Below are 72,089 nucleotides of genomic sequence, written 5' to 3' on the forward strand. Positions count from 1 at the left end.
CCGCTGGGCTGTGAATCAACAGGTCAGATACGGGCTGACACCCCGGCGTAATCCCTGTTCCAACTTGGTGCCAGCACATTCCTGAACCACAGCTAAATCTGAGGAAAGACCCGGCGAGGAGGAGGCATTGAAATGCTGCTGCCGCCAAACGAAAAGAACGGAAATCAATCTGAAACCTAAAGACTCTCTCTGTATAGTATTATACATGTAGATGTACGAACACATTGAGAGATCACAGAGAAATTTCGTTTGGTTTCTAAAGAAAACAAGCAGTATCCAATACAATTTCAATACCAACCTTTTGTTTTTTACCATAGACTTTGCCATGTAGTAAAATAATTTTCCAATTTTTTAGCAGATAAATATAATGATTAGTAGTTTTAGTTGGTTGAGATTCTCTGCTTCTGTCATGGGTCAATATCACCATAAGGTGCCTTTGAGACTTCCCAATATCCCACCAAAAAATATGAGATTTCCCATTTAACTTCACATTTATTGTGTTAGGTGGATGCTGTGCTGTTAGAAATGCATGTTGGTCAAGATCCCACACCTTTTACAAATTAACTGCAAACAGACAATGCTTACACCAAAGAAATATAAACCCTGCCATGGACAATTTCAGAGTAGATTAAATACATTGTAATTAGATCATGGATATAAAATTTATATTTTCAGAAAGCGATTTAGTCCCTTTGTCAAAACTGTGTATTAGCTAATAAGAAAAGTACTTTGATAGTAATGAAATTAAGCGCAAACAATTTTTTACTATACAAAATCAGCAAGAATTACACTTTCTTTTCTAAATAAAATCTAAGAACAAAGATATCTGGTGAAAATTTCAACCAAAACCACTTGGCCCATATGTATTAATAAAGTAATCACACAGATAGTTTTGCTAACTGGTAGAAATAAATTGTTTATTTTTATTTGAATAGGAAAATAACAGGGTGGACAGTACCACGACAGGGTGGACCCTGGGCATGACAGGGTGGACACATTTTTAAAAGGGTCGTTAAACTACCTCATTTTGCAATCAATGAAAGAAAATTACTACCTGAAGTCCCTTTCCCATGTAGTGTGAAATTATCAGGTGAACAGACTGGTTTTGATCCACTTCTCCTTTACATTGCAAAACACCAAAAATGAGCCATTAATGTGGCATTATTGAGATAACCTCTGAACATCAATGTGCACAGTGAAAGTCAAACATTCAACTGTAAAATGAAGAAAAATGTTGTTTGGTTTGAAGAAAAAACAACAACGATATCACTGAGACACATCTCCAAGCAGTCTTTTTTGGCAGCTATTGCAGGTACCTCAGTCTTTCAATTCAATATCACTCTCTGGGACATAGAGCAGCTCAACAGATGTCTCCAGGCTTTTCAGCTTTTCATACCATCTGTGGGCATCAGGAATGTCTCCTCCATGGGCTACAATCCGGTCTGTTGACCTCTTGAGGGCTCCATCCACACCATCTGGTGCACCCTTGCCATGACTAGCCTCAAAGAAATTCCATGTTATTTGTTTGAACCCACACTTGTAGGGTTCTGTTGAGACGTAGAAGAAATTTCCTTTTTGTCGACACTGTGTTGCAGGCCTATCACTGAAAAAATGAAGTATGCTAACTTGTGGGTGATGTTCTCTCAGTATCTTCAGAACTGAATCAAGGTGGGCCCAGATGGCGACAGGGTCATGTCTTCTGGAGGTTGATATGAAGCAGAAGATGTGTGGTGCTTGTTCATCAGTGATGTAGAGCACTCCAGTGTGCAGACTGGCCTGCTTATGTGAACCTCCAAAATGCACAGATTGTATTTCTTCACTGTATTTGCACAAGTAATTTTCTCTAAAATCAATATGCAAGCAAAGCAAAGCAAGTAGACTGTGTACCATATAACTTGTATATTTTTAATTTAGGAAAGGCCTTTATATTAAATGATATTTCACCATGACAGGGTGGACATGTTAAGCTTGACAACATCTGACTACACACATAATATGATTAAAATTACTAAACAAAGGTGTAAATGTTTACTAGCCACAAATGTTTACTAGCCACTGTTTCAGTCTCCAGTGAGACAAAATGCTGGTTGTGATGTCGGTTAAAAAATTATTTTTTTTAAAAGAGACAGTTACAGGCCACATAAGAACCTGTCTTTCTTCTGCTTTCTTCACAAAGCATCAGCATGTTACACAATAAAATGAATAAAAAACAACAACCATTTAAAATGATTGTTCCCTTCTTGCCAGTTTGCAACATGCCATTAAATCCAACACTCCAGTTAATTTTCAATCACCTTGAGTGAAAAAAATAGATTTTTTGTATGTTTTGAAATAAAGTCAGACATGAAGGGGTTAAAAACTGAGACAATTGTCAGAGAAATATTTTTTTTCTTCAAATGACAATATAAAAAATACAGGGTCCACATTTTTCTTATGACAAGGATTGAGTTTTAAATAAACACGCCCCATAGAAAGGTCTATTTTAGCCTCTTAATGGGACTTTCTGTGTGGTATATTGGTTTTTAAAATGCCAGATATTTACCACAAACCAAATTTTTATGCTTCATTATTTTTCATCACAACATTCTTGACTGGATCAGACTGAAAGGCAGTCTTCAGTTCAACTCTCTTTTCTTAAACTGGGCCAAAAGACGGCAATTTTGTGAGCATGTGTCAATGTTCAGAAAGCCACCTGTGGATCTTAATGCTTTGCAGAGTGGGAATTTTATCGTACTTTCATGTATGTTTTCCTTGATTTTTTTTGTGTGCTTTTAAAGGACATTCCCTTTTTTTGTTTGTTATAAAGATAAACTACATTTCTCATGACCCCACTGCACTATCAGAGGTCCACACCCTTCAAATATTTACCACCAGCATGCTGTACCTCATCCTGGTTATAGCCATTTCTGTTTTTTATTGCAGCAGGAGCTACCAGCTGATTTTCACCTTCTGTAATCTGTAATAAAAACACAGACTCTGGATTAAAACCATTTTTTTCTTCTTCTGCTAAATCCTCAAGTGCGCAGAGTAAGAAATGTTTCTGGTCATAAGACGAGTTGTGAAAAAGCAGAACAGGAGGTCAGCGGGGAAAACATGAGAACATGTTTTACCCTGAGCACATCGCCCTCCTGACTCAACAGAGTAGCAGTTGTATGAAACCTAAAAAATAGAAACTCACAGATGAATAGATAGAAAGGAGAATAAACATTTGTCAGTAGGTAAACTCCAGTTTGACACTGCAAACATGCCAGAGAGACTGCTGAAGAACATGAACGGAGGTGAAGATGTCATGAAAAGAAAAGAATAAGGGGAGAGCTGGATGTATTTGTGTTCAAATGTGACATTGTGAAATGCAGGGCTAAATCTCACCAGATTAAAAGAATAATCTCACATTTTCTGATTAAAAAAAATATGCACAGATCATTAAAAAAAAATCCAATAATCAGATTTTGTCACTGTGTGCTAATCATCAATTGTGTGCAATGAAACCCTTTCCACACAAGAGGCCTTTTTGTGACTTTGGATGAGACCAACGCTCTTATTTAATTACAATTTCAGTGCTTTTTAGGGCATTTGCTATCAAAAGAAACACAATTATCCCAATTTTCTCAGAAAATTGACTTCAAAACATGTCACAGTTTTAGTTTAGGACCAGTATTTGGACTTTATCTTGTGTTCTTGTTCTCAAAATCAGTATGAGAACATTACTGGGTGCGGTAGATTAAGACACAGGGAAATTCTTACAGCAGCAGTTCTCAGTCTGAACTCCACACCCTCACCAGAGGAAAACTCCTCCACCCCACCTCGTGATGGGGTGACTGTGAGGAGACTCTTGAGAGGACAAAAGTGAAAGGTCTTTGTTCTTCATAGTTTTTTTTATTTAAAAAAAATTGAGAAACAAAAAGACACTGAAAACATTAAGACTTCACAAACTTTTTCAAAGAATCATAGAACTCTGTGTGGATCATTTTTTCTCCAAATTCAAATATTTTCCCTTCAACTAAAAAGTTTTGCCCCTTATTAAAGAACGCAGGAACATCTAGGCCAAACAGAAGAAGCAAAGCTGCAAACTCATTGCCTTTATTGCACAATCTGCTTTGCCTGAAACCCCTACAGGAAAAAAAAGAAACATCGTCATAACAGAAAACAAATTCTCAACTGTTCACCTCCGGTTTGAAGCTCAAATGCGTTTAGTTTGCTTGTTCTCTCTAGCTAAAGCTAACTGATCGGTCTACTTTAGTGGTCCAGTTCATAATCAAAACTTTCTAGCAGCAGCAGTCACATCTCCTGCAGACTGGTAGAAAACATCAGTGCAAATGTTTGGAAACGGGCTCAAAATATGCTGCAAAATTCCAAGATTGCACAGAGAAACCCTTCAAACTCAGGAAAATTTCTGAGTCCCATCTCTCCTTCAAACAGGTCTGGTCCTCCTACTCTGGTGTGGGAAAAACTTTCCTCTCTTATCTCCATGTTTATAAGACATTTGAAGATATTTTTAACGTCTGGTTTAAACCAGACACGACCCTGTCTTTCTCTAACCTCAAATAAATAAACCTTCCATGAACAAATGGGTTCAAATTAAGAATATCCAGAAAAATGAACTATCCTCCCTATGAGAGGCAGGATGTGCCACAAAAGTGGGAGTTAAAGTCCAACATATGTGTCATAGTAGGCAGTGTGCTTTACATACTGCATGAATTTGAACATTTGTATTTGATATTGACACGTTTTCAAAGCACAAGTCTTCAAGTCCCAACTAGACTTGGTCTAAAGATATTTTTCTTATGGAACTGCTTCCATCTTGGGGTCAGAATACACTTGGTGTGATTGAACACGGAGCCATCTCTTTCAGTTGCTACATGCATTTATTTGAGAGCAACAATTTCCGCCATACATATCTGTGATTACCAGCACATTTCAATAAAGTTAACAAATCATTAATAAAAATTTCTAAAAATTAAAGCATTACAAAGAGCTGGGCAAACTATTTGTTGAGAGGGGGTAAAGATCAGAGGGGATGAAAAATGCTAAGGGTTGTATATATTTCTGTGGCGGGGGGGGGGGGGGGGGGTATTTTTCCTCTTTGCAGACTTGCAGGAATTAAATGCAACATTCTTTTGCTTAACGTTGAAAAAAAAATGCAGTTGATATTTGGACTCTTCTTCAGGAAGGAGGAAAACAACCCAAATGCGCCCCCTTGTGGCCACAAACTCCTCTGGCAGTTTCAAAACAAGCAGTCCAGACATTTTCAAACACCTTAGTATTTGCTTTTATGACTGCACCCTAGTCAGTACAACGCAATTGCTCTCCCCATGAATTTCCCCAAAAAAGAAAAAAAAAATGCTCTAATTTGAAAATGAAACACACATACATCAAAAAAGGAGGACAGTTTTAAAAGCAGCCCCTACACACAGATGAGAAATCAAATGGGGGAGGGAATAAAATCAAAGAAGGCTGCAGCAGGTTTACAAAAAAAATAGATCTTTCAAAGCAGCTAAGAGGGGATGAAGGAGAAACGAGAATGCTAAAGGCGGACTGAAGGCAACAAGCAGAGAGATGAAAGAAAGTTCCAGAAGAGGTAAAGGAGAGCAGGGGAAAGAGCATCAAGCCCTGACTGTTTCTTCCTTTACGTTTGTATACCAAAAACAGCTTTAGTTTGGGGATGAAGAAAAAAAATAGGCATACCTTAACCAAAATACAGTTTTTGTAGCAGCAAAGGGTCAACTCAAAACTGCTTTTTGGAATTGAACTTCTTTATAATTTTTGTCAGAACTGAGACGGATGGGGGGCACACTGATTCCTGAGGGGCCAAAAGGAAACGGAGCAGGAGAAAGCAAACAGGGAGGAGGTCACTTTGGCAAAGGTCTCTTAAGAGTTTTATTTCCAGGGCGGAGAGAAAGAGTCCAGGAGAAGGTGGGAGACACACAGGGTTAACATTGAAAACAGACACATCAACAACCTCAGCTTTATTGATAGAAAAACCTTTCAGGGTGACACACTCTCAACCTCAACCTCTGTGAGTCTGCAGGTTTGGTCAACAGGGTCCAGGAGCACAGACCTTTGTAGTCATCACCTGTACAGCTCTGAGTGAGGAACATTTTTTGATTGCTAGCTAACGGACTGCCGAGGATCTAAATGAGATTGTGTGTTCTGTCTTTGGTTAGTGTTTCATCCGGCCTTCCTCGTCTCTTCGGTCCTCTCACACAGGCATGTGTGCGTCTGTGGAGATCTTAGGCTGGAAAGATGTAGTGATACGAAGGGGATTTCTTCTCTCCGCCCTTTCACACAGAGGATGTAGTGTGGCTGTAAAGACTCCTTATGGGACAAAAGGTGAGCTCTTAAGGTCGACTGTTCACCTTTCTGAACACAACGTTTGACTGCTGTAACACTTGGTCTTCGGTTGTTTAAGGAAAAAGATGTTGATGGTCCGGTCACAGAGATGACAAAAACACTGTGGTCACATAGCTGAGGATCCATCGGAGATCTGTCTACACCTGTGGAGGAGAAACACGGATAACTGAACAATCAGTTTTAGAGCGCTGGATTGTTACTTAGGTGGTGATCTGATCTGATTCATGAATCCATTCATTCATCTTCTTAACCGTTTATTCCCTTTCGGGGTCACGGGGTTGCCGGAGCCTATCCCGGCCACTTGGGCGTAGGCAAGGGATACCCTGGACTGGTCGCCAGTCTGTCGCAGGGTGGAATATCCTTATCACACATCCATTCACTCTCACACTCACACCTATGGACAATTTAGAGTTGCCAATCAACCTATGAAGCATGTTTTTGGACAGTGGGAGGAAGCCGGAGATCCCGGAGGAAACCCACGCATGCACGGGGACAACATGCAAACTCCACACAGAAAGGTCCCCCATTGATGTTGTGTTTTTCATGTCCCCCAGCCGGAACTTGAACCGGGGGCCTTCTTGCTGTGAGGCAAGAGCGCTAACCACTGCGCCACCGTGCAGCCCTGATTCATGAATCAAGATCAACAATTCACAGATCAAACCAGGATTTTTACTGTTTAATCAAAATATTTCTTAGGGCTGTGATAAATGAATAGCAAAACAACTGAGTACATCATTTCCATTTCACTGCAACAGTTTAATCTAAATAAGTCAACATAACTTAAATTATACTCCAAATGACCCTAGTCTACATAAGAGGAAGTAGGCCTGCACAATAAATCACAAAATTATCGTTATTATAATGTCAAGCTGTGCAATAAGCATATCGCAAAAGTCTGCAAGAATTGCGATAAATGGTAACCCTAAATGTGCTAAAACCATCTTATGGCAGCTTGAAGTATTTCACGAATCAAATAAATCCCTTTATCCATTTGACCAATCGGATGGACTCCTTTTGTTAAATGGTCGCCTTCTATGTAGACGAGGGTCATTTGGAGTTTAATTTAAGTTATGGTGACTCTTATTTAGATTAAGCTGTTGCAGTGAAATAGAAATTATGTTTTTGGTTTCTTGCCATTTGTTCATGAATTGCAAGTCAAATCGTCATCGCAATATTGCTCACTAATATCGCAAATCGCATGTTTTCCTCATATGTGCAGCCCTAGGAGGTGAGCATGTAGCATAAAAGGGGTCCAACTGATTGGTCAAATGCATAAAGGGATTTATTTGATTCGTTAAATGGTAAATGGCGTATACTTGTATAGGTCTTTTTTACCTTCCGTAAAGGCCCAAGTCGCTTTACAGTCACAGTCCCATTCACCCATTCACACACACATTCACACATTGGTAAGGTGAGGTTCGGTCTCTTGCCCAAGGACACTTTGAGGCAGGAATTGAACCTGCAATCTTCCCATCAGAGGTCAACTGCCCTCCCTCTGTACCAAAGTAAAGCCCCCTTGGCAGCCTAAATAAGTTTTTTTTAGCACATTTAAGGTTACCATTTATTGCTATTTTCGCCGACTTTTGAGATATGCATATTGCACAGTTTGACATTGCGAAAATGATAAATTTGCGATTTATTGTGAAGGCCTAATATTTGTACTTATAATTTCGGGAACAGATTGTGAATATCTGAGTAATTGGATACTCCTTACAGCCCTAATCATTTCCAGCAATAAAGTTTTCTAGCAAAGCGTGATCATAAAGAGGTGAATGCATGTGAGGTTCTTACATGGACAGTTCACACTGCGTCTCTTCCAGACTCCAAGCTGGCTTCTCGGAGCAGCTCCTCCAGTTCCTGTTCACCGTCAGCACTCGCTGCAGGAGTAACACCCGACATAACTTTGTTAACGATGTTCACCAACAGAAAGAGCTGTGCCTGTTCCAAATGATCTACGAGAACTCACCATGCTCCATCACGCAGTTACCAGGCTTTGGACTTTCACTGCTTAGAAGGTGGACGGCAAACTCTGGCTTCAAACCATTAGGTAAAGCTGAGCTCGCCACGTTTTCCTCGAGAGCATCGGCAAAGCCCTCATCTGCAGCGACCTCGTTAACGCACTTCCCTTGTTCGACCACTGAAACCGGACTCCCTTCAGCTTCAGATGGAGTCGAGGTGAGGTGGAGGTTCTGCGCTTCTTCGTGGGGGACAGACGCCTCAGACTCTCCTTCCTGTTCAGCAGCCTCTGCAGGCTTTGGCCATGACTCCTCGTTCTGTGTGGGTGAATGTGCTGGTGCTTCCTGCGTCTCTTCCTGCTGTGGAGGTTCCTGGTCGGCTTGGTTTGATGGGGAGGTCTCCTCTGATGCTTGATCATTCAGAAGAGCAGATGATAAAAGCTGCTGCTGCTGCAGATCCTGAGGTTGGTTCATTTCCTCCATTTTGCTCAGATCTTGTGCGTGACTCTCCTCTTCTTTAATGTCATCAGGTTGGGGGGTCACAGACGTACCTGCACCTCCCTCTGCCAGCTGAGAGGTCGCAGACTGCACTGATGCAGAATCTGAAGGCAGAGCTTGTGTTTGGAGACTTGGCCCTAAAGTTCTGGCTGTCCCGTCCTCTGTGGGTCGGCTTGCTGGCTGGGATTCTAGTTTGCTGGTGAGTGTAGTGTTGGACTCTGATGTACTCTGCTTGGTGCAGAGCGCAGAAGCAGCAGCTGAGCCCTGGTTCACCTCCTCGCCCGTCAGCTGTGTTTGCTCAGATGTGGGAGAAGAAGCTGGAGGTGGCGTCTGCTGCGTCGCACACGAGGGTACGTCTGCAGCCTTCTGTGAGGCCGCTTTGGTCAGGATGGGAGCTGCAGGGTCATTTTTCTGTTGTGGCTCAGGAGGGCTTTCCACCCTGGTGACCATAAAAATCTTGTGACCTCTGCCCGGGCTAGAGACAGATATGCAGCGCCCAGGAGAGGGAGGGGTCCCAGTAGGAACTGTGGCTTCTGTGACAGTAATGCCAGAAATGACACGTTGTCCTGCAGCAGGCGAAACAGCTGGGTGTGAAGAGGTACTTGAGGCACTGGGGGGAAACTTTGCAGCTCCTGAATTTGACTGAGGAGCAGTCTGACTCTGGGCAGTGGAGTTTGGAGCGGAAGAAGACTTTGTCACCTCCTCTCCGTCATCCTCGTCCTCAGTGTCTGAGTCAGACTCCAGATTTGGTGCAGGAACGTTTTTCTCTGTGCTTCCTTCAGCCTGGCTGCTCGCCTGTCCCTCGTTTCCTGAGATTTCAGCCTCTTTATTTCTTTGCTCCCTTTCATCTGATGATGGCAACTCCTCCTCCTCTTCTTCTCTGGTCCCATCCTCTGTAGCGATTTCAGCCATAGAGGTAGACAGCCTCATCTTCTGATCGAGCTCCTCCTTCTCCTTGGCAAGGATGAAGTTTCTCTTGCAGCCATTTTGGATCTCAGCTAGCAGGGCGCGCTGTGTCTCTATGAAGCTCTTCACCTGACATTGGGACCAAAAAAAACAGTACATGAAAACTGTGGCAGCTGCTTTAGCCCAGATTTCACTTCTGTTTGTGCTTCATTGAAAAAAAACCCCAAAAACTTATTTTGTGATCCCTTAAAGTCCCACTCCAATCCTCTTTTGATCCATTTTAAAAGCATTCACAGTACAGTTTTGAGCCAGATCCCAGCTTGAAAAAGGAAGATGAAGATGTACATGGATGCACCGGAATGGAACGCAGCAGAGGCCGTAGTTTGCCCACCCTTGCTCTAAGCCCTACATTCAGTAATTAAAGGCTATAAATAATTAAGCAAAAAAAACTGATTGTAAATGTTCGTGTCTTTCTCACTTTGACATTTTCTCTGCTATCGTGAAAGTAGAGGCTGTACTGAGACAACCTCTAAACCGACTTCTGCCTGAGCCAAGAGCACTTCAGCAGTTCTCAGTCTATTTCACGCCACTGACTGATTTCATTAAAAAGGACTTAGGGTAAAATGTAATAACCACAACAACTGAGGGGATTCGGTGGACAAGGTGCATTGTGGGAGTTCACTTTTTGTTAACCTTTTTTTTTTAACTGTTCCAGTTAAACTATTTCCAAATATGTTGTTCTTTCTTTACATTACCTTTTCTTCTGTAATGACTTGTCTTTCATGGCTTCCTTCATTTTCACTGCTGTTGCTACAGCTGCTTTCAGAAAAGTAAAACAAATATATAAATAAAAAAACTCACAGTTTCCTTCTTGGGCTCTCTGTCTAAATCGAGACGCAGCAGAGACGTGTTGACTTTCAGGGCGAGTGACAAAGCCATCAGGCCGCCAGTCTTTATCTCATTCTCGCGAAGGTCCAGACGCAGCAGCCTCGGGCTCTCTGCAATGAATTCTGCCACAGCCACGGCTCCTGCAGCACAGTAAACAGAGGCCAGAAACATTAAGAATCAGTCCAAGGGCAGCAAATGTACATGTGAACACACACACAGACACTACGTCCAACCTTCACAGGAGAGCTTGGTGGAGGCGAGGCCCAGTCTGAGCACAGAGCGGTTGGCAATCAGTCCGTCTTTCAGTTTGTGAACTCCTTCATTGCTCACAGAATTGTGGCCGAGGTTCAGCGTCTCCAAACTTTGGGTGCACGGCTGAGAGGACAGAAATTTATAATGAAGATAAACAACATAGTAATACATAAAAATCTTGCATAACGCATAGAGGTCATTTAACAGTTTCCCAGTAGGAAGGCTCATGTAAAGCCTATCCAGAGGCAGAACAGACTTCTCTGTATTTAGATGCATCTGGGATTCCTCACACAGATAAAACATGATCCCTGAATATACAAATCAGTTTGCCAGATTTGCTTAAGAACAACCTGACAACAGGGAAAAAAACCAAAACCCTGATGGGTGATGGTATGAAGCCAATATCCATCTCCATAACAACATGTCTTCGAATAAAGGAAAACCGATTTTTGCCAGTTTTTTTTTTTTTTACGGAGACTGAGAGAACTCTGAAAAAGAAACTTTATAGAATGACTGTTAAGGTAAAGGAAATGCCTATATTTCCATGGAAGCAGTATAGTTCACGTGTGAAACAAAATTTCCACTTTATTTGGAAGGAAAAGTAAAATCTGCTCCCATATGTTCCAATGGAAGCACTGGGTTTTACATCTCAGAGTAAATGAGAGTTTTAGGGTCCTACACAAACATTTTCCAAAGTATCCATCAGCCTTAATTCTGTTACAATAAGGTCATCCCATCAATAAGTAGGTGGTTAACTGAGGAAAAATAGGATGACAGATGGGTTGCATTTACACTGTAAGCTGTCCGGGAACCAAAACCAGATGTACTGTACTATCAGTTAAATCTACAGATAACATTCATCTTCCCCTGACAGAGCAGAGTTTAATTTACATGCTCATCCACACTTTTAGTGTGTACGTACTACTTTAATATGCTTTCCAGTGTGTGAATGTAGAGACGCACTGTTCGACACAAATCAAAGCATGAAAACTAGTTTGTGCAAAAAGGGGGTAACAGGTCTGTGGGACAGTATTCTTGCTCGTTTGTAGCAGCTTCATTTCTGCACCATCATACAAAGCCATCATTTGAAAATCATGCAACATAATTTCCTGGTTTCTGTTTGAAGTGCATCGATGATGAACCAGACCTCTTTCGTCTTTTTAGTAGGAACAACTTGCAGAAATACTTTTTTGGAACCCTGTATTTGTATGCTGATGTTGATAGTGATAGCTCTGACTGACTGATACATCCGCCAAAAAATTATAAGGATAAGCAGAAGCTGCTTAAGAAGAGAAAAAATAAGACATGGTACAAGTTGACAGCTGATCTTTACACAACCACATATAAAGTGAGGTTTTTCCTCTGAAGATTTCTGACAAGTTTGTGTTTTTCTGTGCTTGTCATCATTACAGAAACCTCCTGAGTGCGAGTGTGTGTGTAAATGAATACCAATGCAGCAGCCAGATAGCCCATGCCACTGTGTGTGAGCTGGTTGTTCCATAGCACCAGAGTGACGAGGCCTTTCCTTTGCTCTTTTAGTCCTTCACACAAGTAAGCGAGACCTGTGACAACAAACCAAAAGTTTGTGTCAATCATTATTTATTAGAGGATGAATCTGCACTTTCCATTTCATTATTTTTTTCCCCCCCGTCAATAATTTCTACTCTACTTTTTAATAAACTACTTGACAAAACAAGAACTGTTGCACATTAAATACGGCATCTCCCCAACTGAGCTGGTGGCTTATCACTGATACATACCAGAGTCTAAAATATGGTTATTGCGCAAGTCCAGAATCTGAATGTTGTAGTTGAACTTAAGCAGGTTGCCAAGCTGGGCTGAGTCCTGAAGGCCGTTGAGCTTGTTGTCTGCTAGATACAACTCTCGCAGATTCATGTTCATTTTAAGAGCAGTAGCTGAAAACAGAAAAACAATTAAAAGAAAAACAAAACAATAAAACGATTCAGTTTCCCTCGTGTTTCTTTAGCAGCACTTCATTGCCTTTTTTCTAGACTCACCGAGCAGCATGAGCGGTCTGCCAGACAGACCAGCATTCTCCAGGTGAAGGACTGCCAGGCTGCCACTGATCCTGAGGGCCCGTGCTACAAACGGGGCAGAGTGGTCCAGCAGAGGAGTGTTACGGGCATCCAGGTACTGCAGGGAGCTTGTCTAAGGGGAGAACACGATTGTCTAAATGAGTGATGTTAATTAGGGCTCATTTATGTCGAATTATCTTCCATATGCTTCCTAAGTTTAGAGATTCACATAAAAAGTATATTTTGTACCAACCCCGCTAGGTTTGAGAACACAAACATACAGACTTACTATGAAAAAGAAAAAAAGAAAAAACTAAAACACTTAAATTACATAGACCAAATTTTGAAAAAAGTTTTCAAAAAATGTAAGCTAAAAAATTTGAGCATAAAACAGGCTTAATTCAGATTTTATTGCTGTTTCAGCTCTCAGCAAAGGTAGAAAGAGATAAAACATGGCAGAAAAAAGGTAAAAACTTTAAAAAGATTTAGCTGGGAGAACATCCAGAAACTAATGAAGTTAGTCAATAGCAGGCATGTAACATGATTAGCTACCGGGTATAAAAAGAATTTCTTAGAGAGACAAAGTCCCTCAAAAGTAAAGATGGGCAGTGTCTCTTCAGTCTGTGAAATAATTCGAAAACTGTGCCTTAACATCAAAACCCAATCCTTCACAGTTAATAACATCAAAAATGTCAAAGAAACTGTAAAAAACTGTGTGTTACGGGAGAGACAAAACATAATGTATGCAACGTAATAAGATGATTTCTTCAAGACATCAGACTACAATACAAAAAAATCAGGCTTTGAGTGTTTCAGCTGGACAATAACAACCCACAGACTGCAGTTTTTAAAAGAGGGTTGTTTTGTCTGAGACGAGTTCAGATTCTGAAATGAACTACCTCAAGTTCTTGCTTCTACAGAGAACATCTGCAGCATCTTTAAAGGAAAAAATGCCTTCAAAACACTACAAACTATGCAACACCTGAAAAGCTATCGGGCAACAATGGGACCAACTCCTGAAACTCCATTTTTATGCCCAATCTTCTTTAAAATACTTTGAAAAAGAAAAGAAGATGCTTTAAAAGGGTAAATGTGCCTCTGCTCCAAATATTTAGAGACTTTAAGCAGCCTATGATGAATGACTTGTTTTCACAGTCATTCAGTGAATATCAAGTATCTACACGTTTTTTGTTCCTTTTGTGAAGAAATGGGCTCACATAGTTAAAAAGAAAACAGTAGAAATGTCTATTTTAATAAAAAAGGTCAATTTTCCCCCCGGATTTGGGTTGTAAATCTTTTAGCTGTCTCTGAGTTAAATATCTTTTTAAAGTGAAAACAAAAGGTTATTGTGACAAAGGAAGACATAAGTGCATTAAAAAAAACAAAGCTGGGACTTGGGGCATTATTATTATTATTAATTTTTTTTCTTTCATATCACTTTGGGCCACAGAAAATTGCCCAAAAGACGAGTTGATAAAGATCTATTTGATTTGTGGAAATCAAACGCAACATTGTATTGGCAAACTCTGACACTAGCAGTGAAAACAGCCTGTGTGAGTGTGTGTGATGTCTCCAAGCAGTTGTTCATTAATCATCTGATACCCAGAGCTTGTAGACAGCAGGGCTCCTTTTAGATGGGGAAAAAAATCCCAATTGGATGACAAAGTAAAGCTAATAAGATCGTCCCAGTCAGTTAGACTGATGCTTACAACACATTGTTCATCATTTCACTTGTAGCTTTGATGAATATTGATTTTCTGCTGCGTTATGAATGCAAAGCCAAGGGGCATTAGGGATGCCTTACTGTGCTGATCAAAATGGATTTTAATAGAAGTTGTCAAGCAGTTCATTCAATCCATGGATTTCATTTAAAGCAGTTTTGAGGGATTTTTAAAAATCTATAACAAATCTGGTTTTGGTAAAGAAATGCCGAAAATGGATGTCTAATGGATTCTGGAAAGAGCATATCGATATTTGAAGTCATGGAAAGTTGCATCAATCCAGCTGTGGGTGCACAAATGTAGACTGGGAGAGAGGGAGGTGGTGGGGTTTTGGTTCTCCAGCCCTGCTGTTCCTCCCAACCAGATTGATTTCCAATTAAGGCTTTCATTGATCGAGATTGGTGAGAGCCACATTTTTCTGCAAATAGTGTCCCCATTCATTGTAAAGATGCTTAAGGCAGAACCTCTATTGTTTCTTCAACAAACACCTATCTTTTATAAGATTTGTTCTCTTTATTTTGTTATGGGTCATTGCATCAGGTTCAAACCAGGTTAAAGGCAGATACAATCCAGATTGATCACCAGTCTGACATGAGGAATGCACAGACATAACAATACAAGGTCAGTGCAGCATTAAAAAGCAACAAAAAAACATTTGTGTTCATGGATTTTCTAGCATGAACCTAGATTGGCTGGAGAACCTGCAGACAGACAAAAACTATGCTCACTTAACCAAGAAATGCAAGCCAGAATTGAAACTTTGAACTTAATAATTCAAGTGATGCTGGCAGGAGCCAGATTTGTCCAAGTTAGAAGTAAAAAAAACCCACAAGTAATATAATAAGTAACTAGTTCTATTGACGTTTGCTGATCATGCATTCCCCCCAACATTAATAAGCAAATCAAAACTTGTAGCTTAACTATAAGTATACTAGTCTGAAGCAATATTTCTGCGTGCGAGCAGCGAAAAGTATAAATCTGCAGCAAAAGTCAACAAAGTCTAATAAATGTAAAAAGGTTTGCAGATTAAAAAAAGCTCTACAGTATTTTAAAGGGTTTACAGTTTGTGCTTATGTATAATATTGGCAGCTCCCTCCACAACCTACCAACATAAATAAAACCACTAATTTTAATCTATAATATAACTTAGTAATAACCACATTTGATAGATGTCCCACAGTTCAAAAAGACTAGTAGTAATACAGGGAAGACAGAAAAGAAGTCATGAATAGTTGTAACAATTAAAAGTAGCAATCAATCAATACAAAAACACAAAAATATCAAAATTGTCATATCTGGTTGAGGATCAAAAGTTCAGTTAGTAATTTAGATGCAGACTTCTAGGAAAATCCAGAGTTTGCATAAAATGCAAAGCTTACAGCAGTAAATTCAGGAATAATTAAATGCCAACATGCAGGATGCAACATAAAACAGATCATTTTATGGATAAAAAGTCCAATATCAAACAACTGAAGCCTTATGTTGCTTAAAGTCGAAACTGGTGTCAAATGTCACATGAACATTTTTTACTGTGGACCTCATATTCAGTATGAAATCAGCAGATGTCAGCATTGGCTTTGTCATTTGCTAACAGTGTATGATCAGCTTTGAAATTAACAAACAATTTCTATAAATAAGACACCCAGGAGATAAAAAAAAGTCAAGAATAGTCAAGACACGACCAAGAGTAATCACTTGAGGGACATCACATTTACCAGGAGAGAATGAAGGCTTGAGGAGCCATGTCTGAGCACATCTCCCTAACAGTGGGAATTAAAAAGTTATCACACCAAGAACCAGCACATTGCGGTCATAGTAATAGTTCCAGACAATCTTTCCCCCTAAAGTTGCCGTTTGCTTTAGATACTGAAAGTTGAAGTGAGAAAACGTGTTTCTAAACAGGTTTCTTAAACATTAATGGTTCTTTGTTTAACCAGTTCTGCAATGACAGAAAGCAAGAGTGATCTTGGTTTGGAAGTGCTTCAACTGGACAGGAGGAAGGATCATATGGAGGACTGTTTCCAAAAGGACAAATGCATTTTAGGTGGTGAAGTGGCTGGTGAGTAACAGAAAGTGTGACAGTGGGGATGATTTATCTCTGACTAGTTTGACTTTATAAGTATAACAAGATTAAACTTTGCAGTTTTTGTCACAGCTGAAATGCTGCTAACCCATCTCAAAGAAGACCTACACAGTGGAATACTTGCTCTTCTATACCCACCTTTCTGACAATCTGATCGAAATGTAGAGATACTGCTTTTGATTAATGGTTGTTTTTCAGGACAAGGTGTCCATGCAGAGACACAGAAAGCTAAGGACATTTGTAAGTTTGCTGCTGACAAACAGGACTGGACTGGACTATGACCTTTGAACAGTGTACAGAACACAGGAATGCCTACCTCAGAGAAAATTTGGAAACAGGGGGCTGGGACTGTGATTAGGTTTTAATAATAGTGTGCAGATGACAAACAAACAATGCTGCTTAGCTCCAGAGTGGAGACTTCAACCAAGTAAGGCAAAGCCCAGAGAATATCTCAGGTCTGAGTGTGAGACAACAAATGTGAGAAGATGTGAGGTTTAAAAAAAGCTGGAAAATAAGATTGCTTTAAAAGCTACAAAACAGAATAAAATGGACTGCTTTGCACAAAAAACTATTTATAAAAGTACATTTTTTAGTGAATACAGATAAAAAGGGTTCAATGTTTTTTATGGCAGATAAGTGAACTGATGAATCTTTTTGCCTCTTACAACTTTAAGATGATTACAACTATTACAACTACTACTCATGACTTTATTGAAATAATTAGTCAAGAAAACAAGATCCATACTAGATGGAAAAGTTATTTAGGATGACATATTTGCGTAAATGCATCATTAGACCTTCTCATCTGATTAAAATAACTTTAAAGGGAGAAAAAACATTAAATGTGTTTAAGGAAAACAATATGATGAGGTTAGTCATCGTTGTTGGAAGTTTGGGGCTTTGAGATGTTTGTATGCACTTTCCAGATGGAGTGTTGTGGCAAAATTAAGTAGTTAGTAACACAATGTAGAGTCTATTTGTCAGAACAGCATCAATATGGATAAAAATTAAAAGTAGCAATCAATCAATTCAAATACACACCCAAACAGTAGCACCAATATGGATAAAACCACATACCATTTTGATTAGGAGGTGAGGTAAGGGCTAGAATATTTGGTTTGTCTTGTAAATGAGTTTACTCAGGATCGGGTTTAACCACAACCACTGCGGCACTCAGGAAATACTCTGCAAGAAGACGTTTCTGCCCACAAATACTCCCCAGAGGATTGGACCCCTTGGCCAAAATTTAGGCAAAGGCAACCACATAGGAGAGGTGACAGAGTAAAACTCCCAGAATACAACTGGGGCTGTGAAAAGTATCGAGGGGGTGACAAAACCAGCTTCAGACCTCTAGATACTTGCATGTGCAAAACATGCTTTGGATGATAACCTGTCATTGAAGTTTAGATTTTAAAGTGTCCTCAAAAACAAATGGTACCGGTACGTGTTAAAAAACAAAACAAAAATCCATTCCATTTTCAATGCCAGCTTGCGTATGGAAACATGACAAGGAAACATCACGCCTTACCTTTCTCATCATGTGAGCAGCAGCTTGCCATCCTCGTGTGCCGATGTGCTTATTAAAGGATATGTTGAGATGGGTGGCCGATTCGTAGTACTCTATCATATCAAAGAGCGCTGAAGCACCCTGCAAGGGATGTGAGGAAGAGAACGAATTTTAAGGAATGTAGAAAAACAATCTTACATTTATTAATTTAAACTTTTAAATTCAAATTTATTTTATTTCTATAGCATATTTCATGCTAAAAAGAGCAGCTCAAGGTGCAAAAAAAAAAAAAAAAAACAATCCCCACACATGCAATAAAATAATGAAATAAGCCCCTCTTAATAAAATACACAAAAACAAAGACAAATAAAAGAGAAATTATTATAAAAGCTAAAGAGCTGTTGGCTGGGCATCCAAGCAACACGAGCACAACGCATCCCCAGCACCTCCTGCCCCACAGCCCCCCAACCCCCGGGTCCAGTGCCCTCGACTTAGGCACACCAGGCCAGACAGCTCGGAAGACCCAGAACAAGAGATGCCAAAGGTCAAGCAGGGGCAAAACTCTGGGAGCCCGAACACAAAGACCCCAGCCAAGGGTGAGAAGACACTGGTAAACAGTCTAAAATTAAATAAACAGTTAAGGTATAAACAGCTAAAATACCAAAATATAAATTAAAATAAGTGAATGCAAAAAAACGGCATAAAAAAGTCTAAAACACCTACAATCTAAATTAATATAAGTTAAGACGTAAAAAACCCAACCCAAGCAGTAAAATTCTCGGTCCCACCTACGAAATCGAATTAAAAGTCGAATTAAATAGATGTGTCTTTAGTTTCTTTTTAAAAACCTCGACAGTGGATTTCTCTTGGACTTAAACACAGAGAAGCTCTCAAGATTTCTATAAAGTTAACCCCTTGAAGTAGATTTGCATCAAACCAGTTTGGCTCCAAATTAACCATAACACAGCATCTACTTGAAAGCAAAACACAAGTAAAGTTTTTTATATTTTTTTAAATTTTTTTTTTTTACAAATCTGGAAATAAATTCAGACATCAAGAGGTTAGATTACTGGTGAGAACAGTCTGTTCTTTGTAGTAAGACTACAAACGGGCTGATACTATAAGTATTTACCGTATTTTCCGGACTATAAGTCGCCCTTTTTTTTCATAGTTTGGCAAGGGGTGCGACTTATACTCTGCAGCGACTTATATTAGAAATAAATTGAAATAAATACATTGTTAACCCTCCTGTTATGTTCATTTGTGAGGAACAGAGATGATGTTCCTGGGTCAATTTGATGTATGAGGTATGTTGAGTGTTAAGAGTATGTTAAGTGACTCAGAGAATACTATCAAATACAACTAATACTATAAAAGGGAATAAATAAATAAATAAACATTTTACTATTGTTGACCATGAAGAGTCCAGGAAGCCATTTTTAAAACAGTTTAAACTGTTCATAAAGATGAATGGCAGCATGGGGGTATGAGTTGTGCTTTGTCTTATGCCAATCATAATCATTTCAGTTGTGGCTTCAAAACTTAGTAATTCCATTTTTTGTATTTTATGTTAAAGATGATTTGCTCATGTTTTTACCAAGCACTGGCATTTCTGAAAACACTCAAAAACAAAAAAGCTTTTTCTAAATTATGAAAACACGCTCATTTGTTTGACTGCCTCATGCAAGCAACAACAAAAAAAATAAATGAATGTATGAAAGAAGTTGTGTGCATTAAAAAAGCCATTACCACAAATTGTCTTTTAAGTAACAATTTAACAGCTGTTGTCCAAATAAAAGCAGTCGTCTTTGATGAAAAGAAGTTTGTAGGAAATTAATGAAACTGCAACAAAAGCAGGTGATCCTGTACAGTAAAAGAGTAAAGTGTGATTTAAGTGTTTAAATCATACATGTTACAGAATGTATAAGAGCAGTGTCAGTGTGGCTCTTTCCTTTGTTAATGTAGATAAAATATTATAAAATCCAATAAATCTATTAAGGTAATTTAGTAATATTTAACAACCTTTAAAAAATGCACATGGTCATAGCTCACCATGAAAGCAAAGAACTGCTGTAAAATAATAATGGATGTTTGCTTTTGCGCACTAAGGTACAGGAAGTGATCTAGTTTTTTTTTTAAGTAAAAGCACAGTGGCGTCATCAGACATGCTGCCCCCTGTCTCAGATCTTTTAACATGTCCTATTTTTCTCAGTGTTAACGGAAAACACGACCGAAAATACACAGGCCTGTTTATTTAGCGGGCGTGTGGATGAGTCACACATAGTCCAATAAAAAGTGCATGTGATCGTTCTCTCAATGGCCGTCCCTCTCCTCAGGCTTCCCAAAAACCTTTTCTTCTCTTCTTGTTCAGAGATCGTTCCCAGTAAGATGCCACTGTTGCAGATTGGAGTCAAATCATTCTGCTGATCAAACTGGACGTGTGCTCTATACCACAACCAGGTTTCAGTTGAAGTGCTGCTTTCTAGTGAGTCATGAAGTGACTCATTTGGCTGCTTGATTTCAAGGGAAACACTCCAAATTGGTTACAAAACAAGAGTGCATCTGTCACCATTTGCTTTGATTTTGTCATGTCCGCTCACCTCTTCTGAAGTACTTAGTAAGAACTGGCAAGCTATCTTTTAGATATCTAGATATCACGCCTGAAAGGCAATGTTTCTAAGTGAGTCTGCACTTCTGCCTACCCTGCAGGTTTTACTAGTTTTCATGCTCCAACATGCCTGATTTACCTCCGTAGACTTTGGAAATCTGCAGACACTAGAAGATTACCGTACATTCTGGTCTGCAGGTTGGGGAGGACCACATTTCTGGTCTGAGTGCATTTCCAAAAAATGTTGAAGCTCATTTTTAAAGGATCCAAACATGTTGGAAAATCAAAAGCCATGTTACAGTGAGTTGCTGAGATGCAAAGATAAAATAAATAATCCTGTTTAACCTGGTTCATAACAACCGTCAGTCTGTCAAATGCTAACCAATTATAACCTACTCTTGCAGCATTAAATACAGCAACTTCCAAGGGTAAGTTGGAAATTGTTATGATGGGCTTCACCAACAATATTCACAATTACCGGTACCAAGGAGCACTTCGAAATGGAGCTTAATTTAAAGCCAACATTTTTCCACTGCTCTCCAAAACCTTTGATCAGATTCTGGAGGGGGTTTGGACCACAAAAACCCCCCACAAAAAAAAACAACAAAATAAGCATTTTACTAACAGTCAGGAAAATAAGAAAACAAGACAGAGACTCTAAGCAAGTGTCTGAGGACAGAAGAAACATTTTAGAAGTGCACGGAAAACAGCAGGAAACTGGAAGCATCATTTTAAAGTGTAAGGTTGAATGTATCACCAAATATCTTTTTACTGAGACATACCGTTATCAGTGAATATTTTCATTAACAAAAGGGATCCCATGGGACTTTATATGTCAGGGGGGGACATTTGTATACAGCATATCTGCAGTATGACAGGAAGTGTCCAGGACTGGTATCCGTACACACCACACTGCAGCTCTGTGTGTTTGCGTACAGCCAAACAGCACCAGAAGTTGTTTACACAAGTTAAACTCTGGGGTAATTTAAGCAAACCCATGACAACACTCCACATCCTTCTAGAGAAGTAAACGGATCAGAGTATGGCTGGAGGCAAAAATGAATTCTGGGAGAAATAAAACGTAGATAGCAATGAATAACTTACATCTTCATCCAGGTTGGTCTGCTCCAGGTCGACCGTTTTAAACTGGACTCTCTTCAAAATTTCCTCCAGAGACTCGCATGCTTTGTAGTCCAGTTTTTCACCTGCAGACAAACAGCAGGTCTGATGTCATATAAAAAAAAAGGCAGTTCAGGAAATTATTCCATTACAGAGGAAGAATGTGTGTGTACTGAATGACCCTAGTTTCAACAGGACTTACATTCTCTTGTAAAAAAACCTGTGGAAACATTTTGTATCTTTGACAAAAAATCTGTCCTTACTTTTTTCTGTTATTGCATTTCTATTTACTTACCTTTCAAATCCAAGCATTCATTTCGCAGGGTAAGGTCTTTAAGTTCCTACAAAGAAAAAAACGGGTTTCATTTTGTGAAAGTAATTTAAAAAAAAAAAAAAGTCCGTTTTCTATTATGAAAGTTTCAAGCGAAGTAAAAAAGGGAGAACAGTGGACAGACTCAAATGTTGCATAGTGGGACTAATCCGTTGGTTTTCTGGTTACTGTGAACATTTTTTGAACCTGGTACACTATGCAAACATGTAGTTGTAGTGTTAGATAAGGTAATTTTTCGTTAACAGTCCTGGTATATTGTCTGTCCATCCTGGGAGAGTTTCTCCTTATACAGAAAGAGGTTCTAAGGGTAGGGATGCCCAATTTAGTTTACTCTGTTTAGTTTAGTTTAGCACTTAGCTAATGTATTTTATAACTGATTTTATGTTCTGTACAATTAGCGAAGCTCATTGAGACAACTGTGTTTTATTATTGGGGTGTATAAATAAAATGACTTGAATTAACCTCTTGATGACTATTACTAATGCAAGTATGCGTCAAATCACTTCGGCTCCAAAATCACCATAGCATCTACTTATAAGCTATAAATAAATTCAGGCGTCAAGGGGTCAATCAACTAAGGAGGAAAATAAAATGCCTATCATTGATTGAAAAATATAATTTTTGGATAATTGAAGTTGCCCGTTTGTTACACCTCTAAAAAAAATAAAAAAAATAAATAACACCTCACCTCCAGAAGTGTCAAACAACACCCTGTGGTTTTGTGTGACCACACACTGGAAACATAAAGTGCATTAGAAGGCAAAATAGGATTTTATTTTCCTTAAACTTAGACAGGGATGTCCAAGTAGTAATTTATCTTTGATAACATCAGAAAATTTACGTGATTCTCAGGCATCTTATCCCAGATAAAACCTCCACCCACATACACATGAACAGTGTGTTGCCCTCTAAACTATACTAAAGCAAATTCCTGCCTGGTTCATTCAGCATGAACTCCATGACCTCTCCCTGACCACTTCACTGTTGCAGATGAATGTTCTGTAATGATGATGGATGCAGACTGAGTTGATGGCCACTGGTATGACTCAACAGATCCCAAGAACATTACGTGATCGGACAATTGCTGAGTCTGAAAAGGCTGACTATACTACCAATGAAAAAGGCTATAGTACTGCATGACAGAAGTAATAAATATGGAAGATTGAAAGATCTAATTGAACAAAAATGTAATTTACGTGCAGTTTTATGATTTCTTTTCTCAATCTACTTAATGCTTATCCCCTAATTATTATTTAGTAGAAGTAAGAGGGTTGAATGCACTGAAATATAATTTTTTGAAAGTTATTTTTGCTAGACTGTTTTTGTTCTTTCCAAAGCACACTTACAGGAACGCACATTTGACACTAATAATTCAAGACTTAAGAGCCTGTAACAAATTAAAATATTTGTTGAGCTAGAAAAAAATATTTTTGGTTTTGGTTTTTGTGTTGAAAAGAGCAAGAATGTATTCTTTATTTTTCTCCTAAGGATAAATGAACTTTTTGGAGCCAAGAAGTGCTATTTTCATCTTAAAATTATTGGAATATTAACTATATGCACATGTAGAAAGCAGCATCAAAAGGTGAATGATTAGCAAAACTCAATTATTGATGCCCAAAAAAGAAAGATAATAGACAAACAGAGTTACATAGCTTGCATCTCAATATATTGCAGTTACTTTAGAACAGGGGTGTCAAACTCATTTTCACCGAGGGTCACATCAGCATAGCGGCTGTCCTCAAAGGGCCAGATATAACTTATACCTGTAACTAAATGTAATGAAAAATAAATGTCCTTATTGTTAAATAACTCATTATTTATGTATTATAACTTTTTAAAGTGACAATTACAGTTACAAAGAAAACATGTTTGCTTGTTACTCTAGCATAAATCCTTTTAATTTTTTTCTGCATATATTATGGTGTAACATTTTACAAAAAAGGCTGCACACAGCCTTGCATCCAACTGATGGTTTGATGACAACAATTTCTCTGCATATACACATAAGAGTTGCAAACATTGAATAATCACAACTGCAGCTACACATAAATAATATGTTATCAACTAAAAAAACTTTTTATCTTAAGAAATTAAAAACTTTTATGCTCTTGCGGGCCTTGGGTTTGACACATTCATTCATTCATTTTCTTAACCGTTTATTCCCTTTCGGGGTCACGGGGTTGCCGGAGCCTATCCCGGCCACTTGGGCGTAGGCAAGGGATACCCTGGACTGGTCGCCAGTCTGTCGCAGGGTGGAATATCCTCAATCACACATCCATTCACTCTCACACTCACACCTGTGGACAATTTAGAGTTGCCAATCAACCTATGAAGCATGTTTTTGGAAGGTGGGAGGAAGCCGGAGATCCCGGAGAAAACCCACGCATACACGGGGAGAACATGCAAACTCCACACAGAAAGGTCCCCCATTGATGTTGTGTTTTTCATGTCCCCCAGCCGGGACTTGAACCGGGGGCCTTCTTGCTGTGAGGCAAGAGCGCTAAACACTGCGCCACCGTGCAGCCCACATGTGCTTTAGAACTACATTTGCCTCATGAAAAATGTTTTTAAGTGGGAACAAGCCGCTCTATATTTTTAGGCGCTTTATCTCATCATGAAGACATGGCTGCTCAGAATAGTTTGAAGAAGATTTAAAACCTGGTGCCACATATGTAGGACTAAACTCCAGATAGAGCATTAAGCTTAGGTGCATACAAGGCGCAGATTGTTAATGACAACCTCCTGGCCAAAACAGAACTGCAGAAGCAGAAATGTTGCACAAGGTTGCCAAGTGTCCAAGTTTTACGACTTTTGATTGGAGTTATTGTAGAGCTGGCATTCAACACAATGCCGCTAAATAGTGCTCCTGCTAAGCAAAAAAAAGGTACCGGAATATAGCTTTTCTGACCACTGGTAATTTAGAGTATGCGACATCTTTTTTGAATTGTTAAAGAATGCAATGGAGAGATAAACAGGGACAACAGCTCCTCAATACTCTTACTGCACATGTCCTGTAGTCAATTTAGATGGCTAGTTTTTCTAAGAATAACTACACCAATAGATTTCTCTACTTCTAAACAATGATGCTGATAAGTCAGGTTTTCAAGCACAGAGAATAGGATTAACCTATCTTAACCTCACTGCAGTTGAGGATGCAATCATGTTATCTGCTTCGGCAAGCCCATTTTCATCTAAGCCCATTTAAACTTTGTGCACATTTAACCTGATTCAGCTCTCTGTTTCTTTTAATCCTGTTCATAAGCTGTTACCACAGCTCATTCTGTTCTATGTGGTGATATAAAGAAAACTCCAGTTTTTAAGTTGAGTCAGAAGCGGACAGTACATGTTTTAGTACAATTCATTTGGATTCTGTATCAAGTATGTAAATAGGACAAATGTTGGTTAAATAAAATTTAAAAAAGCTTTATATAAAATAAGATCAGAATAAAAATGTATTCAGAAAGACCTAGCCATAACCCAATTCACAGAGATTGTTGATGATTCTAGGACATTTTAAATAAAAAGGAACAAAGAATTTGGTGGAGAATCACAAGGAGTAAACTGCTGCTGTAATGTGAGCTTCAGCCACCAACCACATGTTTCCAGAACACACTACAGACTTCAACTGTAGTTTTTGTTTCTGTGTTCTTCAACCAAACACAACATCAGTGGCATTTTAACTGAGCTACTGTTGATGAGTGGCTCTTTTCAGATTTAATAGGATTTTGCATTTATTTAAGAAACCAAGACTCTGCAATCTGGCAGGGGAGAGAACATGCCTAAATTTCAAGTTTGATATGGTTCAGTGCAGTTACTGAGAAGCCATGTCATTTGATATGAGGTGTGAGTGAGACATAAGATCCAGCAACACAAAAGAGATACATGCTCAGGGTAGCATGGACTTTGACATACTTCAGCACAACTCATTGCCCCATGCCATACTGCATTGATCAGCAGTTCAATTAATGCAAGCCCCATTCACATATTGAGTGTTACATTCATACAATAGTTATATTTTTCCATTGTCTAAAATGTAAATTTTGAAAATTATTTGAGTAAACCTTTACTTTTCTGAGGTATTGAATGTTGGATTTTTTTTTAGGCAGCAAATTATAATAAAAGACAAATTAAAACTTAAAATGCACAGTCTGTGTATAATAAATGTATTCTAGCAATCCTTTGTGAACTAAAACACTGAAGTAAATATTAATACATTATAATTTATCAATATCAATATTCTTTTTTGTCTCTTCCTAAAAAAAACAGTTTTTTAAACAATTTAAACACCAAATTTGTAAGATTTTCTTGCCTTGGATGCTGTCTGGCTTTAAGAATTTTTGCCATTAGTTCTGGCCCTTTTTGACAGGTGTTCTAATGGACTGCAATGACTTGGCGGCATTACCAAATTAAAATGATTGGTGCCAAAAATCATGAGTTTAATAATCCTTATTATTTTAAGCAGCTTTCCAATTAAAGCACATAATAACAGAAGACAAGGCAAGGCAAGGTAAGCTTAAAATAGATTTAAATAAACAACAAAAAATTATATGAAGAGTTCAAACTAGCCTTATAATAATCTACCTGAAGATATGGTACAAAAGGCAGAGAATAATGGTGTCCTAAAGTGTCCTAACAGAGGAAAGTTCCCAAGATAAAAGAAAAACAAAAAGGAAACAAGACACAATAATAACTAGACCAAGATTTCAAAGTGCCTTATCTTCTGAGAAGTCAAAATTGGGAAAACATCTCTCTAGAAAAACCCAGGGTTCACTGTTCAAGTTAACTTTCCTTGTCTAGTAAAATTGGGCTACAAGTCAACAGATAAATAATAAAACAAGAATTAGCGCTTCTCCTTCCAAAGCTTGACATTTCTATTTCTACACCGTTTAAAAAACACATCTGATATTCAGGGGAAAAAAGACAAAAAGGGTCAAATTTTCTATGTGTAGAGTGATAAACAAGGGACTACTGTACTAGAAATCTTCTGAGTGTGTGATTACATAAAGCACAAAATTTGCAAAACATACAAAAAGAACCCCAATAACTTCCCTCTTCAGTTAAAAAAATTGCTTAAGTCAAGGGATTACAGGGCACATGACTGTCCTGGCCAGCCACAATAATGAGTTACATAAAAAGGTCAAACTCGTGATGAAGCTGAATCCCCTTTTTTATAACATTGCCTTCCATCTGATTAAGGAATTTTGGAATTAAAATGTAAAGATAGATAATTTGTTATGTGATAAACTTGAAACCCAGACACAATTTCAAAGATGATTTTTTGGTGGCATCATTGACTTCCCTAATGAGTTTGTGAATGCTGTAGCGTCTCAGGTTTCAGACGTTGAATATTTTAGTTTTTTTTAAAATGCGTTTTTTATTTTTACCCAGAATAATTGGAAATACAATTCAGAACACACATGCATCACTGAAGGATCCCCTTGTATAATTGTAAAAATTCCCATTCCCATTGATTATGAATTTCAAACTGATTCAGAAATTGACCTGATCCACATCAGACTGACAAAAAAAATTGAATCAGGAGTGTAAGAGATGAGAAAAGTGACAAAATCATTGATGAAAAATTACTGGAAGACAGACTGAAAACTATAGCAAAATAAATGGAACAACTCAGACTTACCAAACAATTGCAATAAACAGATAGTTTGCAATTACATGGAATTTGGAAATGGGATAATCAGAAAGTCTATATACAGTATGTTTTAGTCTGTTTTCTGATTTATTGAGGGCTTTTGTACTTAAAGACATAGGTATGAAACTTGCTGTTAGTTTCAAAACTGTCTCCAGTAAACATGATAGCGTTGATAGTTATAGCACAAACTTTGCTAATTAGGGGATTGATTTGTTGTACTCCACATCGAGGAAAAAGCAGTTGCCCCAGATACCCCACGCTACATTTGGCCTCACGTCTTGATTATATGATTTTAAATTCCTTTACACATGCATCGAAATACAGCTTTAATTTAAACCAATCAAAAAGGGAGACATGGCGGGAAACATCATCCTTTTTGGTAAATATCAATTTGTGTTAATCTGATTACTTATTTTGAGATAGCTGCTGATCATTTCTGTGACAGACTGGCGACCTGTCCAGGGTGCCCCCTGCCTTCGACCACAAGTGTCTGGGATAGGCTCCGGCAGCCCCGTGACCCCGAAAGGTAATAAACGGAAGAAGATGAATGAATGCTGATCATATGAAAAATCTCTTACCTCCTTGATGATTAAATTAATAAATGCATGCAAATGGCCATTCAGTTGAGAAATGAACACTCTGTCAAAAATGTGAATATGTTTCACCAAAGTTCTTTGAATTTGGAAAATTAATTCCTGAGTAGACCAAGATGTGCTTTCTTCATCTCCATAAATCTATGTGCCATTTAAATACCTTTTTTACATTAGAATATCCTTACCTGTATCTGTTGGAGCACTTTGGGTATAGGTTTACAGTTGAGTTTCTGGCAGGCCTGTTTATAACAAGTGAGGATCTCCTCCACCGTCACATTCTGAGCTGGAAAGCACAGGGGAAAAGGTTTGAAAGATTAAGGCTTTTTATTGTATAAACACATCAAGAGATTAACACGCAAACATACAAACAAATCAAAGCGACAGGAAAGCTCAGTGACTGCAGCACAGCAAAACTAGTAAAAAAAATTCATGAAATAAGTCAAAGATTTTTCTTGCCAGGGGACACATTTTACAGAACGCGTAGTCCCTAAACAACTTTGTGTTCATCCTTAGTGTGTCCACATGAGAGCAATTTAAAACCTCAGCATAATTCAGCAATGTGTAGTGATAAAGATCAGCCCAGTCAAAGCACTTACCATGTAGCTAGCAAATACTTTTTGTAATCTTTATCCATCCAATTTATTTGGACTAAACACATTAGTATTCTCTATCTAAAATTCAAGAGTGCTTCCCAAGCTGCAACAGCTGCAATGCTGCTGAAGTTGGACACATCTGCTAATGTTACTCTAGATTTGCAGCTATCTAAAGCCAGTGAGCATGTGACATTCAGCATAAAATGACTGAATTTCTCAACAAAGTTACTTATTGCTTTTTTGATATGGATGTGATGTTATGACATGTGTAGAGGCAAGAATTTCTATAGCTTTTGTAGCTTATACAGAATTTTATTTGATCCATTTCAGGGTTCCGCAAGTCAAAATATACAGTAAAATGAAAAGTTGCTCTAAAAACTTGGAAGTGCTACACGTGTTGGTTCAAAACTACACTGATCTTAAAATATGGACTGATAGCACACAGAGGATTTTTCTTTGTTTGTCATGTGTATTTTGCTTGAGGGAACACTACTGATAGTACAGCCATATCCATATATTGTAACCCTTTTAGAAGCTGCCCCACTGAGGTCTACAAAAAGGAGGTATTGTTCTTGGCTTTTGTGTGGTTTAACTGGCCTTGCCTTCCCAGATATTTTCAAAGGCTAACTCCAGTCAGCTGAGTGGGCAATGTTCAAACCCCTCACTCTGCTGAACGACTGAAGGGGGGGAAAAGAGAGAAACTTCTGAAGCAAAAAAACAAACAAACAAAAACATAAATTTGCTAATATTATGGCATTTAATACAACTTATGACTGACAAAAGAGTTCTAACTAATGAGACTTAAGCATTACTGCAACAGCTCAACTGTCTTTGTGGAAATTTGTTTCTGTGAGAGATTTAAGATCTTTCACAACTCTTTGTTTCTTTTTTCCTTCACTGAATAGCTGAATCGATTACTGCAATCTTTTATGTTGTCTTGATGTAATTCACATTTGCCTATTTACTAATGACTTCTCAGCAGTGAAGGGATAAAAGAAAAAAATTAGGAATATATTCCAAAACATCACCAGCATGATCATTACAAAAATTGACCCCATGTGTCAACGCTATGGTGGCTAGGTTTTTAGTGTGTTTGGAAGAAATGCTTGAGATAACATAATTCTCCTACAAAAGGCAACCTTTTTAATATTACATTATATTCGATATTTGTTTGATGTACACATCAGTCAAAGATTTAAAACATCCCAAAGATTCAAGTATTTTTTTCCAAATCTAAGGGTTCAATGAATAATTTGAAATGGGACAGGGATAAAGTATAAACTGCCAAAGCTTCAATATAGTAAAGGCTATCTGAAATATTGTTACATTTGAAAATTAAACTACCGGTATTTCCATTGAACGCTTAAATTCAAAGCTGCTTATTTGCAATAGAAATGGATCAAGTCATTCTTACTCATGTTTCATATTTTTTGATTGCTTACAATCCTCTCTGCCTATATAAAAGCAGTGTTAGTACCGTGGTACCATACCATTCCATTTTGAACTCTAATTGAACAATATCATACAGCTGAAAGTAGTGGGTCGTTTTAATGAGAAAAATGTAGCAGACTATCATGACACTGAACAATTTAAGCCTTTCTTACAGACATTGCATGAACAGCCAATGTGTTAGTGAGTAATGTTTGTTTTACCTTCTAAAGGCACTCAGAAACTAGGAGAAACTGACCGGCTTGTGGTCTTGGTAAGCCAGTCACAATTTTAACAGTAAAGACTTTGAGCAGTGGGGTTGGCAGGACAAGTTGCAGCAAGAAAGGCATTGCTAAGATATTGAAATAAGCCAAAGAGGCTTGCCTGGGCTCAAGAACAACACCACTGAACTACTAAAGACTGAAAGAAGGTGTCACGGAGCGATGACTCAAAACTTTAAATCTTTGGTTCATTGTGCAGAACTTGTACTTTGTCAAAATGACTTGAATATCATGGAACCGTTTGGGAATGAACTGGAAAGAAGAGTGAAGGAAATGCAACCAACAAGAGCCAAGCATTTATGAGAACTTCTGCAGGAGACTTGGAAAGAACTTTCTGATGAATCCTTCATAGATGCTCAAAGAATAAAGTCACTATGTTAAACTGTTACGTGCACAATAGACTACTATAATAAATTAAAAATACAAGTGTATTTTACTCTACAATTTGATTTAAAGACTTATTTGTCAGTCCAGTAGCTTCTTTGATTATTTAATTTCAGAGTAAAACAAGACAATACAGAGAATACTGGAAAACATTGCATTGTTTCCATATCAATGATGTTTGTTTTTAGACCATTAGACTTTTGTTTATGTGCTGAAAATAATTTGAATAAAAATTATAGCATGAACAAAGTTTATTATTATTTTAATTTGAGAAGTGTTTTGACAGACTAAAATTAAAAAAATAATATAACAAGAGATTTTTTGTGATGACTTCTTGAAATATGACATCAAAAAAATATATGGTGCTTTAATTATTGGAGGCCAATTTATTGTGCAAAAATGACTCTTATGATATTTTTGCTAAAATATTGCAGTCTTCACATTGGGACAACCTTTTCTTTAGTATTCTACCAAACCTTTGTAGACAGAGCAAGAGGTTATATTTATATTACTCATTATTATTATTATAAAGTGTTACATTTATTTGCACCTTTTTGTTATAATACCTGATGTCTAACAAAATTACTAAATTGTAACAAATATATTAGTAGAAAAAAATTCAGTTCCACTTTTGTTTGAAAAAAAAAACAATACTTATGAAAACAACCAAATGCATAAATGTCTGACAGAAAACTTAGTTAACCTTCCTATGGTGTTAGGGTCCCTACGGACCCGTTTTGAGTTTTAGCATGCATAAAAGTACTTCATACATTTGTTTTTTGCGCTGAAACTTTTTGACTTTGTCAGGGACTTCCATTTGAACAAAATAAAAGCTTTATTATTTTTTTTACGAAATTATAAAGTGCGCTGATGAAAAAAATGACTTTTGTGGTCTTCGGGTCATTTTTGACCCGGTTAAAATTTTCGATTATAAAACAATAAAAAATGACAAAAATGAAATCATAAACACAGAATCAACCAACAGCCTCTTCCTCCAACCACTTGAGCTTCATTTAGGGGCTTTTCTCCTTGCCTTTTTGTGAGAACAAACAATGGGAGAGACTTGTCAAGTCATTTGAGTGTAGAGGTGGTGACTTGCAGAGTAAACATCTCCAATTCACAGGATGCAACAATAAGGAGAAAATTCAATGTAAATGAAGTTTTGGATCAAATATTTCTTGCAAATGAGGCAGAGGACACACAGGATTTTTGCGATGGAGATGAGCGGGCCGAGCTGAGAACGAAGATGATGTGGAGTACCAATTGGAAGAAACAGACACAAGTGATCAGTCTGCAGAGGAGGTCACTGGTGCTGAAGCTACTCCTGCTGAATCATTCCAATCCAAACGTGGCAACATCCGTTGGAGCACAGTTCCTCCTGATGCACATGGAAGGACAGCTGCTGCAAACATCATCAAAATGACCCCTGGGGTCACGAAGTGACAAAAAGCCCATAATCATCCTGGACTACAACAAAAATAAAGGAGGAGTGGACAACCTGGACAAGCTTACTGCCACCTACACTTGCCGGCAAATGACCAGGAGATGGCCAATGGTTGTGTTTTACAACATCTTCAATGTGTCTACATACAATGCATTTGTGTTGTGGACCAATATTCACCAAGTGTGGAATTCAACCCAAAACACCAAGCGGAGAATGTTTCTTGAGGAGCTCGGGAATGCCCTTGTCAAGCCACACATTGAGCAACAGGAACGGGTGCCCCGAGCTCCGGCTGCTGCAGACTTGGTCAGACAGCTGCAGGGGTCCCAAACAAGCCATCCACATCCACAGCAACAAGAAGAGCATCAGCATCACCTTCCCCCTCAGAAGCCAGCCCTGCCTCAAGCACTCCAGCCACAGCCACAATGCCAGTGAGACCACCTCGCTGAGAAAGAAAGAGGTGTCAGGTCTGCCCTAGCAATATGGACAGAAAAACCTACAAAGTGTGCTTCACCTGCAACACTATGCAGTGTTGCAAGAACACACTAAAAGTGTAACTTTTTGCAACACGTGCATCTAAACACACACACAGGCATGTTGTTTGCACAGAGTTTTTATAGAACAAGTACTTGATCTCTTTTGGTGTGATTTTCTTGATTGGTTGTTGTTTATTTGACTTTGCAAATCTTTGTTTTATTGTAATTTTTTATTTTTTACGACTGTTCTGTTTTTCATATTGTTAAATATTGTATTAAAGTTCTATTGTGTGGAAAAAAGACTTGTTTTTGCCCTTTTCTTGAAGTAAATATATACGGGTCAAAAATGACCCGAACACCATAGATGTTACTATATTTGATAATATTAAAATTAAAATCTTTTTTTTGTTGAACATTTAAGAAATGTGTTTTAATTTCTCTTAGTAACACTCAGGTAACAGAACAACTGATTATTTTGTTGCCTTCTTCTCTTAAGGTTCATTTGACCACTTTTTAGACATTGAAAACAAGGGGTATGCTGTTAAAAACGAAGGCCCAGGGGGCCAAAAAAAATATTAAAACCAATCTTTTCATGGATAAGGGAGCCCAACCATCTAAACAAGAGTTAAGAAAAACTTTGGATGATAAAAAATTGTTTTTAGGGTATTTTATGGCTGATTTAATACACGGGTCCAAAATGACCCGCTAACACCACAGATGGCAGCAGAAAGCTAACACCAGAGGAAGGTTAAACAAAGAAAAGATTTATTAAAACAAATTCTTGCAAACTTCTCTAGGTTAATGCAATTTGCTTACAGAACATGCCTGAAAATTGTGGATTGCACTGTGGGTTTACAGCTCATGTGGGTATGCTGCAGAGCATATCAGAGAATAGTCTGTGCGTTTCAGTAAATTCGGTGTCCTTGGAAAAATGTTACGCAGAGCTGCTGTTCCACAAGTGTGTATGTAAACATTTCCTGAGGGAAAGGGAGGTTTGGGGTGGGGAGGGTGCCATACATAGAGCACAGTATTTTCACACAGACTATTAATTAGTGGGAAAACAGACCACAGAGCACTGACGACAGAATTGAAGAACAATGATGTGTTTCCTTTGTAATTAAAAAATAATCTATTACTTATTTGTCAAGGGGATTTACAATTGGCAACTTCAACAAATGAAAGCTAAAAGTGTTTAAAAACAAAAAGAGGAGCCAGTCTCGGTGTAGAACTATCAAATTTCATGTTTTTCTGTTACTTGTTTTCCTCTTGCTCTGTTTTTGTTTTAATAGGTTTTGTCCAAAACTGCTGCTACATGTAGGAATAATAAGGAGCCATGCGAAAGGAACAGAAGGAAAGGGGAAGTAGCAGCGTTAAAACACTTCTCTGAAATTCAGGTTAACTGTTGGCAATACACAGAATACACTGGCTCGAGGGACAAAACACACACAAAAAGGACAATTATAAACATCACAGGAAATAAGTCCGGAAATGCAACACACAACAATCGTAACAGGAAAGGCAAACTCATTACTAGTAACACAATTCATATCCAGAAAGTAGGATTTCAGAATCAGAAGAGTATTTAAATTGGAAATAGAAATGCAAAAGAGGGTTCCCCGACTTTAGGGTACCATGCTAAACAACATCAGTATAAATTCAATGGTGAATGACATTTTTACCCATTTTAGTTCTACCAACTAAACAGGTTTGATCAAGCATGAAAGGAATTTTGAGAAGGTGTTAAAAAAACTTTGGTTTTAGAGTAAACTAAAGGGGGGGGGGGGGGGGGGTAGTGGACCTGGTCATTTTCCCCTTCACGGTTTTGGCTTGCTTTCACACATAACACCTAACGGGCAGCCGGGGTGCAGCAGTAGGGCGGTCGACCTCTGATCGGAAGGTTGCATGGAAAGACACAGAACCCCACACTACCACTGGTGGAAGGTCGGCAACTTCGACAAATTCGCCACCATCAGTGTGTGAATGTGTGAATGGGACTGTGACTGTAAAGCGCTTTGGGAAGGTAAAAAAAAAAAAAAGTACTATACAAATATACGTCATTTACAATTTACTTTCATAAGCTAACCAAAGATTGGAGCAGAAGAAAAAAAAAACTCACTCTGTTCCAAATGCACGCTCTTGAAAGCAGGATTGTCTCAGCAAGACATGGAGAGAAAAGCATGAAGACAAAAACCTGCTAGTCCAGCTAATATTTCACATTTTCATGTAATGTATGGTGTATGTACCTTCTCAATACATTACATTTACACTCTTAGACATTTTTATACTTTTTGTCTGATTCCTGCTTCTATTTATCTTGCAGTGTGAGCCGTTTTGTTTACCATAAGTTTACTTTATGGACTTTGGTTCTTTACTTCGTTTATTTAACAGGGACAGTGCACATTAAAAGCATCACTGCAATGCGCCAGAATTAGCCCAAAGGCTATTTTTCATCCGTAGTCCCCGGACAGGTGTTAAAAATTGTCAACCTAAAAACCTAAAAACATCAATACATTAATTAAAAATATACATTTACAATTAAATTATCATCTAAAATACATATACTAATAAAAACATGCACATAGAGAAAAACATAGAAAACAAGTATAAAAAACACAAAGGTGAAAGAGGGGAGGAGGAAGGGCAGGTGTTAATCCAGTTCAATGTGAACATGTTTGCTGTGATATGAGCCAGTTTTTTTAGGTTCTTTTTAAACAGAGTGTATGTGGTGATGTGTCTTATGATGTGAGGGACAGAGTTCCATTCTTGTGCTGCTGTTACAGAGAAGGTGCTTTGGCTGAAGGCACTTCTCCTCAGAGGAACTATACAGTCTTGTTGACCCGACCCTCGAGTCACTCTTTGGGATGATCTTATTTTAACAAACTGACTGAGTGGAGGGGATGATAGACCGTTAATGATTTTATAGAATAGGCATAGTTTTGTATACTTAATGAAATTCTCCCAGCTTAACAGTTTGTGTTTTTGTAAAATGTCACAGTGATGATGTCTTATTGGTTTTCTATCCAGTACTTTAATTGTTTGTTTGTAAAGTGACTCCAGAGGTTTTAATGCTGATTTGTTTGCCTGTGACCATGTAGTGAGACAGTATGTCATGTGGGATAAAATCATTGCATGCATGAACATTGTGGCAGCTTGCAGTGACAAATTTGCCCTAATAAATCTAAAATTGGACAGGTTATACCTCACACGGTTACAAACTTTTTGAATTTGTGATTTAAAATTGAATGTTGTATCAATTAAAATCCCAAGGTATTCAAACTTTTCAACAATGTCTATTTTCTTTCCTGCCACAAAAACATCAGCCAGAATATTTTTACGGTTTGTTTTGGAAAAGAACATTGCAACTGTTTTGTTTACATTGAGACATAGACTTGACTGCTCCAACCATTTTGCCACATGTCCCATCGTTTCAGTGAGCTTCTCTGCCACATCAGATGTGTTATTGCCATGTGAATAAATGACAGTATCATCAGCATACATCTGAGTGTAGACATTTGAACAAACAGAGGGCAGATCATTGATGTATAGTGAAAAAAGTAAAGGCCCTAGAATAGAACCTTGCGGGACACCTGTAGAGATAGGGAGAGGCGAGGAATGACAGTGATTTATCCTAACTGACTGGGATCTATTTGACAAATATGATTCTATCCATTTTATGGTACTTTATGGTTTACCCTCAAGTAGAAAAAAAACCCAAACTCTATTTCCCAAGGGGACCAGGGTTTGCATGTTTGGTCTGCACCAGAGTTGAGGAGAGGTTTCACAATTGCTAAATGAAGCAAACTATCTGAGGAAACAAACCGTGGAGCGAATTAAACCTGCCAGTGTAAATATGCTCTTAAACACCAACCCTAACATGCTTCAAAGCAAAGAAGCCAGTGTTGACAAAAGACTTGTTTCAAGAGGAAATCCTTCCCAAGCTGTAGTTCTGCAGAACACGGCTACAACGATGACTGGACACAGGGCATGCAAAATAGGGGCCAAGTGTCTCCACTGAGGCTCTTTTGAGTTAAATCCAAAATGTTTTAGAAGTTATGCAACCTGTTTCCAGGTTAATTAATTTAAAATGTGAATAAATATATGACAAGTAAAAATATAATGATACAGGAACACAAATCTGTTGTCAACTCTAACTTAACATTACAATATAACGGCCCTCTCTAGTGATATTTGCTGCTATTTCACATTGCAGAGCTGTGCTATGGCTGAGACATCATTCACATGACAGCTGGTTGCCTGATTTGTTTAAGGCATGGCAACGGAGACCCTGTTAGACTGCTTTTAAGCACACAAACTTGAGCGACAACATAAAAACACATGTACAAAAACAAAAAAGAAAACAAGTAATACCTGTCTTGGTTTTAGAGGAGTCGAGCCTTTTGCTTCTAAAAAGAATATCTCAACCTTCAAACTAAGTGAAATGTCAAGAAGTGATAATGTAGGTCATTTAGCAAAAACCAAGGTTTTCAATCCCAACTTACTGCAATCAGATCAATAACTAAGAAACTGTTTTGTCAAAATAAAAATTAAAAAGGAGATTATTTCAACCTAAAACATTGCCTTTTCTAAGAGAAAGCGGTTGGACTAAACAGTGACAAAAGAGTGTACAGTTGAATTGGGGAAAACTATCATTAACTGTGGTTGCAGCTTTTATTTTAGAAAAACCTGATTTAACAAAACACATATTTTTCAATAATGGAGTAATAAAACGCGTCCAGTCCTCATGACTGAATTAATAAATGTATTATGTCTACGATTAAAAGAAAACCTGGCCTTATTGGATCCTGAAGTTCAGCACTAGTCAGCCAGTTGTGAATACAGAGCCAGCCAACTTCTAGGTTTTTAGAAGCTTTGTCCATACATAACACTAAAGCTTTGCTAATCAGTTTGTAACCTGGTCCACAGTGACAGCATAGGTCACAAGGCCACTAACAACCTGGTGCCAAGTGCACTCTGGGTCTGATGAAATTGCAGCACAGAGTCGCACGTAGGCCACAGAGTTTGAGTTCTTTTAGTACAAATGGCCTTAAAAAGTTACAGGCTTCGCAAATTACAATAATTAAAGTACACCATTCAATTTATGTTTTAAAATATGGAAATGCAACATGTTGGAAAGGCTAAAAATATGAGATGGTGTTTGTCCTAATCTGGAGACGAAGTACATCTCTACACAATAAAGAAAAAAAGACGTAAAAACTTAGATGGACACAACATTAAGGAATTATACAACTACCTTTTTCTGTTATGCTATACAGCAGTCACCCGTTATAACACCTATCAGATGCTGCCTCTTGATCAGGGATCGGATGTTGATTCTACTATTATTTATATCGGCACTTCAAGCTTATTATTACAGATAAATACTCTACAAGACCTCTGCATATCACGAATGGATCATGCAGATTATGACACCAATTTGAGCAGGAGGTGCACAAAAACAGTTTGTTAAAGTTAGTGACACTTTCAAAGATTCTGACTTCTGGGTTCAATAACTCTTAATAAATACTTTAAACTGACAGCAAGTGTCTGTTACGTTTTGTCTTAACTCTAAGAATGACTAACAAAAGCATTTCAAAAGAAAAACAATTATGTTTTTAATTCTTTATAATGAGGATCGCAGTCTCTGTGCTGCAGACAGAGATGGTAGTAAGATGGCTGCTAGGGAAAAAGTGATTTAAAAAAAATCTATAATTCCGTAAAAAACAAGCAAAACTAAAAAATGGTTCCATTGATATGAGCTAGGTTCCATTGATACTCATCATCATCATGCTCAAACAACAATTTTAAACGAGTTCTTTTTTTGTTCAATAGTTCTGAAGATACTGAAGCTACAATCACTAAACTTTCTCACATGACTAATTATCACCCATTTTTACCAGTTAATAATTAACTATTTTTTCTAGTTGATAGTTGCACTATTTTAGTTGTATTGCTCAAGCTACGTCAAAGAGGTGCTTAGTTTAAGAGTTAAATGATAAAAGAAGGTTAATAAAATAAAAATCAGGGACAACTTGGCTCTGTTGATTAAATCTGTTGATTTTCTAAATGAGTTACCAAAGTATTAAACCCGGACTCGGTATTGGCAGATACTCAAAATCAAATGACTTTTAATTGGATTAGGGCCAAAAACCTGATCAGGACATCCCCAGTAGTAATACTATATAATGTTTTGGATCACCAACTGTCAGATGATGAAGGTTGGTGGGCATCAATCATGTAAAAACTTCCTTTTCAGTCTAAATATATGCATTCAGAAATTCTACTCATACTCTTGAGAAGAATCTGTACATTAATGGCACATGGGATGCTAAAAAGCCTCACAACCCCACTTTCAGATAAATGTCATCTAACCATAATGACAAACAATCACTCTTACACAACTTTTATTTCAGAAGAGTTGTGAAAAACACACCCAAACAGCTCTCCAAAACATTAAAATGCCATTAAGTAGCATTTTGTTCAGACTGCATAGGAAATGAAGTCTATAAAGAGGAGCAGGTAATTTGACCAAGCACGTTTGGTAGTAGAGTTTTCAGCAGTGAAATGAACAAGGAGTAGCAAAACAGTTAATATAGTTAGCATAAAGGAGAATGCGAGAAAACTATTTTTGCCTCCGATATGAATACACGAGAAAATCTTGATATTAATAGTACGGTTGATATGAAAGTTAAATTTCAAAGCAAATTAGTGAACATGGCAATGATTTAATTACAGTTATCTCTATCCAGATTGCAGAAATATAAGGATATTCCCTTTATCGTAAATTACTTTGTAACTATTAGCAGCCTAAATGCCCCCAAACATAAGAATGAGACCTTTAAAACTTACATAACATACACTTTAAACACGCTTACTTTTGGAATAATTTAAGTCACTCAGACAAGCATTTCAGTTTGTCTCGTGTTTTACAAGGCCCTGGACTTTGCTTCTATTGAATTTATTCACAGAGAATGAATGGACCTACAGACTGAAATCAGTTCAGCTTCTTATTTTTTTAATTACGTTAATTTAAAATAACACAGTGGACTATGTAGTGAAGGAATTCAGACGTGCCTTCTAAGTGCATGTCGTCACAGTGTTTTGTTAACAAAAAGAGTGGAAAACAGTGAGAAATCTGGCGATGTAAAGGGTGTAGGTTGTGGTTCAAACAGATAGATGGCTGTAAGAAGACAGTCACCATTGCTGAGTCATCAAAGAAGTTAATCAGCAAAACCTATCAGCAACAATTTTATTAATCCTTGTTACCAATACTGTGCTTTAACACATGCACCCCCAATTCTTTTAATCAATTGAATAAATTTCCTTTATATAGAAAAAACAAATGTTTATCAACTTACACTTTTCCTTGCAACTAATCTCATCCAAAGTAAATTCACAATTAATTTTAAATTCATTGAATATTTTTAGCTGTGTATCAATGCAATTATAAAAGCCGATTTAAGTTTTATTTACATACCAAAAAAGGGTAAAATAAATAAATAAATAAAACTACTGTTTTTAATAAAACACTTTTTTGTGGCACTATTTGGTGATTGGAATAAAAACAAGCTAAACACCTTAAAATGAACAACTCTGACCATGATATCGTAAATGCAACAATGCATATTAAAATTAACAACTCCAGACTGAAAGGTGAACTGCTTAAAAACAATATACCCTAACCAGTGCTGACCTTTTAACATCACACTCACTAAACTAAAATAATTTCTATTTTTAGATTCATTGCAAGAAATTAAATTGTACTCAATTTATATTTTAAAAATGAAAAAACAAAAAAAACAACAACATAAGAATACTTTAATATTGTATATAAAATATACAGAAAAAAGTGGCTAAAGTTGAAGTGCTGCTTTGGAAAAAGGTTGCAAGCATGTTCCGTCTCAGGTTGTTTCACAGGACCCCCAGGAGCCGTAACTGTCCTGCCTATCTGTGCTCATAGTGTCACACAGAAAAAACAGAAGGGGAGGGGTTCTCGAATGCAAAAGGCTGAACGACTGAATTACATACAGGCTGTGTGAAAATGTATAGATCATATTTGCTCAACTCTTCAGACCAGCAGAGCTTTGTCTGATTCAAGATGGTTCAATGCTTTTATTACCTGTGGTTATTTCAAAGGAGGGTATGAAGATGAACAAAGCTGTATGTGAGCAGATTTGAGCACGGAGACATGAACCTGAGCCTATTTTGAAGAAAACAACTGGAGAAAAAGTGTGAAACTTGATCAGATCAGCTTCATGTTTCTGCTACACCAAAGGAAAACTCTTTTTTTGACGGTGTCTTTGACGTCTTGATCAAGAAGTCATGTTGTTTAGATGTCAACATTTTCTTTTCCGTAAAAAAGAAAGTTTATCTTCCTGACTATTTGAGTTAATGGTTGTGAGATGAAAGCGAATCTGCAGCAAGACTGAAGGAGAACAGGAAATTGGAGTTGTCCTTAACATTCAATTTAGTTTTAATATTCTTCTCCCCCTTAGTATGATCTGTGTTATTATATATTTTATGATTATTTTAATGTTTTGTGATGTATGTAACCTTTTTTTAATGAATTGGTATTTTAAATTATTTTAATTAATCAATCCACTACAAAAACCATCAGGACACATGTCCCATAATGCATTGTTTTGTAGTCTGTAGGGCAGCTTTCAGTCAGTTCAGTTTCCAGCTGTGTCCGGGTAGGTTTGCCCCTTGCTCCCACCCCTTTCTCGCGATATTTTTGTGATGATTGACAGTTGATGTTGGAGCAAAAACAAAAATATATGTCACACACCAGGTGATCTGCGCAGCGTTGAGTTCACCTGGGTGATCTCAAACACGCTTATTGTGCATCTTGGCTGCACCTATTTGGTGTCACAAAGATAAATTTCCATCCGTTTTCTTTACTTATTTGTACTGTCATGACAGCGATGGTGCTGTCAGTTTACCTTCTTGTTGCATCTTCAAAAGTGCAGAATAAAATGTGACACTGAATTTGAAACAGCACATTGTAATTTCTGCATCTATTATTAAAGTATTTATTAGTAACACAGTGGAAATTAGTAGATTTGGTTAGAATGTTGATTTACGGTATGCGCCCCTAAATTTTCTGGTTGTGCCCCTAAAATTTTCAGTTAGGGGCCACTGTGCTCCTAGTGAAAAAAGTTAGTCTGGAGCCCTGGGTTCAAAAAAAAAAACAGTACAGTTAACAATCATAACCAATAGAAACTACATTTAAATGTATGGTATGGTCAAAAAAAATACGAATCAGTTGTGTCTTTTATTAAAAAATATACATAAGAAGTAAAAGTAAGGAAGTGAAATTAATAGCCCATTTACGTTCATTAACAGTTCAATGTGGAAGGTTGACAATACTGTAACTTAAAATAAAGGACTCCCAATAATAAAGTTAAAGCAGTGCCACATCCCCCATCTGCTTCCTCAGACATGTTTTCGTTGAACAAACAGGAACCTACTCTGTTAAAATGGCACACCTTAAGGAGGAGTGGAATTCACTCACAATACTGCCTACAGGACTGGTTTGGGTCTAATTTTTTTGGATATACTCTTGTACTTCAGCAGTTAGGGCGTCGGTGTCCTATTATCCTATTTCCTTTAACTACCACAACGTGTTTGTCAAGGGGTCACAGGTGCTGACTTGCTAAGTAAAGAGAAGTATGACTGACCACTAGCGGATGACAAGGTCAAAAGAGAAACAAAGAAAATTTCCACTAAATAACATTTACTTGAATGTTACCACCCAAACGCATACCTAATTTGCTGGCAGGTGATAAAAATAAAAGGATGTGTAATAAAAATCGGACTAGTTTTTGGATCTTTAAGTTATATAACCTTTTCATGTATTTTATTCTAGAAAACCCTAATTATCCAACATGTTCACACAGGCGCAGTAGACATTTTGAATGAGCAGAAGATTATAAACTCAAACAGGCACTGGAAAAACAAAAAGGTATTACCATGTCTCCAGGGGTCCTTTGGCTCCACTGCTCCAGAAACTATATCCTCGTCTGAGGGAAATGTCACCCTTTTGCCACTTGGTTTGTGTTTACCGTCTCCATCCTCGTTTGACAGACACACTCTAGCTTGATCAGAGGAAGAAGATTCTGTCTGTTTAGCATCCGACTGACTTTCTGCAGTTTCATCAGCTGGGAAATCCTGAAGAGTGGACTCCAAGTCCAAAAAAGCATCGGATAATGAACTAAGATCTGCAGATTCAGCCTGCAAAAGCTCACTCTCACCCAGAGTCAGATCCACACCTATGTCCATGTCCCCACCATCATCCCCTACTTCCACAACAGGACTTTCAGGTTTGCAACACTTATCATCCTTCATCTTCTCCTTTTCAGTGTCATCTTTGTACTGTCCGTCAATAGGAAAGATTAGCCCAGTGACATTAACTACAGCAGGCGTATCTTGGACACAGTTCTTTCGATTTCCATTAACTTCATCAATTTCCAGTGTGTCTTGCGCCTTCTGGTTATCCTCCTCAGCACCCTGAAGGTTGTCAGTAAGTTGTGGCATCAGGCAAGTCTCCGAAGCCTCTGTGGGAACAATGTTTGGTTTCTCTGCCTCACTGTCCGTCATGAGCTCAGAGATGAGAGTGACCCCTTCTGTGATGCTTGTAGGATTGAAGTCATTGTCGACATTGCTTTTTGTCTTGACATTACACAGATCTAGACACTGCTCTTGGATATTCATGTTTACATCTCTGGTGACTAAGCCTCTACTACCATGTCACAAAGGCAGGACAGTAGATAACACGGTCACTGGGAAAAATGTGACATATGGTTGTCTATGCTCCCTGTCTAACGACAATGTACTCAAATGAGCAGCAACTTTGCTGTTGTTTTAACTGGAAAAATACATTAAATTGTATGACAAAAAAAATCTAGTTGTAGTTTAAATTGTTTTCCGATTTTAATCAATGGATTCAATCCACCCCCACGTCACAAGTGACTTTGGTGCATCCTGTTCAATTAAATAAAGTGCTAGTTCTTAGAAACATCAATTTCACAAAATACGTGAAATACGTGCAAATTAGAAGGTATGTCAGTGATTTCTCATACACCAAAATATATAACTTAACTTTATAACTTTATGCCGATCTGATAAACTCCACTTAATATTTCTTTACTAGCTTGGTTGTATTGCTTTAATGGGAACCATTCAATTGCTCCCAAGTCGTCAGCACATTGCCAGCCGTATAAAAAGAGAAATACGATTATCCACTAAAACAAATAAGTCAATAAACTCTGGTCGCCTACAAAAGAATGTTGAACTCCGACATTCAAACAACCCAACAGGAATTAAAGTGTGCTAACGTTGGTTAGCTTGCTAAAGTTGTCCTACGGTGACGCACAGGCCCCAGATAGGTTGCGTGTCTCTGCTTCTTTACGCGAGCCCATCCGTTTCTCCCCAACACAGTTCATTTTCCCAGGCGAAGAAATATTTAGTACCAGTGCAGGTCTGCTCGCTCACTCGTGCTGCAACTACGCTCGCAACACACACCACAAGGAGCAACTGCGGCGAAAAAAACAAGCGTCACACTCTGTAGGCATTTTTCCGGCCGTTATCCCTATGCGCTACATAACTGTATCAGGGCTACACATGCTACCCTCGATATTAATTATATATATAAAAAAGATTATAGCTGTGACATGCCCACCGCTGAGGTCTGATGGTAATCTTTGTCTCCAGGAGATGTCAGCTGTGCCTGTTTTTGTTCAGCGCTACCCTCCGCTAGCTTGTTGAAGTCGAGTCCAACAACTGTTTGTTGTTCATACGTCTTACGTCAGCACGTCGTTGGGCACTTGTTAGGAAGCACGTTAGACGGACGCAAAGTTACGTTGACCTAAACATGCAACCTTCCCAATAAAAAAAAAAATTATTCGAATTAAGGGAATTTGTCGGTTCCCTATTAAAATGTATAAGCTATTACCTCAAAATCTTAAGAGATTTTTTAAAATAGAGTGACACAACAAAGAACTCTTAATCAATGCCCTTGCATGTTTAGAGTAAAGACTAATATTCAAAATAAACCAATTCAGCTTTGTAAAATATTCAGTTTTTAATAGCCAACCTTAACACTGAAATCCTTAAAGAAAATCAGAAGTTGCAAGTTCTAAACTTAAAGTTACCAAGGATTTTATTGTAATCATTTTAATTGGGTTTTATTACTCATTTAACAAATAACCTTTAGTTTTAGACCATCACATTGAAAGCACTTTGAAGCTGCACAGACCTATAACATTGTGCCTGAGAAGTTTGTATATTTGTAATAAAACCAAAGTCTATTAACCTTTGATTGCGCTTTAATCTTGACAGTTTAGTGTTAAAATCCATAAGGGATTTGATTCAGCAAAGGTCAGTTATAAACAAAGAGTTCTTTCCTTACATTTAACTTGTGCATTTTAATATTTCCCACCCAGAGGTAGTGGTGGAGCCTTTATTTTATTTTTGCAAAGACCTAAACACAAACTATCAAAGGACAGCTCTGGTAATTTAGAAACATTTTTATTAAACTTGAATTAAAAACAAAAAGGCAGTTAAAACTCTTGAGACTGGACATCTTTGGCAGCGCCGTCTTCTTTCGAACTGTTGGTCTTCTTTGGGAGTAGGCTTGCATGGATGTTGGGAATTACACCACCATCTGAGATTGTGACTCCTACAAGTAGTTGACTTAGTTCCTCATCATTCTTTACAGCCAGCAAGATGTGGCGTGGCGCTATACGCAGCTTTTTGTTATCACGGCTTGCATTTCCAGACAGTTCCAGAATTTCGGCACAAAGGTACTCAAGGACAGCGGCGAGGTACACTGCAGCTCCATTGCCAATTCGCTCTGCATAGTTTCCTCTTCTTAACAGCCTATGGATACGGCCTACTGGGAATGAGACCCCTGCTCTGGAGGAACGGGACACTGTAGGTTTTTGTTTAGGGGCTGCTTTTTTTCCTCTGCCAGACATTCTTAAAACCTGAGTAGAAACAAACAAACAAAAAAAAATGCATATGGCGGTCATGAAATTTATCATTTAAAGCAAAAGACCAAATGAGCCAACCCATTTGTAGACTCACCAGCACTCCCCACTTTCACTGAAAACCATATCTATGCACTGAGCAGACAACTGTTTTTGTATGGATCACATGCTAATGTTGATTAAGGACACCTGGTCTTACTGCTGCACCTATGAATGCTGATTGGAACAATAAAGGAAAATTAAACACATTTGAGTTTCAAAACTTTATTGTAATTTTTCTTAACTGTTGCTTATCTAGTGTTGTTTTTTTTTTTGGAAGTAAGTTTAAGTTCACATAATTGAATTGATGTAAAAGCAAATTCATACATGACTGTGTTCTCTGTCCTTTGAGCTCTATTTAGACTTCTGCTTTTTAGACAGTTCTGGATATCACAAGGCAGACCCTACACGTTCACACCAACAGTTACCTGACAATTGTTAAAAAATTAGTTTGCAGGGCCTGAGTCTAAGCTGCAGTCCAGATGAAAAACAACAAAAAAACAACAGCAGATGGCAGCACATACCATCTGTTGTGCTGCACACTGTGCCTTTTTCTCACATCCTGACCCCGTTTGGTGTTTAATGGCAGTACATATATAAATGCACACACCGAAATGTTGCAAGCCTTTACTTTGTGATTAGCTGGTTTATGGATCTGTTTCCAGAAGCCCCTAATGTTCAAGCTTTGGACCATGTTGACTCATCTTCAGTTATAAAACACAGCATTTCAAGTGTTTTTTTATAGGACCAATGGAAACAGAGAGTAATAACTAGCAATTATTATAGCTTAAATGTTTTACAGGTTATGATCTGAAACTGAGGTTTTGGGTTGCAACAAGAGTTTTGGCATCCATGACCGCTTGCTTCATGGCTATCGGTTTTCCTCTTCAAAAGCAAGTCACAGTTTTTGATGAACATTTGAAGCAAATAAGGATTAATCAATCCTATTTCAAATCATAATTGTGCCACATTATTGAACTTTATCTCACAGGGAGAAATTAACTCACTATGGCACTATTTACTATGTCTAGTCTGGCCAAAACGATGCAGTGGAAGCACATTGTCTTCACCAATGTGAACTATGCAAATAACTAACAACAGTTAGTTATTTGTTGCTGAACAGTTGCTCTCTGTTCAGACCTCTTAAGTCAAACTGTGTTATTTGTGATCAGTGTTGCTTCATTTTCACTAGCATCCTCACTACTAAATGCACCAGTTCTGTTCTGTGTTCTGTCTGTTATCGTTGCTTGTACTGATGGAGAGAGATAAAAAAAGTGAACAGGAGAGATGGTCTGACTCTTCAGGTTCACTTTAAAGGTGTGGCAAAGAGCCAAACACAGAGCAGTGGGAAGACAAATTAAGCAGAGACCTTCCCAGCAGGTTGTCCTTGGACACATTGAATGTGATTCTGCTTAACCTTTCAACATCCTTTTCATATGAGGGGAACAGGATGCACCACAAGCTGCTGGTTACTACTGCATTTCTGTGCAGCTTGGCTTTCAAGCCTGTTAAATGTTAAAACCAGTACACAAAGTGTTTTCCTGAGAACTGATTAACTCTAAAAAGAGACCAGAATCCTGTATAAAACCTTAAGTTGTAGCTTCTCATCGCATCAGATGCTATAAAGAGCAAGACAGTTGTTTTTTGTGCTGTACTCTTGGGGATATATGTTTGGATAAAAGATGAAGGCCCCAATATTTATTAGCAACAGTCTCTGCTAACGCTGACGTTTGTGATTTCCTGTGGAAAAAAGCTACCAAAGAAAACAAAAAAGGAGCCAAACACTGTTGAAATCTGATTTTGAAGGTCCAGTAAAAAGAAAATCGTTGCCAAAGATGATAGTTTTAGGAAACATTGCATTTTCATTACAGGGATTTCAAATTTTGACAATCAAGGTTAATTTTTCTCTAGCAAAAGGCACCTGGACAGGTAAAAATCTGAAGGGGGTCCCTTTTAATTTAGCTGTCAGATCTCCTACTGCTATTTTTCCAACAAAGTAATAAATCTGTAGATGTAGCTTTTAGAAGAATCGTGCTGTTCCTTTGACATCTCGTTTTCCCCACTTTTCTTAACTTTACGCAGATGTCAGCGACAACCTTGAGGCAATATAGTCTGATCTTCAGAAAGCAGTTAATCTTCCAAAGAAACCTCCAACAGTCAATAACTTCTTCACATGGGTAGTCACAGTCATCTAATTCTAAACATGTTTACTCATGTGCAACGAGTGGCGAGGATAGGTCAGTTATAACCAATTCTATTGAAACTTATAGAAAATAATTGCAAAACCATTGTCAGCCTGTAGATTGTCCTCATTGAGAACCTGGAAGCTTCTGCGGAGATTCTTAAATGGTCCTAAATTTTATTCTTCAGCGGATTCTATGATTTTTTTTATTTTCACGGTTTTTGTTTGTTTGTTTGTTTTTTTGTGTGTATAGGTCCAAGTGACTCTTGGCCAGGGACTTCCTGGTAAAATAAAGGTTAAATTAAGTCAATGAATAAAAATGGAAGCTAATAATCTATTTTTCTAGTCTTTAGCTGATGTAGTAGATTTGATTTAAAATTAATTATTTTAGTAATTTAATTATTTTACTTGGTGTTTTTTAAATATTGACATTTCTAACTTCTATTTTGTGTTCATTTATTAAATGAACCTACTTCTTTTTTAAGATGCACATTTTTAAACTCCAGTGTAATAATTTCATTCCATACATTTGTAACCTGTTGTTTCTTTGTTTATACATCTTATTTCAAAGTACATTTCTAATTGTTATCATTGCATTTTAATGTCAGGGTAGATCATTCATCAATGTTGATTCCTTCAAAAGAATAGATGAAGAAGCAACCTTTGTTTGTCTTGGTTTCACCTCTTGTCTAGGAGGTTTGTTTTTAAGGTTTTCACCATTTTAGTCATTGATCTTAATCCCTTAATCGCTTGTGTTACCTTGTTCTATGAGGATTTCATTTAAAAGCAATAGTGACATTTACAAATATTTCAAACTAATTGTTTCTCTTTCACTCATTGTATAACAGTTTTTGTTTTACATTTTTATACCCTGTTTGCATGTTTAATGTACTTGGGACCTAATAAGTACTTTGTGCAATATATGTTTACATGATGGCCCCGTGACAGATTGGCGACCTGCCTAGGGTAGCTAGGATTGGCCCCAGAAGCCCAGTGACCCTGAAAGGCATCTAACAGGTTTAGAAGATGGATGTTTACATGATTCGCTTGAATTTAAACCGTAAGTCACATTTAGAACTATCTATCATTTTCTACAATGTTTTAACAATAAAAAGAAATACCATGGTCTTCTTGGCTCTTCACAAAGCAAGAAAGTTGCAAAGAAAGTGTGTCTGATCCATGTTGTAAGTCAAAGTATATAGAGCTGGTTTAAAATGAGAAATGAGCACTGAGTTAAACAGTAAACCTTTTCACTTTTTACGGGAATGAGGAAACGTTATGTTTTAGTAGTGAACCAGGGTGTCCTGACGTCCCAGGTGCTTGAAGTGTTCATTCATGGAGCACTTTAATTGATGTGAAATAGATTTAGAAAAAAATCACTGTTAACATTAAACAGGATTTATAGTTTAGGTCACTTTGGAATAGCTCATCTACTTTTATGAATCACAATGTTAAACAGATTGTTCTGTGTAAATTTTCTGTGTTAAAACTCCAGAAGCCCCAGATTGGATCAATGCAAACCAAACCAAAGGGAAACTCTTTTTGTTCTAAATTCTAACATTAAATTCTGTCATTTAAACAAGAAAATACAAACAAACCTTTTTTATCCTTTGTGTTCTGAAGTCAGTTCTGTAGTCTTCATAAGCTTCATTGATGGTCAGTCAGTACATTTATATCTTCTATTAAGTTGAGCTATTGCCTTGACAAAGTCATTTAATTTGACTGCTGTCTTCGATCTAGCTTTAAGGAACAAGAGGGGAATCATTCATTGATCAAAATATGTCAGATTGATAAAGTGAAGCTATGCTTAGCCTCAGTTTTTCATCCTATAAAGAGACCAGTTAAAATTTTTATGATTTTGAGATGAAAAAATCTCTGCCTTTTTTTCCTTTTAATTAGTACATGGACCTTGAGCAGGGTTTAAAGGTTGCAACTGTTCTAATTAGGACGTTACAGCAGTGGTATATTGGTTAGCACAGTGAAGAGTCCCTGCTTCAAAATCCAACTTCTTCAAGTTCTCCCTGAGTATGTGCGGGTTTTTTCAGGAACTCCAGCTTCCTCCCACAGTTCAAAAATTTGCTTAATAAGTTAATTGGTGACTTTAAATTGTGGCTAAGATGTGATTGTGTGTTTTTCTGTCTTTGTGTTGCCTTTTAATGGACTGGCAATATGTTTAGACTGTACTCCATCTTTGCAAAACAGTATCTGGATAGGCTCCAGTAACCCCGTGACCTAGAACAGAAATTAAGAACAAAATTGAGAGCATCCAGCTCACAGGGTCCAGTTCATTTTGCAATGATGCAGCTGTAAAGTTTTCCCCATTAATATGATTTCATAAAGGGCAGCTTAATGAATGAAACCTATTATCCAGGTAGATGCGATGCTGTGCTGCCACCGAAATTTACCAAGATTCTGCTGAACAACTAGTTAAACTACAAGTGTTATGTCTCTATTTGCAACTAAGTAATCATCCGTTTTTGTGTAGTTGTATTTCAGTGTTATATTGTTCTAAATTTCCTTCAGACTAAATATTTACAAACTTAACAAAAAATAAGTTATCTGAGTAAATATAGTACAAAATGTTATTCCAAACTGAGTCTTTTTTCTCTATGGCAAAACACTTATTTACACTAAAGGAAGATAAATGTAAACCACATACTGATGCACATTCAAATGCTTGTTTGTGTTTCTGTGCATAAATATTTAACTAATTAATTTGTTTAAGTTGTAATTGCAGCTTAAGTGAGTCTTAACTTAATTCACAATGATGTCAACAAAGAAATCCACAGAGAAGCATGTTGAAGCTTAACTTTTTTATCTGTGTCCTCCATCATGATAAAAATGCCAGAAGAACATGTTAAAACATTAAAAACACTATTTTCACAGAGCGTGTCTTTAAAATGTATTTAAAAAGTAACGAGCTGCAATCAGATAAACTTGCTGGTGTCACAAAGGCTAGAAAACAAGAACTGAGAAATACCTTTTTTAAACATCTTTACTTTCCTACATCCTTAAATTATTTACATATTCCTTCACTTGTCCTAAAACAGCTGTGATGACCATCATATGTCCACACTTTTTTCCCATCGGAAAAAACAGTTCCATTTTTTAAAAGTAAAATGAAAGCCTGGGGTAAACCTTGGGGGATATAAAAAGGGCAGGATTTCATCAAGCACCAGACACATGTGTGTGAGAAGATTGACTAGAAAGAAGATTGTCACTGCAAATCATGTGCCACGTCATTAGAGGAAGAGGGAAGAACGAAGGACAAAAGATTTTCCAGCATCCACCCAGCTATCCATTCGTCCATCCCACCTGTACAAAACTCCCATTCCTTCCTACTCTTGATTCCTCCATCTGTTTTTCCTCTTTCCTTTCTGTCCCCTTTTTTAAACGTTCTGCTATAACTTGTTTTGGCTCCATGTCACACTATATCCCCCTCTGTTAAACTCTTTTGAAAATGTATTTCATTCTCCTTCTCCGCTCTTTGAACCCTTGGTGCCTCATCATCCATTACATATACATACGTGGAGAGAAAGAGAAGGAGACATTAATTTACCCAGTTTCTTTAAATATTCATTTCCGTCTGTCTGTGAAGTGTTTAGAAGGGTTTCCTGTTCCCAGCCCTCCAGCTTCCTTTAGAACCACCATGTAGGAAGTGGCAAACCTGTCAATAGTTCCTGTGACTGACTAAATTGCCTCCTTATGAAAAATGGTACAAAAAAAGTTGTAAAAAAATGAAGGTTGGTTTATTTCTGGATTTAGTTAAAAGTTAGATAAAATGGAAACTATTACCACACACTGTACATTATTTTAGACAATCTGCACGTTAGTTTGTCCAAACATTTCAACAAAAAAAACACAAAGACACACTTAAGTCACATTTGATTAATTATAACAGAGTGATTATGAACTAAAGTTGAGTAGAGCTTGATTTATTGCCTGAAAAGGAGCAGAAAGAAGCAAACCTATATAATCCTACCCTACTGAGTAAATTCGTTTTGTAGTTTTGCATAGTTTTCATGAAAGCTGTTCTGATCAGATCAAGTGCAGAATTTTTTTCAATTAACAAAATCAAGTGCTTCTTGATTATCTTCAGAAAACATTCTTTCATTACCTCAGTAAACAGTAACATAAATCACACATCATGTAACAGACATGTAATACTCATTTATAATAGTCAGAATATGATTTCATATTCATCCATAAATCATCCCTAAACATTGGAGATCAAGTTCTCAAGTAACAAAATTGAGTGCCTACTGATTATCCCTTGAAAGAATTCTTATATCTTTTCAGTAAACACTAATGACTCACACTTTAGGTAACCAATATCTAATAATCATTGATTAGACAATTATAATTAGATAGTCAATGGGCATGTTGGAACTTCACAACATCTCTTGGCAAGCAGCTTTTAGCAATTTTATCCTAGCATGTCAACAGATTAGACTAATAGATCAACTTTACATAAAATAAAAACAGAGATTCGGAAAAAAACTTTTTTTTCCCACAGATTGCATCTTAGGTCAACATTTAGTTCATTGTGTTTTTATTCAGCGTCAGTTTTTTTTACATAGGTGCTTCAATCGCCGAGCCACAAGCTCCCAGCTCTGCTCCATTCCAGTGCATCCACTTGCAGACAACTAGATCAATGTTCTGACATCGCTCGCCTTTTTTGTTGCACCAGTAATGTCATGTGGGGTAGTTAGGGGGGTGTAAGCTAGTGGGAGAGAGTGTAAACAGAAGGAAGATGGGGGCGAGCTTTCTAATGAAGTACTGCAGAATATGTACAAGAAAACAACACAGGTTTTTGATTTCAGCATAGTCATAATTAAAAGACCACTGGGACAATAGATAAAAAAAAGGTTTAGAGTGGGACTTTAAGGTTGTAAAATGATCTAAAATTCATTGATATGACTGACTCATTGCCAGAAAATATAATTGTATCTCTCTGTTCATAATTCACCTGTATTAGGTCAATTACCTTGTTGAAATAGAATCTGTGTCTACCTCAGATTGCAGTTTCCCACGATAAAGCCTGCAGTGAGTAAAATAAATAAAGCTAACAAAAGCTGGATGCTCTCTAACAATGAAGCTTATACTACGAAACAGGGCTTGGTTTAACTTTTTTTTCTTTTGAGGGGGTGATATGAGGTTCAATGCATTTTTTTTGTACAAAGAAAACCTTTTAATGACTGCCACTGACATGTCCTCCTGAGTGGGTCATTTTGACACCACACACAGGCTACCTGTGTGCAAAAAAGTGAACCACCAAAAATTGAAACTCAAACCAATGGCAGTAAATGACAAAATAAAAAATAAAAAAAATAAATTTATACTGTATTCATCCCTCAATGGGGAAATTCTTCTCCGCATTTGACCCATCCCCTGGGGGAGCGGTGAGCTGCAGCTGAACCGCGCTCGGGAGGCAGTAGTGTTAAGGGTCTTGCCTAAGGACCCCCACTGGGTGATGTTAACTGCCCGCCATTGATATGGTAATTGCCCCCCAGTACCATTGCTTATTCCCCTCCGGGAATCGAACCCTGGATTCCTGCATGGTAGCTTGTCACCTTACCAACCGAGCCACCCAGCCTAAAAAGTCCCAAGAAGAAGAGAAAACAGCAAATCACAAAACAAGCTGGAAAAATAAATCAAGTCTCCAAGCAGAAACACTGAAGTTGATTTGACCTCCAAATAAGCAGCACTTAGAACGGCATGGTTTTTTAGATGGATTGGCCTGTATTTGTCTCTGGGTCTCTGTGAGTGTATTGTTGCATGTGATAGCAAACAAACCAATAGAAAGTGTATAGTCATGCGCATTTGCCCCTTCCTCAAAGTCTGCAGGGTTATGTATAAGGCAACCAAAGACTTGAGTCCTTACTCAAGCTGAAGACTTAAAAAATCTCTTTTTCTTAAAAAACAAAACAAAAAAAACAACAATTTGAAATATTGTTTAACTTCCTGGTTAAGGGTGTCTATCTCAATTCTGGTTTCTATAGGTCCACGTTGTATATGTTAATATTGTGAATATATTCACCCTTCCTCCTGCTGTTGAAACCATTGTTAGTGATTTAATAGAGTGAACCCTCCCAGCCTTGAGTTCCTGAACAGCTTCCTAAATAAATTAATTCAAATGGATTTTGTGGGATGTTTATAAGATGTGTTTTTAGTGTTTTCATCCTGTTACCAAGACACAATCAGGATGTCTCTCACCCTTCAACCTTAAACATGATACTGTTTCATGATAAGTTAAAATTATAAAGTAATGTGCATTGAGTTCTCTCTGCCAGGTAGCTTTAAAATGAATGTGGACACCTGCAATAGAGCTCAGCAGGCTTTCTTGATGTCCCTTAAGTGTTCATTTGAAAACGCTCCATGGCCTTTTGGCTGGCTTTTCTCTCCTTCCTTCCTACTAGCTGTTGTTGCAATTCTCCAAATGTGAGGTACATGGTAACTCCACTCACTCATAGAATGTTCACACAAAAACACCTGAGTCTGACTCACACCAGGTTTGGGGAATCTGCTCCTTCATGTGGGGGTTTTCTTTTTTGATTTAAGGAAAGACCATGCTTCCAGTGAGGCACTGAAGTCAGTTGGACATCTGGTTGTCTGTAAATTATTTGAAAAAGCTGCATTTTGAATGAAAGTTAAATTTGTGTTACAGTAAAACCAGAGAAAGGTAAACATGAGCAACGGGGAGAGGAAACACATCTGCTAAAAGAATAAAAGTAGTCCTACAGCAGGTCATAAGGAATATTGTATTTCAAGAAAAACATATTTTTCGAAGTGTCAAACCACAAGCTGCCAAAACTTCACACATAGAAACCTAGAAAATATGAATGAACATGAGTTCCACTTGGTCAAAATACGGTCTACTGTTTTTTTAAATTTAATTTATAACCACAAAAGGGAATCTTGGTTTTCTCTCAAATCTATTGTTCCAACAGATATGTCACTGTTGTTGATTTTAAAAAGACAAAAGTATTCAGGTGGTACTTAAGCCCCCACATGGTTTGACCTAATCAAACAGATCCAAAATACTGTTGTGTACATTAATGATTTGCACATTTGTCTTGTTTCACAGCATAAAGAGAGACTTGTCAGCAAGGTATACTAATCCCCCTGATCCCTCAAGAAATTTATGATAGCTTATTTTTTCAGCCTTTGGGGAAGTTGTAAAGAAAACATATTGCTCCAAAAAAATAATAAAAAGAAACATGAATGATTTACAAATAGTGGTCTAGAGGCTCAGAAGTACAAAACTTTTCTTTTGTTGGGGAAAAAAAAAACTCTTCATAGAAAAATATAAGTGCAAGAACCCACAACATGAAATCTCCTCCCTTGTAAGATGACATCATTTATCTGATATAACATTGATGAACTATCATGACAAAAAAATATGGGATCTTCAAAGATGCAACAAACCTGAAGTGTGTTGTTGGAAAAACTTTAACTTTGAAATTAGGAGTACATTTTACAGGCCTTGTATAAAGTTAGCTCTTTTGTTGAGTTAGCTATCAGTCATCCATTGCTAGGTTTAATAATTTACAGACTGGAATTTAAGAATATTGCTTCATTTCTGTGGTTAGAATGATGACGTCATCTGGTAATCAGCATTCTAGGAGTACTTCCACTTAGCTTGAATAATTTTAACTCCTTTTTATTCCTATTCAAGTTTTGGATTTATTTGTCTTTGGAAATTTGTTTTTCTTGTCAAATATAAAGACAACAAAGCTACTTTGAAACATTTTCCAATCCAGAGGGGATAGTTTCCTATAAGTCAAAGCTTCCCAGTTTGCATGAAATCCCTTATTACTTGTTAAAAACACAACAGTGGGGAAACACATTGTAATATTTTGACTTGATGCTTTTAGTCAAAAGAAAAAAAGAGCAGTGGAGGGAGAAAGGAGGGGATGAAGAGTCAGAGGTGTGGAGAAGAGAAATTGTTAGATCTGGCTCAGATCTGAGGGGAAACGGTAGCTTGGGCCGGACAAAGTCACAGATGTTTTAAAATATTTTTCTAATCTAATAGCCAGGCTTTCTATGTCCTCTCATTTTTCTTTCATTTATTTTCTTTTCCTTCTCTCACTTTTTCAGGAGGGAAACTGGAAATGGTCCAGGGTATATTAATGCATCTCAGGAGCACCATGTTCCGCAACTCCTCAGCAAGGATCCTACCAGTTCATGTGCTTGTTATCAGCCCTGTTTATGTGAAGAAATCAAAATCTGAAATAATAAATAAACACAGCAGGATTAATCGTCAGGGATGCACATCATCGCCTTTCACTCAATACAAGTTTGTGTGTGGAGTCAGCTTGCTCTGTCTGTGTGTTTCTGGGTATTTTGCTAAAATTGTCCCACACCTGTAAACAAAATATTAAAAAAAAAATCCAAAAAAAGAGAAAGTATATAGAAAGGCATCACCACTGGGTAAGATGAAATTCAAGGATTTAGTCACGATCTTTTCAAGATTTTTGCGCTGGGAATGTACAGTTATAGGTTGCAACAGAGGATACATTTTAGACCACACTTCAGGTCTTAAGTGGTTTCCTTTGCTTGTTATTCTCTTCCTAAATCAGATCTTCCTGTCTTCCTCCCTTTTGTTGCATGACATGAGGGAGTTTTTGTACCAGGCAGTGACCACACTGCAAAACATTGATAGCTTCTGCAGATTAAATTGATGCACAGGAGCTAATCTTTTTCCACAAAATAAAACAGAAGTTATAATCATCTGATTGAACCTTTTTCTTTTTACACAGTAGAGAAGAAACCAAGGCCACATCCTGTTAAAACCCCTGAACACAAAAGCTGGAAATGTATTGGGAGATTAGAAATACATGTTGAAGCTCAAAAGGAAAGAGTGTCCATTGTTGTAAAATGGCACGAGTGCTTAATTGCATCCAAGTGATCTTGGATTCTTCTGTAATTGCCTATTTGTTAAATAAGTTTAGCCAATGGATGTTGTGTAATATCTTACTTTAAAAAAAAAACGTTTATTTTGATCCATAGCCTAAAAAACATTTCAGGTGCAAATTTCAAGTTGTGAACAACATTACACTTAGAGGATAGGGAAAAATGAGGCTAACTTGGCTTAAGCTTCTAAAACTCAGATCATTGATGTCCTTCATCTTCTGTTCTTTTCCGTGTTCCTCCATGTGCTGCTAAACATCTGGAGAAAAGTGATATCCTAGGAGTAAACACTTCCCTTGCCATCTCTATTTCTCTTCACTCACTGACCCTTGAGTCAGTGATTCCATTCTCTTTTTTAACCCTTGTGCTATCCTAGGCACTTTAACATTGGGAGTTGGGTCATCTAGACCCACTAGACAGTGCTCTGAACCTTTTTTCTTGAATGATTTGTGAACCCCACTGGTGTCCATGGATTACGTGAAATCTTTCCACCTTTTATCCACCTTTGTGGAATACACATAAATTTGAGTGACAGAAAACTGTGAACCGATGGGTTTGTTTGTATTTTAGATAGAGATAGATTTTTCTGATTTAAAAGTTCATTGTAAGTTTGTACAACACTTACCAACACTTTGTATATTCTCAACATGATGTTTTATGAAAATTCAACCTTGTGGATCAATAGTTTCTTCTGTTGTTTTTTTTTTTTACTGTTGTAGAGTCAATTTGCTTCTCTTTAAAACAGTGTCCCATGAGCAAGGAATGTGCATTTGTGCGGGTGGTTGCACTAATAATTGAACACTAGTAGATCTTTACAGCCAGAACCCAACAGCTTATGTTTCTGCTGCCACTTGTTCATTGCTGTTAGGTAGAATGGAAGCCTGGAAAAACAAGATAAAACAAGACATTGTTCTATTACTTAAGTCAGCTGACCTGCTTTTGTTTTCCCCTAAATTAATCCTACTTGAGCGTCCATCTGCAATATATATAGCCTGTGTTTTTCTGGGGAGGAGGATGCCACCCGGCTCCATCACATTGCCTCCACCAAGATGCTTTTCAGACAAAAAAGTGTTTTCCACATCTTCTCCAAACTGCCAAAAACTCCTACGACCTTGTCATAGCCCCTTGTAGTACTTTATGACAAAACAATGATGCAATTAACATTTTAAATCTTGGTTGACGATAGAGGCTTCTTCCTTTCTGAAGAGTTTGATTACATATTTTAAGGTGTAAAAAAATGTTTAAGGTGCAGAAAAACGTAGTGTAGGAATGAATGTAATTTAATTTGAAGCTGTGACTCCATCTGCATTGAGAGGCAGCTGTAAAAACACAATTTTTCTTCCTTAGGCTGCAAAGAAACAGTAGGAGGGATGATAGAGAGAAAGCTTTAAATAAAGACACGGCATAAAAGAATAAAAAAATAAACCAAGTACAGTTGGTTACCAAACTGTTTAAATTGGAAGCTCGTTTGATTAAGATGGAATCTGGAGCACATATTTTTGCAACTAAAAAAATAACTTTGTCAAGGTGTATTTGAGGAAAAAATGTGGTTGTCAGTAACTTTTAATCTGCAACATTAAACCCACATGCAGGCTGAGACACAGATGGTCTGAGTGGACCTAGCTGAGTTAAGGGTCATTGTCCTGGTTTGGGATTTGTCTGTGTTTGGCCGGCCTTCCTGGTGGTGCACCTGCTTAACTCTGTGACCCAGACATAAATTTTTGCTGATTCAGTCTAAGCCAGTATCTTTGAAGCTCAGAGAAGAAATCCAAAACTTTTTGCTATCTGTTTTTTGTATTCCAGACCAAAAAAAAAAAAAAACAGCACCCCTCCTTTTCAGCACATAACTGCAGGATTCATTCACATCTGTTACAGTGATTTGGGACTCTATCATTTTATTGTCTGACACACACTATATGTATCGAATTGCAGTTTAGTGTACTTAAGGGGCTAGTATGATTAAACACTGTTTCCTTGTCCAGAAAGGGATGTTTCATAGCCATTAAGGTGTCTTTGACCCCGATAGTAGAAGTGATGCCTTTGATTTTCTGCTGCAGGTTTAACTTGCTGGTTCTTGAATCAGGTTCTCGTATCCACCTTTTGTTTGCTTTTAGCTTTACTTCACCCGTTTGAGAATTGGCAAAACAATACAGTTCATTTTTTAATGACCTTATCTGTTCATTTGATGAGGAAATGAAGACAACATGTGAAGCTTGGCTTCTAGGCTTTGTCAAGCTCACGTGCTATTATTTTTAAAGTTTTACATTTTTTTCTTCATTTTATTTACTGTAAAGAGTCTAATATAATTTTTGACAGAACCTTTCAGTTTTTAGAAAGCAAAGAAACCACAATTACAAGGACTGATTCAACTCAACCTTATTGACAAGCTTTGGTTTTTGCACCGCATTCATCCAGATTTGGACTCACTGCATCTAAATCATGAAACATCTTGGGGTATTTGAAGTTTGAAAGCCAAATGCTCTCCATCCACTGCTGTATATGAACTGCGTGTGGGCTGCACAGAGGGTTTAGTGGCAGGTAAGAAAACAGTCTGCAGGGGACACCAGGGAGCATCCAGGCTGCCTGCATCTCTGTGCGTGTGGGTGGGACGAACAGCAGCCCAGGCCCTGTCACTCCTGTCAACAATCAATCTGCACTGCACTGAACCAGGAAGCAGCTTTACACCTCCATGACATTGCTCATTTTTGACAGTTACAATAAAATGAAATGTTTTTAATGCTCCAAAGTCCGGCTGCAGAAACATTTACAGCATCTGTAATCTTTGTGATTGGGATCTATTTTCTTAAACACAACTTTGACACCTGATTTATCGAAGTTGGATTTTGTTTATAGCAACTGTAACTATATTTGTAAAAGTCACATTGACTAATTTAATTGAAAAAAATTCTATTTGGATTATTGATTGGAGTAATTGTTGTAGGATATTTAAGTGTAAATATTTTAATTTTATTCTTTTTACAGGACGTTTAAAGTAAATTTGTAAATATTGAAATGGAAAATCAGCCTTGAGTACCGGTACTTTAATTTTGTATACCACTCTATCTTAACTTTGCTTAATTTCTGTGTCTTTTGAATTGCTTAATAATTTTTATCCAAACAACTAGATTTTTAACTTTGCTTGTCTCTTGGGTTTTGAATCAGTTTGTTAGTCCGTATGTGGTCTAAAAGCAATGGCAGCACGTTAAGGTTTAAAAGGCTGTTAAATGTAAGACGAGTGGAAGTTAGTTTTTATTTGTATTTATTCTTGGAAGTGTTTTTATGCTTACATGCTGTATAAAAAACCCACCTTTTTTATACTTTATATGAGTGACTAAATTCTCAGAGATCTATGTCATTTTTCCTTGCAGTATCTTGTAACCTCAAAAAAACACTGACACTGCAGCAAAAAAAGAAAAAAAATTCAAACGACTGTTGCTATAAATTTTCAGAATAGTTTATACAACCGTTTAGTTAAAAAGCATCTTTTCTCTCACCTTTGTGAAAAAAAGCTTGCGCTGTTCTGACTCCTCATTTGTTGTTGGTTTTGCTCCACTTGAGTTTGCCGAACATAAGAACATTTCAAAAGTTAGACAAATATAATTATAAGTATAACTTCTATTTGAAATGATGGTGTTTTTATACAAAGTAAAATCACTACATGTTTTATAAAGCGCTTCTAGTCAAAAATGTTATGTGGTAAAGTTTAGGAAGGTGTAGTTCAATTTCTCCAGCCACACCCAGGCCTGATTACAGCCTTACCTGCTCTTAGTCATGACCAGAATATGACCATAATTTAGACATAATGCTGCAACTTAAAACATTTCGAGGCAAATAATATTTATCTGGAAATGGAAATGAAGAAAATTTGAAATAGTGGTAAAACATATCAGGAGTGGGCAGTTGGACCAGTTTACAAAAAAAGTGTAGCGATGACAAATCCAAAAAGTTTCAAAATATCTCCTAACAACATCCAGAGAACTCCAGGCCTCACATTACTAGGTTAGGGTTAGGAGAGATTCAATTTTCCTGCAATGCGTCCTGTTGATTTGAATATTTTTCCCCTTAATGTTTATTATCCTAATTTTCAATGCTGCAATTGTGAAAGAGTCAGGAAAAGTTAGAGTTTGGGGAAAAGGCCAAACCCTCTATCAGCAGAAAAGAAAAAAGTTTACAAATCGTTTTTAATCTTAAAAAAAAAAAAATGTCAACAATGGATGATTTAAACACATTTATTTGCTGAGGATATTGTAAAGAAATCCACACAACAAATTTTCGATTACTGCCAGGATACTAGTTATTGAATTTGTATGTGTTAATGTAACTTTTACTACAGTTTCTGAAAAGAAATATTATGATTTTAGTAAAAAACCAAAAAAAAATAAGAATAGAACCACAGCTATAGCTCCCATGCCGATTAGTTAAGATGAGCCACATCATCACTTGGTTAAAAGTGCATTCACAGAGGGTTGTGACCAACTGCTGCTCCGTGGCTTTTTGCACGATTCATGGATTGAAAGGTGTTCCTGTGGCTTTGCTGGGTCAAGGCCACTGTTAGCCTCAACCAGACTGCACATGCATGACAAGATAAGGGAATACCTTGTCATCGGGTTTAACTGCATTACCTCCAAAGCTTTACAATCTGAGCCCTTGTGCAAGGAACAAGAGAGCAGAGATCATCCTGTTGAAACGTGAAGATCCACAGTGCAAACTGCAGTTGCAGGTCAAAACTGAAATCTTCCTGTAACAATGGAATAGAGAACCAAAAACCATCAGGGTAGAATGTCTCACCAGTCTGATCTTGAAAACTTTGCAGGATCTGGTTACTCTTCGCTTGGCAGATAGACCACCTGGGAACACTAGGTGTTTTGCTCTTTTTTTCTATTAGTTTTCATCAATCGCTCATCATTTTTGACCACAGGCATTCATCTGAGCAATGTCTCACCTTTGGGAAAAAGCTGCAAAATCTTTGTTATTATTTTAAGAAATACCTGTCCAACTTTTGTAAGTTGTCAGTGTGGTAGCATAGAAATAAGTTTCACCTGTCATTCTGTCTTTTTGTTTCTCTGTTGTCTGAAAACAAAGCCACAAACTAATTGGCACATTTTCTGTTTGTTGTTACACAAATAAAATGTTACAATGCATTTCATTTGCTGCATTGCTTGTAGCTATAGCAACCTTTTGGGATCAGTTATGATGATGAAAAATACAGTTTTTCAAAAGTTTTTTTTGCGACGATTATTTTATTGACCAAAGCCTGCACTGACTTTTCACGTGTTCTTTTCTCTGTTGTCTTTGGCTTTTATCAAGCATCACATTGTTAGCTGCTTTATTTCCTTTAAAATGCAATATTCTGTTATATATTTTTAAACTGTTTATTTGTTCGATTATAAACTTGCCCATGATGTAATTTCCCCTTTGTCGGTGAAGAGCAGATAGATTTGAGTCAGTTAACAGAATCCATGGAGACTGTTTCTGCTCAGAGAGTACAAAATCACAGATGTAATGTGGGTTTGCATCATATCTTGTCGGCATTCAACCTCAGTTAGGTGTGTAACGTAAAAACCCACTCTGATATAAATTGTGTTTTTGTTCATGCTCTTGTGGCATTTTTGTCATGATGGAGGGGATGTATAAAGAAAATTAATCTTAAAATTGCATTTATTCTGATCGTTGTGAATTAAGAGCAGACCAAAAAAAAAAAAGATTGTAGCAAACTGTAGCAAATTTAGAATGAACTGCTGCCCATCGGCAGAAAGTGTGTTACTAGAAAACTGCCCAGGTTTTTTTTATTTAGGCTTAAAACTGCATATTAAAAATTTAAAGACCATTGGGGATGCTTTGAAAACAGATCAACATTTGACTGGAGGGGAACTTTAAGGGCAGTACATTGATCCATAAACCACACCAGAAAATCTATCTAAACTCCCGATTTGTTGACACTGACGAGTAACGTTATCTGAAGCTGTACACATACAATTTGTCAACATTTTATTTTTCAATTCATATTTTGGGTTTGTTTTCAGCTACATGATGGCGTGTTAGTGATGTCACTTCACATGCAATCATCGGGCTCCACGTTCACAGCCGCATGAACTGGAGGTAAAGAAAAGCATGCATGCAAGGAGCAATAAGAGTGTCATCTGATGCAGTTTGCTCTGTTTATTGGAGGTATATTGTCAGACATTTTACAAGCTGATGCTTAAATCGTAAATGTTTCCATTCAGACATAAAAATGCAACACTGAAAAACTAAGCTCACCAGAGAACATATTCAAAGCCTCATGTCTGAAAGGCACTAAAGTGCCAATTTTATTATCAGCCTTCCTTTTTTTTCTGGACACACGCAGACAGAACTAGAGCAAAGACACCTGTTGTTAAACATTTCAGTAGCTACAATACGTTTAGGTTCCAACTGATGTGTTAGTTGAGCTTCTAGAGGTAATACCACTTGTGTCTGTCGTCATGTGTTTTACACCAAATACAGAAAGTTACACAGACTATTCATTCAAAACACAGAACACCAATATTGATGGAAGGCTACAACAACCTGTTTGTTTTTGGCAGCAGGCTTGCAGTTTGCTGGATGCTCCGATGAGTGCAGGTATTTTAAATATGGTCAAGATTAAATACAACATATTGCTGCTTTTTAAATACAGCGTGTGTCTTTTAAGTTAGAATTCAGTGAAATTATGTTGAATCACAATACAACCATTACATGAATTTTTTTTTCACATCTGCAAAAGAAATTTACAAAAAAAGGTGTCCTTTTTTAAATAATAATGATAGTAATACATTCAAATAATAGCATAATATTCTATCAACATTATTGTTGTTTTAAATAGATTGGGATGTAGTGGTTGCTCATGAGGGACAGTCTGTCATTACATTAGCTGTCACAAAAAGAGACAAACCCTTATTGTCAGTTCAAATATTGCAGAAACAACACTGTTTAATAAAGTTTGGCCTCCATACTGGTCCCATTGTCGTAATGTCCATCAGAACAACACAGATTTGCTTAAACTCTGAGCCTATAATGTTTTTTATGATACTTTCAAGTGTTTACCACTTTAGGTGCCTTCCAGATAAGTAAGACAGGGCCTGAAGAATAACAGACATTTTTTATGGGGGGGGGTGGGGGGGGGGTGGGGGGGGCATCTGATGTTAAAGAGCTGGGTTGCCATGAAAGAATAAACAGCCTGTGGGATGATGATGTAAACAGCTGCAGCCTCACCAAATGGGAAAAAGAAAATAACTCTTGGCAGTTTACTTAAGTTAACACTATTTCAGCTTCCTCATGTCTCCCTGTCCTTCTGTCTAGTCCTTTATCTTCCTCTGTGCCAGCTTTGTGATTTATCCTAATGATTTTCCTTTTTTTGACTGACCTTTTGCTCCTAATATTGGTGATTTAACTGCTTTATCTACCCCTTGCCTCATTCCTCTCCGCTGATGTTTCTCATGGTGCGACGTTTGTCTCCATCAGTCTCTGCCTGTTTGCAGTTTTCTGGCCGCTCCTGACTTTCTCTTTCCGTTGCTCTTCTGTGTTTGTCTTCCTTAACCCTCTACAGGCAGCCACATCCCTCCACCACCATGTCCTGGTAATTTTTCAGCACAACTCGATCTTGAGAGTCCATGTAAAGCAGCGCAATGGGGCTGAGGCTGGTGGGGACGCAGCAGGGACGGGGCACTGCTCCGTTCACAGAGTTTACCATGGTTTGAACCACAGCATGGCTCGAGGCGTTCATGTGGTCGACCAGGGGATAACGGCACTCTCCCAGGCAGAAGAAGGCGTCATAGCCACTGGGCGCAATGATCCACTTTTGCCAACCCACATCTCTAAAATCTACATGTAGAGGATGACGGCGGCATCTGCCACGCGAAATGCGCTTTAATTTTGCGGAGTGCCCTCCATTTCTTTTTACCCTTCCTCGTTCGCTCCAGCTGACCCCTCCTGTTTTAGTCACCCAGTCCTGCACAGAATACCCCTTTTTTTTGGCCCTACCCCAGGCTTTAGCTGTTTCGTGACCTTTACTGCTGTTTCTGGCCCTCACCTTTGACCCCTTTTTCCCCCTAATCCTCTGACTGTTACCAGAGGTTTTCCTGCTATGTTTAATCAAAGGCTCTCCTCGGCCATCATGACTGTAGGTCACCAGCAGGGGTCTTTCCCTGGCCCAGCTGTGATCATCTTGGCCCACAGACCTGCACACTCTCAGGTGTCTCTCTTTTTGTCCATCTGACTTGTCTTCATATGATGCAGAGGCAAACATCTGGTAAGGAAGTGGGTTGGTAGTATTTTCAGGTTTGATTTCAAGGAGGAAGCCCAGGCTGCCAGTACCAGCTTGGATTTTTTGCAGAAGCTCTGCACTTATTGTAAATGCTTCCCAGAAACCACTTGGTTTATTGCTATGAAGGTTGTTGGCGAGTAACCTTGTCTCCAGCAAAGCCTGCTTAGGATCTCCGCGATGCTTTGAGAGGTATAGGTTCAGTCTGTGTGATCCAGGACCCAGGGAAGCTTTGTCGCTGCGAAACAGGCGAAGCTCGGCTGAGAGCACCCTCTCCTCTTGAGGGATGGACGAGATGTCAAATGAGATATGTACTCTAGTATGATCCTTCTCTGTGTGACTGTCTTCATGGGACTCTGAGAAGAAATCAAAAAAGAAAAAGAGAATTTAGGGGATTTAATGTGAATTAAATTTAAGATTCTCATCACTGAAACATGTCCATGTGTTTTCAGAATTCAACTTTAAAAGCTACATTTGCTTGTTCAATTAAAAAAAAAAACACAATTTTATTTATTGCTATGAACCGCTTTATTTCTCAGTCCATCCGTGCCCCCATAAGATACTGCTTTTTGGTTCAAGATGCTAAAAAAACAACAAAAATGCAGAGACTGGACTACAGGGCTCATGAAACAAAACCATATGGCTGCTTTGAAAGTTTTTTGCCAATTTTTTGAAGAACATAATTTTTGAGATGAGTTTTATCTCAAGCAATTTAAAGGTTCCTAACAGTTGAAGGCTATGCAGGGTAAAGTGTTTTGGCAAAGGTCCACCCAATGAGTTCCAGCCACTTGAGAGCCAATGATTAGAGGTAACTCTAGTAGAGTCCAATCATTACCCATAAAATGTCGGATTAATAACTGGTCATGTTAACTAGTGCCTTTCTAATATTATGTAGAGATTGATTCCCCTTTAACAGCAGGCCTCTTATTCCTAAATGTGTTTCACCCATTTGAATTAAGCTAAAATTAAAGATAAAACATTACATTTAGATTAAATTTAAGATTTAAGCTACATCATAGTTTTTATATGTAATCTGTTTTTGATCAAGTTAATAAAAAAGTCAACGCTTACTTTTTCAGAACTCAACAAAGTTATCCGACAAGTTCAAGAAAAAAGCAGGGTGCCTTTTAAACAAATCTTATTTATTTTACTTTATTTTTTGCTCAGCAAACTTTTTCAAGTGAGGTTCACAAGTGATAAATTTTGGAAGAAATACCAAGAAAGAAGTAGTGTAAATCAGATGGCAAAGGCCATATTTTAAGGATTTCCTGAAAATATAATTGGCATAATCAAACATTATCATTTATTACATCAAGAGTATTTATTTTTGATATCACCCTACTTTATCATAGTTGTCAGTTCTGGATGAGCAAAGAGACTAAAATACACAAAACTTGGTATCCAAAATAAATGCATGTGGCCTGGATTTTATTCTTATTTACTAAAACAGTGCACTTTTTTTTCTTGATAAAGATATTTTTCTGACATTCAGATTTTTCAAAGAGATAGCACTTGATAGGCCCAGACTTAGAGAAATGGTGCAGTTTCTGGCTGGGTTTTTAATTAAAAATTAAACAGATAAATTTGCTGGAAACTTTTACCATCTGATAATTTAAAGATATGTAGCTAATCCTTGACACAGCCTTAAAAAATAAAAGCAAGTTTAAACCTACTATATGAAAACAAACGAAACAAATAAGCAAATAAATAAACCAAAAAAAAAATCACAATTGAATTCATTGAATGAATAACCTTATGTATATATATACATGTATATATATATATATATATATATATATATATATATATATATATATATATATATATATATATATATATATACATATATATATATACACTCTGGTGTATCTCATTAACTATTCTTTGTCAGTATAATTTTGTCAGCTGTTGAAGGCCACACAAAAAATGTTCCTTTTTTAAAAATTATAAAAACAACCCATGAACTTTAAAACTTTATTGAAGTATTTTGTAGGTTTTACAGAGGTAATCAAAAGATAAAGAAAGGTGTTTAAATGCTTTGCCATAATTTTATGTTCTACCATTTTGACATTTTTTTCTTCCATTCTAATTAATTGAAGGCTTTATTCTAGAAGAAGTGCATTGTTCATTGTACTTTCTTTTTCTAATATGTACTACCACTTGACAATTAGAATTCATTTTTGCACTGTTAGATAAATTGAGACCATGATACATTTTCCCAAACACCCAAGAATCATTACTGCTGCTGCAGAAACCTTACCGCGGTGATGAAAACTGCGTACTGTGTTGGCCTGTTGAATGTGCTGGCTGGGGAAGCTAAATGATGGGTCTTCCACTAGATGGTACTGCTTTTGGTGGAAGCGGTACAGATCAAGGAGGTACTGTGGGACTGGTACTCCAGACTGAGGGTTAGGCTGAGACTGCAGGCCCAGTCGGCTCAAGAGAAGATTCTGAATGGTTTGAGAAAGGTTGGAATCCGCCATCGATGGCGTGGGTGTCGAGGATGAAGACGTGGACGGCACCCTGCCATGGTCAATCTCGCTGGTGTCTTCACCCTGGCGACCAGACGAGACTTGAGGTAGCAGCAAGAACATGAGAAGCAGGATGTTAGCAGGGAGCATGGTTGATCTGGAGGAAGGAGAGAAGAGAAGGAAAAAAAACGCTTTTTTGTAGAAAAATCCTTCATGGCATGTAGTAGGAAACTTTAATAAGAGTGTTGTAAATGAAAAGAGTTTTTTCATGTAAATCACACAACACAGATACAGTACAAAGTATAGCCATAGAGATCTGTAAAACAGATAGCCCCTACGAGATGCTTCTGGACTCTGTATATCATGCACATGTCTTCTCCATCCTGGACACACTAGTTTCTCATTAGTCTTTTGCCTTCACATGGCATATGTTCAAGAAATTTACAGTTCACAAAACATCAGCAAATTGTTTCCCTGTTACTACTGGCTGTTGAAACAGCGCTACTTTGTTTTTTCTTTGCTAATTTATGGTCAGCTTGTTATCCTCAAGGCATTAGATCCTTTTGCCAAAGTAAGTGAGCAGCAGTTATGGGTTATTTAATTATGCTGTGTATGTGCGTATAGGAAACATATGAACACAAGAAAAAATAAAGCTTCTATCTATCTATCTATCTATCTATCTATCTATCTATCTATCTATCTATCTATCTATCTATCTATCTATCTATCTATCTATCTATCTATCTATCTATCTATCTATCTATCTATCTATCTATCTATCTATCTATCTATCTATCTATCTATCTATCTATCTATCTATCTATCTATCTATCTATCTATCTATCTATCTATCTATCTATCTATCTATCTATCTATCTATCTATCTATCTCTGATCTTTTGACAGAGGACGATAGAGGACATTTGTAATAACATATTTTTTAAAAACATTAATTATGTGTATAACTCACCCAGGCAACAGAAAAAAAGTCTTTAATTCTAAATATCTTTAATTCACATAATAGGTTAAAGCTGCTCCTGTAATTGTTTTTTAACCATAAAAACAAAAACAAAAACTTTTTGTGTTTCTCTAAAAGTTTCTGTCTGTCAGCTCTGCTTTATTGGATGGAATCATAGAATTCTGGCAGGGACTGCAGATTTCCTATTGATTCAACTCTTAGGGTAATTGTTTAGTTACATTTTAATATCCAGACATTGAGAACAAAAATGTGAAAAAAACAGACCCCCCCCCACATGTGTATGTATGTATATATATATATTCATATATTCATATATATATATATATATATATTCATATATATACACACACACACATATATTCTGCAGATTTCATTAAGTGAGAGCGGAGACAACAAAACAATCTTGTAAAAAATGTTGTCTTTTTAACTCACTCTTTCTTTTCCAACTACATTTGCACCATGAGCTCGATGCAGCTCTGAGATTACAAACTTGATTTGAACCATTCAACCCTAATTATGCTTAGGGTTATCTCACCCTTAGATAAACTTGACTTTGCCAATAGTGGTAAACCTTCCTCAGTCAGCTGTATTCAAACCTCCTCTGTGTTGCAGACAGGTGTAACACCATTACCACAAAGGCCTGGTAAACACTGCATTTTTGGGAGTGCAGGTGTTGATAATAAAGGCAGCAATTAAGAAGCAATGTTAAGTGCTCTCCTTACTTGTCAAAGGTGAAATGGGGGATTAAAGGGTCAATGTAAAGGTGTAAAAACTTGTAACCAAACTTCAAATTAAGCCACTTTTTTTTTTTTGGGGGGGGATCAATCTTTACCCGAGTTGATAGGAAGAAAAACCACCTTTCCAGTATGTGCTTTGCTTTGTTGCTGGAGGTAAGTCAAATGTGGTTTAATAGTTTTTTTTATATGAGAGCAGTATCACTGTCTTTCTCGCCTCTATCACTTTATCTAATCTCTGTTAGGGCCAGAGAATCGATTAGGGCCTCTGCAGAAAGATAACGGAGAGGTTTATGGCTGAGTGAACACATAATGACGCTGTAATGACCGCTAATCTTGCCACTCTGCAAGACAAGGGGTAGAAAGAAGGTCACAGGTGTGAAGATGTGCATATTTTTTATGCACACTCAATTTGTGTTGTTTGTTGATCTCATGGTCTGCAGTGCAAAGGGCAGGCCTGGGAAAATGAGCCACCTTCGAGCGTGGGATTGTGACTAGCTATCCATTAAACTCCAGCAACCCCACCCAGGACTGTTTCACCTGAGGCAGCTCTACAAGGGAGAATTACAGATTAGGCACTTTGCTGGCTGGCCTCTCCCATATACTGTGGAGGCTTGTAAAGCTGATTAAAGACAACAACACCACCTCCGTCCTGTACTTTCCTCACCTACAAAACCACCCAGAGACTCTGAGGTACAAAGGTTCAGTCATCACTCGGAAGGGTGTGCCTCAGCCGTGAGGCAGGGGAACCAAAGAAAAACAAAGAATGTAGTTTTCTCGTCCTTCATTACTTCACATATGCAGCCATTATCTTCTCCACAGGTGTCTGTAGTATGGCTGGTCCTTTCTAACTTAAACTGGGCAGAGTGGATTCAGGTCTTCAGTACCAGCTCTGAGAGTCATTTAAAGAAAAGGCACCTCCCACTCTGACGTTGAGTGCCTCAACTCGGTCAAGAAACCTGACATTTTTATGAGTACATCCTCACTGTTCCTCATTTTTATCTATAATGTATTTTATTATTTTCCTGTCTGGCATGCGTGTGGCTTGACCACAGACTATTAAAAGGTTGAGAAGATCATTTGTGTAATTATTGGGACATAGATAAGGTGAGGTGAAGGTTTAAAGTTCAGCTTGTGTTTGGACAGCCTTTCTCTTTGTGAAAGCATGCAACTTGCCCTGGTAAACATGTTAGATGTCCTTTGACTAAGGAGAAGAGTGACCCTAGCGTCTGGCAGGCCATGTCTCTCTGAACCCACTGATTAAAACCTCTGACGTCCATCTCTCTTTTTATCTGTTTATTTCAAACACTGTACCCTTTCCCCTTCCTCCTTCCTCTGCATTCCTTGAACTTTGTCCTGCTGCTTTGTCCTCTCTGTTGTCATACAACCGGGAAAAGATGCTTTCTCTTTTCTACTTTTGATCTTATGCTTCTCAAAACCCTTTCCCCTCTTCTTTCTGCAATGCTCCTTTCTTTCTATCAATTAAAAATATCTGTTTTTGTTTTTTTTAAGCATCGCCTTCCCTCTGCCCTATCAATCTCGCTGCAATCTCGAGTTGCTCCTTTTTTCCTAGGTCTCAAATGAATGGTGTTTTTGCGGAAGAGTGCGGCAGACTGTTGCCGGGCCTGGGGGCCGGAGTGTCACCGCCTCCGGCTGATTTATCCACTGCCGCTGTCTTCATGTTGCGCCTGGTCCCTATACTTTCCCTTCCTGTTGTTCTTCCCGTGTTTCTTTTCCCAAATTCCTCTTTCACTCTCCCTGATTTCTTCCCAAACCATGCAACCCACCCCACGTCCCAGCTCTCATTTATCTATCCAGCCATTCCATTATTTCAGAAACTGATACGCACAGCAAGCATGCCTCAGGCTTTCATCTTCACTCTCTGAGAAAATAGTTAATAAATAGTCACATACACCTATGAACAGTTCTGGAAACATTCATTTATAGTCTTCCCACACTGATACTCATTGCATATGTTTGCCCTGAATAGGTAAGCTAAGAAACATGGCATGGATGTCTAACCTTTAGACTGTGTGTATCCTGGTTGGATTTTTTAAAATGCATGAGCTGTGGAAGTTCTGCAGAGATGCTGCATTTCATCAAGCCAACAAAACTGCTTTACTTGTGGGCTGTGGTTTGGCTGCATTTGGGACTCCAATAGAAGAACAATATCCCTGATTGGACGATCTCTTGAGAAAAGCCCTGAGGTTAAGGGTTTTTTCTTAAGAGATGGGACTAAATTTCACACATTCTGGCATGTAAAAAACTAACCAGACTTTTACAGATCAGCAGGTGATTAATATGTACAAACTCACACACAGAAAGCCACGAAAGAGTGAGGACTTTTTAAATATAAGAAAAAACAAAGCAAAAAAAGATTACAAGAACGAGAAAAAAATCAGCTAAT

The 72,089-nt window shown here is 37.6% G+C and overlaps 2 protein-coding genes and 1 long non-coding RNA gene across 4 annotated transcripts in view; all 3 read right to left on the reverse strand.

Moving 5' to 3' along the window:
- Nucleotides 1-3,863: 3,863 nt before the first annotated feature.
- On the reverse strand, nt 3,864-44,905 carry ppp1r37 (protein phosphatase 1 regulatory subunit 37). The gene is made up of 13 exons (XM_004075653.4): nt 43,070-44,905; nt 28,684-28,781; nt 22,220-22,265; nt 21,910-22,010; nt 18,219-18,338; nt 12,869-13,019; nt 12,611-12,766; nt 12,300-12,412; nt 10,832-10,973; nt 10,572-10,738; nt 8,318-9,839; nt 8,143-8,228; nt 3,864-6,494 (listed from the first exon to the last, which is right to left on the reverse strand). Exons 1-12 carry the CDS (start codon nt 43,809-43,811, stop codon nt 8,152-8,154), a joined length of 3,435 nt encoding a protein of 1,144 aa, XP_004075701.1. The 5' UTR covers nt 43,812-44,905; the 3' UTR covers nt 3,864-6,494; nt 8,143-8,151.
- A 704-nt stretch (nt 44,906-45,609) lies between these two features.
- LOC111948477 lies at nt 45,610-46,216 on the reverse strand. The gene is made up of 2 exons (XR_002874491.1): nt 46,185-46,216; nt 45,610-46,084 (listed from the first exon to the last, which is right to left on the reverse strand). It is a non-coding gene; the product is annotated as an uncharacterized LOC111948477 (long non-coding RNA).
- A 17,144-nt stretch (nt 46,217-63,360) lies between these two features.
- LOC101163346 (bone morphogenetic protein 2) overlaps nt 63,361-72,089 on the reverse strand; it is a 10,244-nt gene continuing 1,515 nt past the window's right edge. For both annotated transcript variants that reach the window (XM_023961783.1, XM_023961784.1), the window contains exons 3-4: nt 67,760-68,127; nt 63,361-65,855 (exon numbers count right to left, since the gene is read on the reverse strand). In XM_023961783.1, the coding sequence (XP_023817551.1) occupies nt 64,780-65,855; nt 67,760-68,127 (1,444 nt within the window). In that variant the 3' untranslated portion in view covers nt 63,361-64,779. The remainder of the gene's footprint in view (nt 65,856-67,759; nt 68,128-72,089) is intronic.

This window comes from Oryzias latipes, chromosome 13 (genome assembly GCF_002234675.1).
Source record: "Oryzias latipes chromosome 13, ASM223467v1".
In the NCBI taxonomy this organism is placed as follows: domain Eukaryota; kingdom Metazoa; phylum Chordata; class Actinopteri; order Beloniformes; family Adrianichthyidae; genus Oryzias; species Oryzias latipes.

What these genes read in the sequence shown, in the direction of transcription:
- ppp1r37 (XM_004075653.4), bottom strand. Translation starts at nt 43,811, where the DNA reads ATGAATATCCAAGAGCAGTGTCTAGATCTGTGTAATGTCAAGACAAAA. An exon ending in AAAGGACCCCTGGAGACATG is followed by an intron (nt 28,782 to 43,069) that starts GTAATACCTTTT and finishes TGTGCTTTCCAG; the next exon opens with CTCAGAATGTGACGGTGGAG. An exon ending in GCTATCTGGCTGCTGCATTG is followed by an intron (nt 10,974 to 12,299) that starts GTATTCATTTAC and finishes CTGTCCTCTCAG; the next exon opens with CCGTGCACCCAAAGTTTGGA.